General features: G+C 33.2%; 3 protein-coding genes across 3 annotated transcripts in view; all 3 read right to left on the bottom strand.

The window, feature by feature from the left end:
• Nucleotides 1-486: 486 nt before the first annotated feature.
• On the bottom strand, nucleotides 487-16,614 carry LOC115890895. The gene is made up of 4 exons (XM_030911246.1): nucleotides 16,562-16,614; nucleotides 15,975-16,409; nucleotides 12,913-13,453; nucleotides 487-887 (listed from the first exon to the last, which is right to left on the bottom strand). Exons 2-4 carry the CDS (start codon nucleotides 16,390-16,392, stop codon nucleotides 596-598), a joined length of 1,251 nt encoding a protein of 416 aa, XP_030767106.1. The 5' UTR covers nucleotides 16,393-16,409; nucleotides 16,562-16,614; the 3' UTR covers nucleotides 487-595.
• A 12,755-nt stretch (nucleotides 16,615-29,369) lies between these two features.
• On the bottom strand, nucleotides 29,370-34,529 carry LOC115890922. Its single transcript, XM_030911287.1, has 2 exons — nucleotides 30,903-34,529; nucleotides 29,370-30,740 (listed from the first exon to the last, which is right to left on the bottom strand). Exons 1-2 carry the CDS (start codon nucleotides 34,527-34,529, stop codon nucleotides 29,370-29,372), a joined length of 4,998 nt encoding a protein of 1,665 aa, XP_030767147.1.
• Nucleotides 34,530-52,825: 18,296 nt separating this feature from the next.
• The window catches only part of LOC115890940, a 15,206-nt gene continuing 182 nt past the window's right edge, over nucleotides 52,826-67,849 (bottom strand). Inside the window, exons 2-4 of the mRNA XM_030911304.1 lie at nucleotides 61,619-62,053; nucleotides 56,940-57,477; nucleotides 52,826-53,209 (exon numbers count right to left, since the gene is read on the bottom strand). Of these exons, the coding sequence (XP_030767164.1) occupies nucleotides 52,918-53,209; nucleotides 56,940-57,477; nucleotides 61,619-62,036 (1,248 nt within the window). The 5' untranslated portion in view covers nucleotides 62,037-62,053 and the 3' untranslated portion in view covers nucleotides 52,826-52,917. The remainder of the gene's footprint in view (nucleotides 53,210-56,939; nucleotides 57,478-61,618; nucleotides 62,054-67,849) is intronic.

A 67,849-nucleotide genomic window follows, 5' to 3' on the forward strand; every position in this document is an offset into this window, starting at 1 on the left:
AGGATGGTACTGTCCTCTTTTCTCCCACGTCAATAGGTTTCAATAAAAGTCCCCTTTTTTTACACGCCAAACTCAAAATATAAAAAATATTCGTCTATCACCAAAAAGCTGTTAATTTTTTGTTCGTACAGAAAAGAAATATTTGTGGAAGCGATGCATGTTTAGCTTTATTGGTAGCTATGTTTTGAAATAAAAAGTGTTGTAGAAAATCGTTTATTTTATTTTAACAAGTTTTGAGTAAGCAGTATATTTTTGAGTAAGTAAATATTTTCAAGAAAGTAAGGAAGACTTCACCGCGTAATGAAGAATCATTTTTAAGAAAGTAAAAGAATCACCGCATAACGTTGTCCGAGGTTTCAAAAAAAGTTTCGGTAGCGGCGCCGGTGCTTTTTACCCTCTCGTCCTATATTTTCTAATTTGAAAGTTGGCAACCCTATATAACCATTACAGATCCATTAATATAAGTAAAGGAAAACAACACAATAATTATCTATAATTAAGTTTTATATACGCATTTAATTCGATTATAAAATAAAAATAATTTGGAAACATTTTACAGAATTATTATATCACAATATTGTTATATTCTCTTAATTTAAATCCAGTTTCTTTTGCACACCTCTGGTACTATATGAATTAATTTAGCCTTTCGAAATTCGTTCATATTTTCTGTCTTTTTCGATATCATAGCGAAAAAGTCTACATCTTCGACGGCCACATCCACTGAACTATTCTTCTCACCGAATACGATAGTACTAAAGCCTATCGCATGTTTGGTCTCGGACTCCTTTGCAGCTGTTTCTAATTCTTTTAAGTACTGGTCATAGGTAAGCTCTAAGTTCGACTCCAACTGTTTTAACAATTTCGTGAATTCATCGTAATAATATCTGAAATAGAAAATTAAAATGTTAAATATATCTGAGAAAATAATAATATGAATATAATACATAATGAAAATAAACATTTTCCAGGTATTGTATTTCCTATGTCAGTTGGATTGGTTTATTTTTTATCGGCATCGTCTGGACACACAACAGTCCTAAACAAGTCCAAGTGACTTTGGAAGTACTTTTATCCAATCAATTATTTCATTACTGAAAATACAGGGTGCTACAAATTCGAGGTACGAGCATTGGGATCTAGGAAACCGTAATAGATACGAAGATGGTTAAATTGGGGCAGAGTTGCGCCTTGGGATGTTCACCAAGATACCATCAAAAAAGTTTTAAACATTTCAAGGATTGCTTTTTTTGAAAATATATTTTATTTCTTCCTGTCGTTACTTTTTCGAAAATCAAAAAACTAATTGCACATTCTCATATAGCCACTTTATTAGGGCTATCTGAAAGTATTTTTATATTTTCAGATAGCCTCACCCAAGCAACACAGATAGTAGCAGGTACGTTCCTGGGACTACAAAAGCGACCATCAAGTAGACTGCCACTATCGACGGCTACGTTGCCGCCACGTAGCCGCCACGTAACTGTTACTAAAATGGGGAAGAATTTAGGGTAACGGGGTAGTATACCGGGTGGTCCCAGGGACTAACGCTGCCACTATATTTCGTAACTATAAAGTGAAAGGGTAGTAGCGGCCACTATCCTGCTACGTAGCGGACTGGTCGCCCCTACGTAGCCGCCTGGTAACTGCTACTATATAGTAGCAAAACATTCTTCAAGCGACCTCTACTTTTAAAAAACGTTTTGAAATAAAATAATAATATGATATGACAGCCGTGGTGCATGGCCATGTTAAAGTTAAGTTAATAATGGCGTGTTATGTTTATGAGGAAAATGATGGTTTTTAATCGCGTATTTCGGACACTTCCAGGACTAATATAATAACGCACGTCAGTTTACTGACAAATATTACCGAGTTAGATGGAAATATTTTAACGCGCCTTCGAACTGATTCAATTTTGTAGATATTTAAGGACAAAAAATGATATCAAAAATATTAAAAATAATATTTCGTAATGCACGAAAGTGTATTCGAGTTCTAATTGGAAAAATAAATGCTTAAAGCACTATAAAACTTGAGAAAATAAAGAAAAAATTAAAATATATTAACAAATAAATTTAATTAAAAAATGTCTGACAGTAAAAAATGGCTGACGCACACTTCGCTACAATAAAGTTAGGCTCTTCCCTATGAAGTAGCAGGGACTACCCATTTTTTATCATAAAAGATCCGCTACTTCCAGTGATTAAGTTGTTACTACTCAAAAGTTACTTTGTAGTATCGGATACTACTTCGGAACTTTGTTATTCTTAAATGTATTTAAATTTTGTACACTATGGTAACTACTGGAACTAGAAAGTTACTTTGAACACCCAAAAAGTCGGACAATCAGGCATTTTGTGACAATATAGTTCCATATGTTTCTATAAAGTTCCGCCTACCTCTAATCTCAAAACAATTTAAGAACACTAATTTTTTATCTAGGAGCCTTGGAAAAATATATTTGATCTTTTAATGTTTTTCGTGTCTTGTCCTGACTGGTTAAAAGATGCCTAAATTGTATTTTTAATCATATCTCAATTTTTTCAAATGGAACGAGGATGACTTATTAGCATATTTGAAAAAAGGCATTTTTACGAATAATTTGGTACCACACACTTGATATTTCGAGTCAAATTGCCGTTATGAACCGATGTTACAATTTCAAATAAACCATATGAGAAAATGTCGTATTATGATATGTCATTCTATTCAGAGTGTCATTTTCTATTGACATTTTCTATTGACCTTTAAGCAAAAAAAAAAAAAAATATTGAGGGTGCCATTTAAAAATCAAAAGTTGTCTTTTCCGGTGAAACATGAATTGACCAAAAACAATTGAATAAAAAAAAATGATGAATGAGATAATCAAATTTTTTACTTTCACCCTAATCTGATTTACTTTAATTCCAGTCTCCAAAATCTCATTTAATTCTGTTACAAAATCATGTAAAAATTCTTGTAATGGAGGTTTTGACTCGCCACAATTAATAGCTGCCACCATGGGTTGATCGCAAGGATATTCATGCATTTTTAGGAGTATCGGCCAAAATTCTAATGGAGAACTCTTAAATGGAAGCAAGCCGTCAACATTAAAAATTAGAGACACCGATTCTAGGTTGGTCTCTTCGGATAAACGTTCTACTAAAATCTTCCTTATTCCATTGTACCAAAATTCTCCATTTTCCATTGGAACAATGACATAATATCTCAGTGTACTCAATAAAGGCCTGCTGTTTCCTGGCAATGATGTTAAGCCTTTATTTTTTAGTATACCAAGTAAATCTGTTAAAGCAATGTGGCTAATTTGGTGTTTTAATGCCCAATGCCTTAGTTCCTGACCTTTGTTTCTTTCTTCTCTGAGCTCTGTTTTATCTTTAAATTCATCAGTAGTCACCAACTCGACATTTCTAGAAAAATGCAGCTATAAGAACTTTACAAATATATAGAAAATACGACAATTATACATAATAATAATATGTGTATGAATTTTCAAAAATAAATTTAAAATAATTTATTGTCATATCAAGTCCAGTCATACTTCTCTAAATTTAATCCAATAAACCCTTTATCCTGGTGAACTTGTCTAGGAAGTTCCACTAGCAGCGCAGTGAACAAACAATTTTATTGATCTTTATTCTTGTGGTAACGGACAGGATGGGTAAATACGCGATCTGCTACTATAAAGAAATATTTTTTAGTTTCCACAACTTTATAGTAGCAAGACGTCAATAGGAGTATAGTACCCGTTACTTTATAGTAACAAACCATAGTCGCAGCTACTATTTTGGGACCAACAATTAGTACCCAAATGCCTCGTAACTTTGAGACCCAGAATATAGGGTACTGCGACTATTCTGCGACTAAGCATGGGACTATATAGTAACAAGTACTTCATACACCCATTTTAGTAGCACAGGCTGGTAGCCGTTCTGTATTTATTGTCACTATGTAGATTTTGCCACTTAGTGGTAACAATGAAAGGATTTGCGTAGTCCCAGTTACTAGACGCAACAACCCATTTGCTACCTTAATTTTGGGTGTTTAAATTCCAAATGACTAGTAACAGGGTGGTAACAGATACTATCCAAAAATACTCTGCAGTGGTATTACCGGATATAGTGACAAATTAGGTAACAGGGTGCACCCAGGAACTATGTTTTGGTAGCCAGTCTTAAACCGAAGGGATTTGGAACTATCTGTGTTGCTTGGGCAGCTGCTAATTTGTGAGATATAGAGGCCAACTTAATTTTTTATGCATTCGGTAATATAAGAAGAAAGTTCAAGAGCTATAAATAAAATTGAACGAAAATAGTTATTTACAGTACAAGTGTGTTTATGAATATGATTACAACGAGTGTGAACGATTAAAACGACGAGGTCGTAGACCGAGTCGTTCTAATCACACGAGTGTTGTAATCATGTTTAAACGCACGTGTCATGTACAACGTTTTATCTACAACCGAAAAATAAGAAAATGCTGTTTTAATTTTCGTTTATTAGTCGCCTACCTTTAACACCTTTAACTATGACATTTGTCACATTTATGCTGAAAAGTCAGTTTGCCCTGTCAAGTAAACGCGAGCACTTTTTGCCCAGAAAAATCATTTTAAAAATTACGATGAGCGATTCCAAAAGTCTCCCTTCAGATGTAGAACTTGCCGCAGTACGTGCCACGGAATCATTATTGCCGGAAAAGTTAATATATTTAGATGTTCGTAGTTGTTTTGCATTATTATATCAACTAGTTATTTATATTATATTATATATTATAGATTCATAACACCACTAGTTGTGTTATGAATCTCATAACGTAACTGAAATACTAAAAAATAGTGATGTAAAAACGTTATAACTAAACGGTTGTAGATAAATAAATTTGTGCAATAGGGTGGCAACCTTTTCGAACATGTAGAGCATTAGAAACTAGTTTGTAAAAGTTGATTTATGTATAATAACTACGATTAATATTATGCATATTATTAGATCACACAATGAGGTTTCCAATTCACGATAAAAAAGTTAAAAATAATATCTTTAAATTGCTGACCTGGATATTATTTATTTGAATCTTCCAATTGGCTCGATTTTCCTTATTGAATATTAATTCGCACTGATCAATATTGCTCGATAAATATAATCAGATATTTCCAATTCACGATAAAAAAGTTAAAAATAATATCTTTAAATTGCTGACCTGGATATTATTTATTTGAATCTTCCAATTGGCTCGATTTTCCTTATTGAATATTAATTCGCACTGATCAATATTGTTCGATAAATATAATCAGATATTTCCAATTCACGATAAAAAAGTTAAAAATGATATCTTTAAATTGCTGACCTGGATATTATTTATTTGAATCTTCCAATTGGCTCGATTTCCCTTTATGAATAATAATTCGCACTGATCAATATCGTTGCGATAAATATAATCAGATATTTCCAATTCACGATAAAAAAGTTAAAAATAATATCTTTAAATTGCTGACCTGGATATTATTTATTTGAATCTTCCAATTGGCTCGATTTTCCTTATTGAATGTTAATGCGCACTCTCTCTGATCAATATTGTTGCGATAAATATAATCGGACTAAATAATTTAAAAAACCAAAGTCAGATTTGAAATTATTTTAAATAATAATTAAATAGTTTTGTTGTTAAGGTACCGAAAACTAAAAAAAGTAGTGTGGCATATCATTGTACTCAGGAATCCGAGTTCTTTCAAAATCTGAAATAAAAAATGCAGTTCCGTATTTAAAAAAATAAGTTGGCCTCCACAGATTAGCAGCTAATTTGAAAATATAAAATTACTTTCAGATAGCCCTAATAAAGTGGCTATGAGAATGTGCAATTAGTTTTTTGATTTTCTAAAAGCTAACGACAGGAAAAAATGAAATTGATTTTCAAAAAAATCCGGTTTTTCTAAAAAACTCAACAATCCTCAAAATTTTTAAAACTTTTTTGATGGAATCTTGGTGTACATCCCAAAGAGGGTAACTTTGCCCCAATTTAACCATATTCGTATCTATTACGATTACCGAGATACGAATGCTCGTACCTCGAATTTGTAGCACCCTGTATATACAATTCAATCACTTTCATTACTGAAAAATGTTTTTTTGAAAGAAAATCTCATCAAAAACAGAATGTAAAAACATCTCAAGTCTCGCAACACAATTCTTCCGCTATAAAAAGTTCAGTTTATTTTATTTAGTTTGTATTTAAGCACCTATTAAACAATTTTGTTATAAATTGTTAGTATCAATATTGGACATCTTTATCACTGTAATAATTATAATGACTTGCCAATTGCACGGCAATTATAAGAAGAATAATCTACCATTTCGATTACTCAGTAAATCAAAACGTAAAATAAATAGAATTATCCTATGAGAATATCATATTATGAAGCACGTACTAAGTCATTATAATTTATTACAGAAATAAAGATGTCTAATATTCATACTAAAATTTATAAAAAAATGTTTAATAAGTGTTTAAATAGAAATTTAATAAAATAAACTGACTTGGTTTTACATGAGATCTCACAACTTTTTATAGTGCAAGAATTGTGTTGCAAGACTTGGCATGCTTTTACATTCTCTCATTGATTGAAGAAATAAAAAGAATCGCAACCTTATGGGCGATTTCGTGGCACAAAACCTGTCTGAGATGTAGCTGGAGTTACCGTCCGCCTGTCCGAGATTTAGTTTAGCTTTGCTCCGCTGCGCGCTGATAGTCGTTTACAGCGTAGCGGATAAAGAATACTGTACCGTTGTTCTGCTTTCAGTCGACAGAGTGAGTAGTTGGCGGAGAAATTGTTGCCAGAATTACTGATAAATCCGTAGATTTACGGATTTTGGGTACAGTACGTTAATAATACGGATTTTCTATCATTAAACAATTTAATATCTATACTAATATATAAAATCCTTAAGTGACTGACATACTGATTAATCACGATCCTGCTCAAATCACTCAACGTAAGAAGCTCAATTTTGGCATACAGGTTGATTCTAGGATGTAGAGGTTCGATGAGAAGGAATTTTTCGAAATTCCAGTTCCAAGAGGGTGAAACCACCCCTCAAATATTACAATATTTTTTATTTAAAAAACGGTCAAGTTTCGGAAAAAACGCTTAAACACGTATATTTTATTTTGTTTTTTTTACATATTTTAATATTTTTTAAAAATCTATACAGGATGTTTCAAAAAATCTAGTCATTGATTAATCACGATCCTGCTTAAAGCGCTTGACGTAAAAAGCTGATTTTTGGAAAACAGATTCACTTTAGGGTGTAGAGGTTCGATAAGAAAGGATTTTTCGAAACTCGATTTCTAAGGGGGCGAAACTATCCCTCAAATATTAAAATATATTTTTTATTTAAAAACCGGTGAGTTTTTCGGAAAAACTCTTAAACACGTATATTTTATTTTGTTGTTTTACATATTTTAAGATTTTTTATAAATTTATACAGAGTGTTTCATAAAATATGACCATTAAGTAATCACGATTCTGCTTAAACTGCTTGACGTTTAAAGCTGATTTTTGGCAAACGAATTGACTGTGGGTGTAGAGGTTCGATAAGAAGGGGTTTCTCAAATCTCAAATTCCAAGAGGGTGAAAACGCCCCTCAAATATTACAATATCTGTTATTTAAAAAAACGGTTAGTCTTTCGGGAAAACGCTTGGACAAGCATAATTTATTTGTTTTTTTTACATATTTTGAAATTTTTTAATAATCATACAGGGTGTTCCAAAAAGTTGGGTAATTTCTTAACCACGATTCTGCTTAAACTGATTGACGTAAAAAGCTTATTTTTGGCAAACAGATTTTTCGAAAGTCAAATTCCAACGAGATGAAACTACCCCTCAAATATTACCAAGTTATATAATAATATCGCCATATTGTTTTTTCTCATGCTGACATAAATGTGAGAAAATTTTATCCAGTTTGTATGTTAATGGAAATTCTTGCTTTGCTTTATCATCACCATTACAAATGATGAATTCGACGCGAACGAAGTCTCTGGTACACGCTAGGGATATTATAAATGATTGAACAAAGAACGGCGTCAGAGTTGGCATGGAAATGAAGATCGCTGTTATTTCATATGTAAAATATCATAGTAATCGTCATTTCGAAGCCAACGTAACGAGTTTTTTCCGATCATACGATATATTCAGTACCTATAAATGAATTGTATTTTTGTTGTTTATTCTATGTTTAACACGAATACATTTTCAATACATAAACGTGGACTTTTCATCTAAAGATATTTTTGTCAAACGTATAACAGATATTACCCATTGTGGCAACACTGTCGTTTTCAGTTCCACACCGTCTTCGATATTCCTGCGCTGGCCGAATTAGAGAAACTGAGTGTTTTATGCGTTGGCCGCAGAACGATTAGTGGCTCTACCGTACAGCACTTGAGACAACGACTAAAGAAAACAAGGACATGTAACGCCCATGCCCATATACGGGCTGCAGCAGAATTTGTTAGACGCCAATTTTTGGAAGTAACGAATGAGTCATCAGCGGGTCATCATCGACAATTTTAGCGATTTTTAATAGTTTGAGTGTAGTGAATTTTGTATAAACTTTATTATAATGGCGATTAGTTTTTCAGCTTTCAAGTGTAAAAGCCGCAGCGACAAGAAAGAGCCATTCCATTTTTAGCGTTTTTTATTGAATTCGATAGTTATTCTTCTGATATTATATGTACTTGATATGTGCTATACGTCGATACTAGTTTTGTACCTTTTGTTAACATTTTAATACTTTTTTTCTTAATTAATTAGTATGATACCACTGCATACACCATAGGCCTAGTCAAAACATTTATCAAAAATATAAATATCTCTTCAAGCCGCTATGATAAGAAAAATGTGTGCTACAGCACTGTTTCTAAGTCCTTGTGTGTATGCTTTATTCATTGACTTGAGACGTAAGAGGAAATCAAATTAGCCTTGACACGAATTTGCCCATTAGGCTGCGTATCTTCCCAATTCTTTCAATCAACAATTATACCTTAAATTAAAAGCTGTTCAGTCAATATTGGTAGCTAGTAGACAAACTAGTTCCACTGTTACCTGGACTATAGCATTATTCTACTAGCATTATTGAGTATTGCTAATGATGTACAACCTTCAGCAAAAAATACTACGAAAACACAATCACGATCTGTAGGGGAAGATTATGATAAATTTCTTGAACCTACAAATATGAATAGTAAATCAAGCGCAAGCCCAGATACTGCCAAACCGGATATCCGGAAAATTGGCTGAATCCAGTCAGAACCCGATTCCGGTTACATCTTCAGTAAAATAAAAACACTAATTCACCACAATACTCCAAAACGCTTTACTTTTGTAGTGGACGCGCGTTTCTCTAACCATGTTAGCATCATCAGCAGATGATTAAAACTAGACTAATATCTACTAAGAGTAGCGGCAAAACTAAACAAGCGATCCAAAACCAACCGAGCGTAGCAATTCATTACCGAAACTAGAGCAATAGGAACTAGTAGTGGGAAGTATCGAATGAATACTATCGAAACATTCGATAGTTGCAATTCATTCGAATAATTCGATAGTTAGTAAGAAAACATTCGTTGAAAACTATTCGAATAAAAATTATCGAATAGATCCGTCATCTGCCTTGAAATATTGTATTCTAGTAATTCGGCAGCAAAAACCATTCATTTATAAAATTCATTCATTTATGTTTTGTTATGAAATTCATTTATTCGTCAGGATCGATTATAATAAAATATTAACTGAATTTTAGTTGTCGCCCGGCGACGTAGGTTTCTTTCCGAGAAACCCGACAGCGGTCGGTGGCAATGCTATGAAAGAAGCCGGCATCTTTGATTTTTTGCGGAGTCAGATATAGATAAGGACACATTATTTTTTTTATTGAGGTGCTAGTATTTACGCAGAAAATACATTATGAAGGGCGCTGTTGCCATATTTTGGTATTAGTTGATATTAGCAAAGACTATTATTGTTTGGTTTTAGATAGTTAGGGATAGTATTGTACTAATATTCTGCATTTTTTTTTATTAATATTCTGTTGTTACACTGCAATAATACTTGTTATTTTGGATGTAGGTAAATGATTTTTAATGTTTTTAAGCAAAGACTGGTTTAATAAATAATAATAACTGTAATAATTTGTTATACCTATTAACAACAAAATTTAAAATCATTTAATATAAATATTTTTTTTAAATAGTAGCAAAATATAAACAACAAATTAGATGTCAAAATTATTTATATTAGATCCTATTTAAAAATAATATAGTCTCTAAATTTTTTGTGTGTGGCAACGTTGGTTTATTAAATAATAATAATTACAGAACTAATTTGTTATATTAACAACAAATTTTAAAATCATGAAATATAAACATTTATTAATTTTCTAAGCATGCAGTGTAATGGAAGGAAAATATAAATAAAAAATTAGAAATCAAAATTATTTATATTAGGTGCTTTATATTACTATTTAAAAATTATATTTACTTTTACTGGCATTTACTTTAAAAAATAAATGAAATATTTCTTCGCAAAAAACTACATGTAAGAGAATTAGCATAAACAAAATACAAACATCGTTAACTTTTCTTTTTAAATTGGCACGTGTAAAACTTTCATTTTAATTTTCTCACCCCATAGTTTGAGTTCGATATCCATTTACTTAACCACATTACTTAAATATGATTATTAAGTTCAACTAATTCATATTATTAAAACATCTAAAATACAAATATGTATTTTTAAAATTAATTGTAAGTTCATCTCATCTCTCTTAAAAATTGCTACTTCTCAAAATTTCCCATTAAAAATAGACCATATACCATATAAAATTAAATAATTGAAAGATCGGACTACGGAAAACCACACAAATTTTCGGAAAAATTTTGACCACCTGCACATGCACACAATCGTCAATAAATAAAATTAAAAAATAACTACTATTTTAGTATTTTAACTATTTTAATAAACGCAAAAATAGCACAGTATTTATACGGCGAAGTTATAAAAATTTGGAAGAACTAATAATGCACTGACGCATACAAAAATCAAACGAATACTAAATTTAATTTATCAAAAGCATTCGATAGTCGTGGCTCAACCTGTGGCTCAATGATAACCATTTAGTCGCACGGCGAGGTTGTCACATATGCTTTAGTATACAAATGAATGAATGATTTTATTCGAATAAAACCATTCGATAGTTGAAATCATTCATTAACCATTCGATAGTCTAATTCATTCGATAGTTCCCATCGCTAATAGGAACAGAGAACTGTAAGAAATTGGACCATTGTCTCTGTTCATACCATCTTTACATTTATTAACTTTGATGAACTCATATGCATCTAAATCATTAATGCAGTCATCATTTTACCAAAAAAAATTGATATCTATAGATGGTAGATATGGCTAGTTTAAATTTCTTAGTTCATAGATTACTTGGTTTTCCACTTACCAACGAAAGGTATGAAATAGAAAGAGATTAGGAATGTAGCTGAGTGTAATGAATATTCTACTTCATTAGTTGATAGATGTTAAATGTTATTAGAAAATTCAATAAGTTTGCGATTTCTGAAAATTCGACTTTTCAAGTGGCGAAGGATACGTCAAAATACACATAGATCACAATTATCGCATATTTGAATAAAAGTAATTACATGCATTTTTCTGCCTTTCTCTTGTGAACTTTTTTAGGATAATTAGGGTACACTGTCATGGAATTTTTAGTCGGCCGACTATTTAGTTACAAAAGTGAAAACAATGTATTCTTATGGAGCTGATCTGCCCAATATTTGATTGCATTACGTAGCTTGCACCAAACCAAACCAAACTATACGCTAACAGGCAATTTTTAATCGGCCGAATATTTAGTTGCAAATTTGTAACCAATGTATTCTCTTGGAGCCCCGCTCACATGCAATCACATAGTTGGCCGATCGGCTCTAAGTACCTATGTATTGTTTTCACTTTTGCAACTAAATAGTCGACCGACTAAAAATAACAGGTCAGCGCATAGACTTAATGTTTCGAATTTCCCTTCATATCATCCATAACTATTTAAAACCGTAAATCAGGTAATTCAAAGTGTCTTATTTTACAAATTAATATTTTTCTTTAGAAAATAAGCGATAATTGTTTTTGGTAGTTTATTTATCAATAGTGTTTGATAGAGAGTTATCCCGTGTTTTAAAATGAATTTTTAAGAATGTCACTTATAAACTTATGTATAGTGCTAATAATAAATTACAACAATTATTAGGTAATCCGAAAGATAAAATACCTCCACTGGAAAGGTCGAGTATTTATAAAATTTCATGTCAAGATTGTATTCAAAAATAAGTTGGGTAAACTAGAAGATCACTATTAACTAGATTTAGAGAACATATAGCTCATATAAGATATAGTAGAGCGGATAAATCTTTCGTTGCTCAACATATTGTTAATAAAGAACTTTGTATGGATATTAATAATTTAAAATTAATTAAACGAGTATCAAATTACAGGCAATTAGATTCATATGACAGCGTCAAAATTAATAAATGTAAATATGGTATCAATAGAGACAATGTTCCAATTCCTTATAGTTCTCTGATCCTATTGCTCCAGTTTCGGTGATTAAATGTTACGTTCGGTTGGTTTTGACTCGCTTGGCTAGTTTTGCCGCACTCAATTTGAAGATATTAGTTTAATTTTAATTATCGGCTGATGATGCTAACTTGGTTAGCAAAGTGCGCGTCCATTGCAAAAGTAAAGTGTTTTAGTGTATTGTGGTGAATTAGTGTTTTTATTTTACTGTTGTAACACCAAATTAATGTTCCAACCCTCAACTGTAAGACATCTCTAGTACTAAATCAAATAAAATTACCTCAGTAGATCATCAAAGTGCGCCTTGTGAACATCGTTTCTTATGCTGGTTAATAAAAAGAACACTACATCATTGGCGAACGACTGGTACTTACAGCCTTGAAAGTCGACCAGTTTAACCAGCGGTTCCTTGTCTGGTTGCGGCTTAATCATTATATTATTTACCCAGAAATCATTGTGGGACATGGTAGCCCATGGTTCAACACCTGGTCGAAAAGCTGGCGGGCCCATATGTTTGGTCATGTGTGGCTCTAACCTTGGAATAAACGGCGAGCATTCTGGTATTTTTTGAAGAGCGTTAAGCAACGCATGGCCGGGTCCTTTCTGACCTTCTGGTGGGCCATTTTTGTTTTCTCCCCCTGGCGGACCCTTTCCGAAAGGATGAGGATGCGGTGTATTGAGGTATTCCTTAACTACTTTGAATTGTTCCGGGTGTTTGATTCGAAGGGCTATGGGGATGGCGTGGAATAAGGCTAGCTCCTTAAGAATCGCTTTAGATGCGGGGTAATCGAAGCCAATGAAACGATCTTCGTTCTCATATCCTGAAAAATAATATTGTTATGAGTTAAGTTATACCTAAAGAAGCTAAACAAATTAGGCAAAGAAAATAAAGTCCTCCTACTCTGGGTGCTCGCTCACCAAGGGATAAGAGAGAATGAAAAAGTAAACGATCTAGCAAGGAAAGGAGCGAGCACTCCATTAACTGGACCAGAACGGTTCTGCTTTTCAAGCGGAAACCAACTTAAAGCGGAACTCGAGAACCCCTTCCGTAACCTGGAGTGGGAATCCTCCAACGGTCTATGATACTCGAAAAAGTTTTTGAAAACTTACAATCGAGAACAATCTTCGGATTTTCACAGGGTTTCTAACAGGACACTGTCTCCTCAACGAACACCTCGGTAGACTGAAACTGAGAAACAACGGCGAATGCAGATTCTGTGGGGAAAATAGGGAATCACCAGAATACCTTATTACTGAGTGCGCCGAGACGAAAACCGTTCGGTAATAAAGTTTAGTACGGATGATGTTGGAGATGAAGAGCTGGTCTTTGTGGAGCCGTCTCAGATACTGGCTTTTGTCAAAGCCCTGAGACTATATGGTGCGTAATCACTCGTTATAACTCAAGAAAGGGGAGCACACAATAGATCTGTAAGGTCGCGGTGATTAATCCCCCTTCTAAACATTCTACATGTAACCGATCAATTATGAAATTCACTTAGAACAAACCAATTAGGTATACAGGGTAAGTTTCCTACGATATCATACTAATTTAATATTAATCATACAGAAAGTTTGGGGCTTTTTGGTTTTACCTTATTAAGTAATTGTTATCAGGTAGTAATTGTTAATTTTAAAGTTTAATTTGATATAATGTCATTTTAACAGAACGTCAACGGTTTATTGTAGACGTATCTGTTTTAAAAAAGTAAAGTGTTACGAATAGTTGAATTTAAATATTTTAAATAGTTTTTTTCTTTATTCTTTGTATTTTTTTGCTTCCGACGACGGAAAGAGATAAACTTTCCGAAACGTTAAGTATTTTTTTCTTTGTTAGGCAAATTTGTATAACTGTAAACATAACTTCTGACAAGCAGTGTCCGTTTAGGTTTAATGCCCAGAAGTGTTTACAAAAAATAACTATTTTATTTTGTAGATTTTCTTGCAGTGCAGTGTCGAAATACCCATAAGGGATTTTTTTGGAGAGATGAATCCGCCACATAGGTATAGACATTTTTTACATAAATGTATATTTTTAAAACTGAATTACTAGCTATTCTCACAGAACGACCGGTCGACTTAAACTTCTCCCGTACCGCCTCTTCGAGTGCCTCTCTTAATTCATAAGTTCTTTTGTAAAACTTGTTTGATAACCATACCGCACCAAAAAAAAATCTAAAATGGATAGGTGAGGTGATCGAGGAGACTCATACAATTGGTCCACCTCTTCCTATCTCTAAATTTGGAAATTATGATATCAATAATTTTTAACATTTCTTTCATTATGGGGGAGTGTGCCATAATGAAAGTAATGTTGGAACCACTCTATTGATGCACGAGTATCTAAATTTAACTTTTCTAACATGTCTTGAAAACCGTTCTCTAAAAAAGGTAAGTAACGTTCACCGGTCAACGTATCCTCGACAATGTATGGCCAAGAAAAGTTGAATCAAAAATCCTACTAAAAATTCATATTTGCAATTTTTTTGTTTATTTTAATTTACAAAATTTGGACAGTTTCACATTTCTGAGAACAACGATGATTGAACTTGTTTCCATGGCTAACTAAGTGAAATTGTTTAAAAATGATAAGAATTGGCTATATAACTCAATAATTTTTCGAAAAAAAAACATACTTATTATAGCTTATATCGCTGAAAAGCTTAAAAAATGGCGCTTTTTGATGTTATGGCCAACTATGGTTTCCATTTAAAAAAACATATGTTTGTGTCATATGTCAAAAATTAGAGGCTTTAGAAAAAAAACGGAGGACACAATCTCATTAAGGATATGATTAACTTCAACTTTTATTTGAAAACTTTTTGTCTAAAATATTATAAGCTATATAGCTATAGATATATTATAATATTATAATATATAATATTATAATATAAGCCATGAACTTTTTAAAAAATCTGAAAGGCGTAAATTTATGACCCCACAAAACTGCAATTCTTTCACTATTTAACCGACCCTATTATCTCCAGTAGTTTCCGAGATACCCATAGTAAAAAACTCAGCCTGTATATTTTTCGTGCGTTTCTTGCATTGCAAAATATTTTTTTTTATTTCTTTATTTGTTGATATTTTTGGACTTTTTTTTAATTTTCATTTAAAAAAACGCTATATCTTGATAATATGGCACCATAGGTTGTAGACTAAATTTACAAGGAAAGAACTTACGAAATGGGAATATAATCCTATATGATCTAGGGATACAATAGCTCTGTAAGGTGATGGTGATAACCCCCTTCCATACCATTCTACATTGAATAATTGTTACAATAATTGATAACGATTATAAATTTTATTGTCAAGCAAAGCAGTAACTCAAGATATGCTTACCTTCTGGAATTAAGTTTTCAAGTAACAAGACCGATTCCTCATCGGCTTCTGTTTGTGTTGGGTCCAAACTCAATCTGGATCCGTAGTATTTCGGATATAATTGTCTACAATCGACTCCGTATTCGCTTGAGAATTTAGTTAATATAGGCAGAATTTCAACGTAAAATTTAATTTCATTTTTCATCGAGAATTTATGCAATTCGGGCCCCATCGAACTCTTTCCTAATGGTAGGCGCTTGGCTACAGCATTGACTATGTGTCTTTGGCCATTTTTCTCCACTTCGATGTCCACTCGTAGCACCAAGCTCAAGTAGTTCTCACCAGGGGCAGTTAGACGAGTCACTTCGACCTTCTTAATATCTCCATCAAGATGGACTATCTTGTCGATATCTTTTATCGAATAGTCTATATTAGCCATTGTGATATATGGATAATCTAAAAAAACGAAAATATTAAAATTATGAAAATATAACACGGGTAAAGTTACAAACATTTAGAAAATATATCTGGAATTATTTGAATTCAAAAATACTCTAATTGGAAGAGTGTTGAATACTGGCAATTTTTTCAGAAAATATATTTAATACCTGTGTTATTATATTTTAATTTTAAGTTAACGCTCAGCCGAGAAGTATTCTGTAAAGGCCGAAATTAGTGAATTTAGGAATTATCCGGTAAATGACGACACATCCGCACGATTATGTCATTATAGGTGTATTAATGGAATCCCACTGAGGCATGCCGAGAAATACAGATAGTTTGGTATAGTGAGTCATAACTTACATAAGTTAGTCTCTGTTATTACTAAAAAACTCAAAGAACAAACTTAATTTGGTTGGTGATGAGAATAGATTCAATCATGTTTTTGCTGTTGTCGGGTTAGATTAACAAATTGTCAAAATAAGTCTAGGGTGTACCATATCAGAGACCATATTTTTAGAAAATCCACGACAAAGCAAATTTAATAAAAAAAAATAATATACAGGGTGTCCCGTTTAAAAAAAACATAAGTTTAGGTTATACAGGGTCGCTTTTATGTATGGAAACGGTCGATTATTAGGTAAAATATACAAGGTACTGCATAAAGTTAAATATAAAATTATAGGGTTATTAAATGTTTATTGGCGAGTAATAAATTTATGTATACAGGGTCGGTCATAAAGTCGTGGCAGATCAAAGTTTCATTTTTTTAAATAGAACCCCCGATATATTATTGCATATTTCAATTCTTCCTTCCATTCTAAGCAAAAATTGAACATACAATGTACCTCAAACCAACCGTTTCCGAGTTATTGACTTTTCAACATATCACTTCAACAATTTGATTTAATTAATTTTTATATGTTCAGTTTCATTTTAAATTTAAGTATACAGGGTCGGTCATAAAGTTCTGGCACATCGAACTTTTTTTTTAAGTGAAACCCCCTGTATATTATTGCGTATTTCAGTTCTTCCTTCAATTTTAAGCAATAATCGTAATATACAATGTACATTAATTGAAGAATTGAAATGTTAAAGGAAAATTTTGTAATTTCCAGACTTAATATAATCTAATTTTATACATCTATAAATGCTAACTTGAGAACTAATTCTCTCAGTTTCGGCAGAATGGCATCGTTAAATGAAACTGAACATATCAAAATTAATTAAACCAAATTGTTTAAGTGATATGTTCGAAAGTCAATACCTAATTATTATTAGGTATATTATTATACCTCGGAAACGGTTGGTTGAGGTACATTGTGTGTATTTCGATTTTTGCTTAGAATGGAAGGAAGAATTGAAATATGCAGTAATATACAGGGGGTTCTATTTAAAAAAATGAAACTTTTATGTCGGCGAATTTTGCTCTGCGCGTTCGGTTCGTTCTGTTCGTTCGGGCTAAAATGCTCAAGATAGACGCACCTTACAATGTTAAATATAATCTATAGTAAATAAAATTAATTTAAGTATTTTTTTTTGTCGAAATTTAAAAATGTGAACTTATAACTTATAAACATGCAGAATGTGGATAACGCAGGATGTTGTAACATTGCATTCTCTCGAAGCACTATAAACAAATATCCGGAAACTGTGGCACTGAAAAGTTTTTCAATATTTCCCGGAAAATTTCACACCTCTACTTTTCAACCAATAACATGCTTTAATGTTGACTAGTTACCATGGCAACTGAAAAAATTTCCGGAAATTTTTTCGAGGTGCCACGAAACTTTAGTGGAAATTTTTTGACAGTTGAAAAGGTAAACATAAGATCTACAATCATAATGTGAATGAACTACAATGTCTATATATTGAAATATTACCCATTTGAGTTTTAGCATTTGATGTAACTAATTAAAAATATAATAATATTTGTTAATATTATTAACAAATTGGAAATTATTTTAAAATGTCATGTTGGATTAATATTTTTTTTTTCAAATTTAGGTGTGAAATTTTCTTACCGAATACCACGCAAGCTTAAATTATTCCTGGAAATTTTCTTTCGGGCACGAATATTTTAGGAAAATTATGCCTCGTCTTCGACTCGGGATAATTTTCAAAATATTCGTACCCTCAAAAAATTTCCGAAAATAATTTAAGCTCTTGTGATATTATAAGTGAAAATATCAAGAAAAATATAAAATTTTCAACATTTTTTTTCGCAGAAAAACCTCATGGGCGTGTTTCTGGGGACGAACTTTACTACCACTTAAAATACTTGCACTTATTTCTGGGACACCCTGTATAATAAAAATCTTAAATGATGTTAATAGACAAATGTAAACAATTAAATATAATAAACTTACTGAATTTATCCTACGAACATTAACAGATGTGAACAAAATTTAATCTAAATTTTCGTAAATATATAGCCTCTGTCTTATCTAAAACATATTTTCCACTTCTTAACTATCAGTAAAGTTATTGTTTGTAATTTGTAAGGCTGCTATAGTAAAACAATTCAAAAATGGCAATTTGTTAAAATATTTCCCACGAATTACATGTTGATAATAATTTTTTATTGATATAAAATCAGGATAACATTGAAGAATTTCCTTGAGTAAATGTAAAACTGCATATCGTCTAGTTGATTAAACGCGCGTAAGTAGATAACATTATAATAGAAAATAATTATAAATGAATGAGGTTTTTAGTTATTTTTTATACTTTCGGCCGAAAAGATTAATTCACGAGCGCTGAAATCGTGAGTGAATTAATTTCGGGAGACGTAAATGCAATTTATCGTCGTGTATAAAACAATATTTCTTTCCATAGCGGAGTTACGTTTTAAAAAATATTTAGAAATTATTATTTCAGGGAATTTATTACGAGTAGAAAAAATATTGTTGGCGTTGGTTTCTATGTAATTTGACAAATAAATAAAGCTGTCTCTTTAGTTGTCAGTTTTGAGTTAATATTTTTTAATTCTCTTTCGTGTCGATTGCTGATTGAATTGGAGCCAGAAATGGCTCAAAACGAAATGTAATAAAGTTACAAAAACTAATGGCCAGATTCTCGGGTGCCACAGTATGTTTGTACCCAATTTGGTTAAAATTGGTATAGCGGTTTTTGAGTTATCGTGTTACAGACGGACAGACAGACACGATGAAAATATTTTGGTCATTTATGACCCAAGGTCATTTTTAGTGAAATTAAAAACTTTTTTTTGCCGATCTTAATAGCCTACCATACCTGTCGGTATGGTCGGCTAAAAAATAAAAAAGTTATAGGGGTGAGCCACTTTTGAGTCGCACCCAGTATTCAACTTAAAATTCCATACATACGAGGCGTTTCGGAAAAAATAAGAATGATAGGAAAACAATATAACATACGAACGTCGTCAAAACACAAAATACACATAGGTCCATCTTAACCCACACTAAACCAATGAACATTGGACAACAAAAAAAAATATACCAACATACCATGTGAAGGTGATAAATTTTATATTCGTGAAACATCTAGACCCTGAAGAGTCTATTTTGTACGCTGTACTTTCGGTACGCTGTACTTACGCTGTACTTACGCTGTACTTAGGTTTTAAATTTTGAAAATCAAGTGAGGTTAAAATACAATAAAGTAAATTATCAACAGATATTAAGGCTGATGCGACAAACGCCGTATCCAAACTACTTCCATTTAAATCCCGAATAACTTATGAAAAGGAATACCAAATTTTTCAAAAATGGAAGCAATTAAAATTTTTTAATTACTTTTGTGCGAGAAGAAATAAAGTTTTTAACCTCTCCTCGCTGTTAAAGTATAATTTAATCTACCCTCGTGGTTAAAGTACTATGTTATGTATTATTTTTGATAGATATATGGCAATTTTAACAGTTGCTATGGAAAAAAAATATAAATATTATACTATTTCTTATTAAAGATAGATATTGTTACTAATTCTGTCTTCATAATTAAACACTGGATAAACACATACACTAACTTATTTATGAACAAATATTTTAAACTTCTTCAATTTTCTTTTATTTTTCATAATGTTTCATTTTCATAATTATCAGATTGTGACGAATTCATTTATAATGACAGGGTGTTTTTATTTCTTAATATTCACGGAACACACACCATAGAATACTTATCAGCGTACCTGGCAGGTGAGAATTTGGATAAACATTATTGTATATATTACCCTTATTTTAGCAGTCCTAAAAATGTGTCAGATGATAGTTTATATTATAATTATAGGTATACAGGTGCAAATATAGTCTGGCTAATGTGGGACATTGTGGGATTGCCTTGCCAGACTCGTCCAACGCTCGTCAGGTGTGCTAAATTAGGCATGTTCAGTTATACATGTGATTGGTTGTCATCTCTACATAATTTTAATTTACATGATTTATTATAGGAAAAGTATTGGTTTAGGGCAAAACTTGACTGTAGATAAAAACACTTTTCTCGACGCTTTGCGACCCTAGATATCAAAAACTTGGTCCGTCATTAAAAAACTTTATTCGCCAATAACTTTGTAACTGTCTGAGATACGAGAAAGTTGTATGTATTGTCTGTAGGAAATTTAATTTTTCTAACTCTCATATAAAATTAAACAATGAACGATATCAAAATAAGAGCTATATATAATTCTTAGTTAATTTTTTTAAAAATCTTTGGCCGTTATCCGACTTTTGCCAGGCGATGTTTATTGATAAATATCTGTAATATTAAATTTTTATTTTTTTAAGATTCCTTTTAAAGTTGATTAGATATAAACAAGAATATGATCTATATCTAGTATTTTTCGTATTCGCCAGTATTTATTTTGTACTCTTATTCACGGTTGTAACATATAGATAAAAATGATTTCACATAAACATAATATTACACAATATTTCATAATGGTAGATAATCTTTAATGGATAAATACCAATTTCAGGCTTTTAGTAGAGTTTACAGAATAAATACTATGACGGGTGGTGCATCGTCGTTGGAAAGATATTAAATCCTATGCAAATTTTGAACTCTGCAAATATTGGCTCCCCTATACAAGATAGTTTAATAGCCGTAAAAAAACTCATCGGAACTTTATTAGAATAATTTGAACGAGAAAGGGATAGTAATGTTTCCTTTATATCCCTTAAGTGCTGTTACGAAGAGACGGTGAGTTTTGTTGATGGAAATAATAACTGTTTATACAGGGTGTTTCAAAAAACATGTCCCATCTCTCGTGGGGAGATTCCTCACGAAAAAATAAGATTTATTTTTCATATCAACATAGGTCCGATTCTGCTTTGTTTCGTAGCTACAGGGTGTTAAAGACTTAATAATCTTTCGATTTATTATAATTTTCTTCCAAGTACTTTTAGTGATTCGAATGAAATTTTGAGGGTAAAAGTTACTATAAGTGCTACATATTTGAATGCTAAAAAAGTGTCGATAAATTCATCAGGGACGTGCATATGGGTTATCACTGGAATAGTTTTCAAACAGAAAAACATGTGCGCCACTGACTTTTTTTCTTTTAATACTAACAACGATAATACTAACTAACTTTATTAGTAATAAAATTGTGTAGGCCGCTTAATGCCAATTAAAAGTTACCTCTTGATATTTTGCCGAATTCGGCCTCCTTGATGAGACAAACGCAATTTTATTAATCACAATTAATAAAATTTTAATAAAAATTCTATTAATAAATTATATATTTTACCTAATTTATTATTAAATATTATTACTATTTGTTATTATTACTATTAGTCCAGCATACACCAATGTCAAATAAAAAAATAAAAGTATTTAAGATAATTAAAATAAATCTAATTTTAAAAAGCTTTAACATCCTGTAACTTTAAAACTATGCATTTCCATACCCATGTATAAACATAGAAAAAAGTTGCTATAAAGGAACTTTTTTTCATATTTTTTGATGAGGAATCAATGGGTACTTATATTAAACTTTAGCAAGTTAATGATATTAAAATTTTTAAAAGCTTGCTATTAGACTTGGATTAAGGCAAATTAATAAAATTGCATTTATCTCATCAAGGAGGCCGAAATCGAGAAAATATGAAGACACATTTTAATCGGCATTAAACTGCTTACAGTATTTCGATGACAAGAGAAAAAAAGGTCAGTGGCGTACATGCTTTTTTTAGAAAAATATTCCAGTGATAAACCATATGCACGTCCCTGGTTGTAGGTCTGATGATGCTCGTATGAGGGAAACACGTGTAACAATTTAATTTTGTCATATTAAATGTTGAGACCGAGACTTAGAGTCTTATTGCTTTGGCTTTTGTAAAGAAAGAAGAGTATTAGAGAGAATAAAGAAATAACAATAACTATTAACGACAATAAAACGACGTATATTTCGGCCATATTTTTAGAGTACAGTTTTCTACAGCTGATCGTTGAAGGAGGGATCGAAGGCATCGGCCGTAAAAGTTACTTGTGTCCAGGGGCGCATATAAGGGAGGGGTAATGGGGGTAATTACCCCCCCCAGAAAGAAATTAATTTATTTTAATTATTTCTTTAGAAAATCGACAACCATGATGTGACGATTTTTCTGTCGTTACCCAAATAGAATGAAAAAAAAAATCCGTTGCTCAGGGTTAGAGGAAAGCTGGGTTCGTAGGTAAGGCTTCTGACTCACAGTGACTTTCTAATGTTGTTAAAAAATAAAAAAATTATAATATATAGGCTGCAGAGATTTTAATATTGATGTTAAGAATTCAAATAGGTATGATCAAAGACAGTGAAAAGGGCGCCACTTACTTTGTTTATGAGAGTGGTAAAGTAAGAAACCAAAAAGAAAAATACGATATCACAACATAGCTAAAATAAAGTAATCAACAGCATTAAGGGTCTATAATGTTTATCAGGAATAAAAGTCAGAAATAACTATCCTACATTAAACATTTATTGAAAACGAACACAAGTATCATCAATTAGTCACAGTGATGCCAATTTTTAAATAGATTTGAATTTAGTAACTGTATTCTTTGAACTAAGTAAGCTACTTAATAAAAACAGGTGAAATTTATGTATGTCTCAATACGATGATGTTTCGAAACATGTAGTGTACAAAAACCTTTAAAATGAATACGTGTTAATAATTTTCATATAAAATATCATAGCTAAGTATGAGTGTACTGTACGAATCAAATTATAACTTATAACGTTAAATTAAAAATAATTTTGACTACAATATGTGGGATAAATAGTGATAATTTACCAGGTTATTAAATCTGTTGCCTCAAAAATTATAAAATAAAAGCGTACCTTGTGTATCAAACTTAAGACTTATCTGTACATAGTTTCTTATGATGTAAACAGGTAGTTAGGTATTCTCCAGACTAACAGAAGTGGATGCAGATGACTATGGCAGGAGAAGTCTTCGATATCAGCCAAAAGAAACGATTGTAATGTCAGGAACACTGTCTTAAGGTCTGCATAGGTCCATACAAAATAAAAGTGGGTGAAACATACAATAATTACTGCGTTATTACTGCATACCATGTGGTAATTACTGAGTACCATGTGGTAGTTACTGGTCTGAAAATCAGCTTTACATAAATATATTCAAACCATATGCCGATCCAAACCAGTAATTAAATACTCAAATGAACGAACGGAAATAAGGTGATCATTCCAAGAAGAAACCAAACAAATACGATCTATACTCTGGATTGCATACTTTACAAGGTTTTCAAATTCCCAAATCGGATACCCATGCAATGCAAATCGAAAAGTGGATTCAGAGTGCTTTTCACTGGAAAATTTGTCGGACGCCGAAACACGCGTCTTCTCCAAATTCTCAGAAAAAAAGACCTTCTTCTCAGTTTCAGAACCGAAGCCAAAAACTTTTCACCACAGACAAAATGAGAGAGAAAAAAGTGATATCATATGATCGAAATCATTAGAACAGAAAATCGCAATCCACAGCGAAGTGAGATTCGGACAAGTGAAATGCAATTAATGAAGTTGAAGGCATATAGCGAATAGATGGCGCTAATAAACAAGACAAGTGAACTGTAATAAATGAAGTTTGACATCTAGCGAATAGATGCGCTAATAAAAATTAAATATCGAGACAAGTGAGCTGTAACAAATGGAGTTTGGTATCTTTGGCATCTAGCAAATGCCATCTATTTGCCAATACTAAGAAATTTAAATAAAAATAGATTTTTAAATTCAATTTTATTAAAGGAAATAAAAAATGTTACAATGAAACTATGAACCCTTTCCAGACACAAACGGTACATTGTGAGACAGGAAATTGTAGAGAGAAACAAGCTCTATAACATAGGATACAACATTTTAATGAACAGTTTTTTCCATAAAATCAATAAAATGAAAATATACGAAGTAATATATATGTACTGATTTCTTTCGAAAATCGACAACTGTTAACCTATGATTCCTTCCCGGACACAAACGGTACATTTGTGAGACCGGAAATTGTAGAGAGAAACAAGGCTTATAACATAGGATAGAACATTTCAATGAACAGTGCTTTCCATAAAATCAATATAATGAAAAATATATACGAAATAATATACATGTACTGATTTCTTTCGAAAATCGACAACTATGAAACTATGAACCCTTCCCGGACAGAAAAGGTACATTGAGAAACAGGAAATTGTAGACAGAAACAAGGCCTATCACATAGGATACAACATTTTAATGAACAGTGCTTTCCATAAAGTCAATATAATAAAAAATATACGAAATAATATACATGTACTGATTTCTTTCGAAAATCGACAACTATGAAACTATGAACCCTTCCCGGACACAAACGGTACATTGTGAGACAGAAAATTGTAGAGAGAAACAAGCCCTATAATATAAGATACAACATTTTAATGAACAGTGCTTTCCATAAAATCAATAAAATGAAAAATATACGAAGTAATATATATGTACTGATTTCTTTCGAAAATCGATAACTATGAAACTATGATCCCTTCCCGGACACAAACGGTACATTGTGAGACCGGAAATTGTAGAAAGAAACAAGCCCTATACAGGGGCGTATATACGGGAGGGGTAATGGGTGTAATTACTCCTCCCAGAAAGATATTAATTAATAAGATAAAATTTGGTATAAAATAAAATTGTTACAAAAAAGTTAATAATACAAATTAAAACAGAATATCCAAACCAATCCAAGTAGATTTTTTCCACAGTTACAATACCTTCCAGCAAAAATTTAATTCAAATTTAGTACTTTTTTGAATATTCACACTACCCCTCCCAGACTCAATCTCTAGATGCGCCACTGCTTGTGTCTAGCCCCAGCAACTATTAAGCTTGACCAATCACGTTAGAGTTTTTGACAAAAGCGGATGCAGAACAGCTGTGGCGCACTATATAATTTATTACAAACAAATAAAGAAAATCAATGAATATAAAAAAAAACAAATATAAATTAGTAAAAACCAACCAACCCCACCAAATAACCAACTAATCAATGAATTAACACCCTCCAAATAACCACGCTAACCAAAGCTTAATAATTGCCTTGCTGGGGCTAGACGCAAATGTAAAAGTTCTATTGGATGCGGAATTTACGTTGGTAGTTTGATATAAGAGAGGCCAGTATTATCCGTTTAGCACAAGACAGAGAGGAATTCCCGTTGATGCTTGCCAACTTCCCATTGTTAATTTTAAAGTTTAACTTGATATAATGTCATTTTTACAGAATGTTAACGGTTTTTATAGATGTATCTGTTTAAAAAAATCTAAAGTGTTCTCGAATAATTGCATTTAGATATTTTAAATAGGTTTTTCTTTGTTCTTGGATTTTTTTGCTCCGACGACGCTGAGGGGAAGAGATATACTTCCCGAAACGTTCAGCAATTTTCTGTCCGTTTGTCCGGCAAATTTGTTTATCAGTAAACCACTGCTGGCAATTAGTCTCCGTTGGATTAACGCAGCAGTTGTGGCAGCAGTGTTTACAAAAAATAATTATTTTATTTTGTAGATTTTTTTACAGTGGTGAAATACCCAAGGACTTTTTTGGAGAGATGAATCCGCCAGAGGTACACACATTTTTTAGGAAGAATTTGTCATCAAAGATATCCAGATTTAAGGGCATATCAAGTATCCGTATTCGCGAATTTACTAAGTTAAATCATGGTTATATGGTACGGGTTAAGGTTTGATAGTACGGACAATGTGGATTATACAAAAAAAAAACAGAAATGTTAGATGTGATATAAAAGATGAGAATAAGCTGAACGTCTTATTAATATTAAAAGAAAATCCTAATGATTCCGTTCGAGAAATATCGGAAAGTCAGAAGTATTAATAAAACTATAGAAACACAAAAAAATAAATCCTTATCAATTGGAACAACATTAAGATCTACTTATCAATAGAATGAATTTTGCAATGCATATGCTTAATACAGTTCATAGAGATTGGAGAATTTAACTAAATCTTATTTTCTGATAAGGCTACTTTTAAATGTAAAGGATTAGTAAAAAACGTGATATTTATTATGTGACAGAAAGCCAACACTATAGTAGATAGGTATGACCCTTTTAATTATAGAAGTCTACTATACAAAAAGTACAGTCAAATCTTGTCTCATATTTTCCAAAAAATACAATTTTCTTATTAAATATCTATTTTAGGTATAGGAAGTGCTTAATAACAAAGAAAGATTAAACAAAACTCTGTTTAATTATGATACAAAATACACTATTTAAAATAGTGGAGAAAAATACGACATTTAGTTTTGACTCACCCTGTATATATCAAACAAGTTTGCAAATTTTGATAGACTGAATTTTGTGGAAGGCAATATTATACAGGGTGTCCCAGAAATAAGTGCAAGTATTTTAAGGGGTGGTAGATCTCGATAAAGAAACATATTTTCTCTTTATCGTTTTTCAAATAAGTCCAAAATAACGGAGTCATTTTACTTTTTTAAAAATTTTTACAATTTCCAAAAAAAAAAATGATTTTTTGCTAAAATTTTGAGAACCGTTGGATCTTTTCTGGATTTTCTTTCTTGTAAGTTTAATCTAATACCTATGTTGCCATATTATCAAGAAAATATGTTTTTTAACTAAAAACTAACAAAAATTCCAAAAAAAATTTCAAAAAATTTCGAATTTTCAAAAAAAATTTTTCGCGAGAAAAACCTCATAGGCGTTTTTCTGGGGTTGAACTATACGACCAGTTAAAATACTTGCACTTGTTTCTGGGACACCCTGTATAGTACTTTAGAAAGTTTTAGAAATAGTTAAAAGAATTTTAAATTCCTCGAATATAGAATTTTGAGCGGAATTTATATAAGCAGTAAATTTAGTTTAAAAACGGTCTATTTCAAAATGTACAACTCTAAAAATACAAGTTTGAAAATATGTTTGAATCACCCTGTATGTTGAAAAAAATAATTTCAATATGTGTGTTACCATTACATCCACATTACGTAAAAAAATAAATGAAAATCACAAATCAAAAACCTAATATGTATAGAGCTCTTTCGGAAGCCTGGATCACCCTGTAATCCCAAAACGCTGTATTAATCAAAAGTTTGAAATTTTGTAGCAAAATTAAATTAAAAGAAATAACAAAAAAAATTAATTTCAGACATCAAAATTGCAATAAAATTCCAGAATTGCCGGTAATATTAAACATATGAATTTGTGTAATATTGCACCATACAATATATAAAAATATAATGCTGTATGTATTACTTTAGTTATTATGTTATATTTATATATTTATGTGTTATCAAAATAGGTACTTATGTTTATATGTATATAAATACTATCAAATAAATTATTCCTATTTAAATTATTTCTGTAAATTGAGTTGTCATTTATTACACAATGTTAACAATCATCTCATAATATTATGTTTTTGCATTGAAAAAATCAGAAAATCAAACAGGTTTTTAATTAACTTTACACACTTATATAGGCTTTGCTTAAACGAAATTATAAACAAAATACGGCGAACCATTAAGTGATTATCTAAATACATACGTATATCTATTCCGACTGGGAAATGAATGGCGTTTATCTCACTTGAGAATTCTTCGCATTCCTTATCTCATACAATAAGGTTTATTTGATAATATATTAGGTGTTCCACTTCAACTTATAGTAATAATAGAAATAAAAGAATAACTGGGGGGGGGTGCATATAGCTTGTGCTTAATATGCTGGCGGATTTTGGACTGCCTCGTTCATTCGATATACGATACGATGTGAATATTTTATTTTGACGGTGGATCTGAATTTTCTAGCTTAGGTATACCGGGTGTGTCTCAAAAGTTGCTCACTCCTATAACTTTTTTATTTTTTCAGATTAAACAACGAGATTTGGTATATTAGTATATGACATAAATTAGGATTGATTGACGTATTCAGTTTTTTTCGGCCACTTCCTGTTTCACCGGAAATGACTACGACTTTTGATTTTTAAATGGCACCCTCTGTATTTTTTAATTTTACTCGATAGAAAATGATACTCCGAATAGAATGACATATCATACGTCAATTTTTGACATTTTCACTTAAAACAAAATTGTATTTTAAATTTCAATCTAGAATGCCGTGGCTGTGTTCAAAACACTAATTTTTAATCAAGGAGCCTTGGAAAATAGATTTGATCGTCTAATGTGTTTAGTGCCTTGTTCTGGCCGGTTAAAAGATGCCCAAATCGTATTGTTGTAGATTGAACTATTTCTTCGTTGATAGTATTACTCAGAGGTATTACTATTGCAATTAAAAAACTTGTATTAAAACAGCGGACGTATTACTGACTACTTTATTGTTCCGCCATCTTCTTTCATCACTTTTGACAGACGACTCTCAATCTTAAGGTCGTCCCACACGTACAATAACTAAAGGAACTTTACACATAAAAATAGGAAAACAGAAAACAATAAAAACACTGAATGACCACTAAACATGCCCCCGGCCTTGAAAGAGTCAGCTTTCAACCTCAATCGGCAATACACAAAACTTAGCAAAACTCCGTTTCACAGTTCCACTTGATGTCTTGATAGTAGCTACTCGAGCGATGCCGTCTGATCCTGGATGAAGTAAGACGATTCTACCGAGTTTCCATTGAAGTGGATGAGAGTGGTCATCTCTGAGAACAACAAGAGACCCAACTTGAAGTGCTGCTTGCTGAGTTTTCCATTTGGTGCGTAACTGAAGCTCGCTAAGAAACTCACGAGTCCAGCGGGACCAAAAATGTTGTTGGCACTGCTGCATCAGCTGGTATCTTGAAAGGCGTGACGTTGAAATGTCTCTAAGGTCTGGATCGGGAAGTGATGTTGCCGGTTGTCCGATAAGGAAATGAGAAGGGGTTAAAGCGGATAGGTCATTGGGGTCTGAGGACATGGGAGTGATTGGACGAGAGTTTAGGATTGCTTCAACCTCTGCCAATATAGTGCAATACTCTTCAAAAGTAAGTTTTACGCTACCGATTATTCGAGTCAAGTGTCTTTTAGCCGACTTAACACCGGCTTCCCAAATTCCTCCGAAGTGAGGTGAGAATGCGGGTATGAAGTGCCAATTTACGCCAATATTAGATATACTATCTTGTAAAGAATGTTCTTGCGATTTTAAAAATTGAGATAATTCTCGTAACTCTGAATTGGCTCCTACAAAATTTGTTCCGTTGTCGGAATAAACATTACTTGGCTTACCACGGCGTGCTACAAACCTCCGGAAGGCAGCAATGAAGGCATCCTTTGATAAGTCACTCACCAATTCTAAATGAGTGGCCTTGGTCACAAAGCACACAAATAGCGCAATATACGCTTTAGAAACCTTGGCTCCTCTTCCCTTTTTTGAACTCAAATATACTGGACCTGCGTAGTCTATGCCAGTATTATAAAAGGGTGGAGCAGGAGTAACACGCGCTTTTGGAAGATTACCCATGATTGGAGAAGGTTGCAGTGGTTTGCAGCGGTAGCATTTTATGCAGGAATGAACAATTTGTTTAGCCAAATTGCGACCAGCCAGTGGCCAATAACGTTGACGAATTGAATAAAGCAGTTGTTGTTGTCCAGCATGGAATAATCTTAGATGCTCGTGTCTAAAAAGCAATTTTGTAAGATGGTGCTTGGACGAAAGAAGTATTGGATGTTTGACATCAAAACTAAAATTTGATTGACTAAGACGTCCACCAACACGTAAAATACCCTCATCGTCTAGAAAAGGATTTAAAGAAAGAAGCTTAGATTGCCTTGGCAACGCATGACTCCTTTGCAACGTTTGAATTTCTTCTGCAAAATCATCCTTTTGAGATATCGTAATAAGGTATCTAAGAGTATCAGATAAATCCTTTGCCTTGAAAGGTTTAAATTGCTTGTCAGTGGGATTTCGACAATTGTATATGAATCTAAGACAATAAGCGACCACCCGTTGAAGTTTCATTAAGTTTGAAAATTTATTAATATTAATCCAATTTGAAGTTTGAAAAGCTGCGAGAATTATTTTTTGTTTCTTAACTTCTGGGAGTTCTCCTTCAAAAGTAGCTGCAGAATAGGGCCATTGATCTTTAGGTTGGCTAAGCCATTGTGGGCCATTCCACCACATAGTACAATCCAAAAGAGCCCTAGGCAAAATACCTCGGGAAAGAAAGTCTGCAGGATTGTCGGCGGTTCGAACATGATGCCATTGGTTAGGTTGTGTTAACCTTTGTATTTGAGCGACTCTGGTTTGAACAAAAACTTGCAAAGTACTTGGAGAAGTACGAATCCAGGCAAGAGAGACAGTGGAATCGCACCAAAGAAATATATCATCAAAAGTAAAAGTCATTGAATTTTTCACTCGATCAACTAGCTGTGCTAACAAGAGAGCACCGCACAGTTCTAATCTTGGAATTGTTAACGATTTTAGAGGACTAACCCTACTTTTAGCTGTCAAAAGCTTTACCTGAATCTCTCCGCTGGAAGATATACTACGAATGTATAGACATGCGCCATATGCTTGTAAAGAGGCATCGGCAAACCCGTGTAACTCCAACTTAACGATTGACGTATTTGAAACAAATCTGGGTATTTTTAAAATGTTAAGTACTGGTAGTTCTTGCCGTAATTGCCGCCATTGATTGTCTATAGTAGCTGGAAGAGACTCATCCCAGTCAAGCTTTAAGGACCAAAGTGATTGAAGAAGAATTTTTCCTAAAATGATACATGGGCCCAAGAGTCCCAAGGGATCAAAAATCTGAGCTATATCAGACATTATAGTACGCTTGGTAAACTTATTTAAACTGATAAAATCAGCAATAGTGTACATTAGCTGATCGTCTTCATAAGACCAATACAAACCTAGAATCTTGGTTCGTTGATCCTTGCCAATTTTAAGAATAGTAGAAGGATTTTGAATGTGCTGAAGAATTTTGGTACTATTAGTTGCCCATTTTTGAAGTTGAAAACAGCCTGAAGAAAGTATTTTTGAAATTTCGTCACATATTGTTAACGCCTCACTTTCTGAATTGCAACTTATCAACAAATCATCCATATAGAAATTGGATGCCACGAAATGAGATGATTGTGGGAATATTTTGGAATAATCTATGGTCAATTGCTTTAAACATCTTGTAGCTAACCAAGGAGCTGATGCAGTACCGTAAGTTACTGTTTGTAATTCGAAAGTTTTTAATTCCTCTGAAGAATCGAAACGCCATAGAATATTTTGGAGATGTTTTTGTGATCTATGAATCTCTATCTGCCGATACATTTTAACAATATCCGCACAGATGACAATAGGCCCCTGTCGGAATCTTAATAAAATGGAAAAAAGATTATCCTGAATGGTAGGACCAACTAGCTGCAAACTATTAAAAGAAATTCCATTATCAGTTTGTGCCGAGCCATCGAACACAACCCTAAGCTTAGTAGTTTGATTATTTTCGTTAACAACTGCATGATGTGGCAGAAAACCAGAATTAGAATGTTCGTCAATTTTAGATATTTCTCGCATATGACCAAGTTGAATATATTCGTTCATAAATGCTGCATATTCTTCCTTTAACTTTGGTTCACGATTCAATTTCTTCTCCAAAGAATAGAATCTTTTGGTAGCAATTTCACGAGAATCACCTAGAATAATAGGATCGCATTTTAAGGGAATATGAACAATAAATCTACCGTCGTCTTTTCGCTCGGTTGTTTTAGAAAATATGTCCTCGCAAAGCTGTTCATCTGAGGAGAATTTCACATTTGAACCAGGTGGAACAGTTTCTTCGACTTCCCAGAACCTTTTCAATAAAGAATAGATTTCGTCGTTTGAACTTGTACTAAAATTGCACATGGATTGCGCAGCAATAGGATCATTGTATAATTTTCCAGAGACTACCCATCCTAGAACAGTTTTTTGTAACGTAGGTAAATTAGGTCCTAAGCGGAACTGACCAATGCATAATAAATTGTAGAACCATTCAGCACCAATTAGAATATCAATCTTTGAAGAAACCGATAAACCAGGATCAGCTAACCTCAAATTGGAAGGAATATTTAAATTTGAAAGGTCGAATGACTGGAATGGTAAACCTTTATTAATTGTAGGTAGAAGTAAACATGAAATATCAGCTTTGAATGAGTTATGCATGGACACTACAGTAATATTGCATCGCTGTTTGATTTGAAAAGGAGTTTGAACGATACCCGAAACAGAAATACTTACTGGAAATGTCTTTAGACCTAATCTCTTACATGTATCTTCTGTAATAAAATTGGATTGGGACCCAGAATCTAATAAAACTCTGCATGTTTGAAAATATCCCTTTGAATTTTTAATTTGAACTAGTGCTGTAGATAATAGAATATTATCCGAAGCAATGCTTGAAGTTGCAGAAAATGCGTTATTTGATGAAGTTGTTGGACGCTCTGGTCTTGAATTTACTTGAAAGTCGTTATGAAGAATTGTATTATGCTTTTGAGTACATTTTTTGCAATGTCCTGCTAGGCAATTGTTGATCGTATGAAAACCGCGTAAACAATTTAAGCATAATTTTCGATTCTTAAGCTGATTAAGACGATCTTGAGTTGAAAGCTTTAAAAAATCATTGCAATTTTGTATATAATGATTTGAACCCTTGCAAAAAATGCATTCAGTTTTGAACTTTGTTGAAATTTGATATGAATGAGATTGTATCTTGACCTCTTTGGTCATTAAAACTGTTTCTAAGAAATCGGCTCTTGAACGTAAAAAATCTTTGAATGTTTTTAATGTCACCGTATCCGAATTGCCCTGAGTTGTCGCTGCTTTAACTTGCTCCCATGCTCGAAGTGTTGATTTGTCTAACTTATGACTTAATACAAAAACAAGAAGTGTGTCCCAGTGCTCAACCGGTTGATTTAAGTTTTTTAATGAGCACAAATGCTTAGAGAGGCTATCTAACATTTTTCTTAAGTCACTTGCTGACTCTTTAGATAATGTGGGCATTTCGAATATGGCTTTGACATGATTGTTTACCAGAACGCTATTGTTATTATACCTTTGAAGTAAAGAATTCCACGCTATCTGGTAATTGTCAGCCGAAAATTCTATAGAACGAATAACTTGCATGGCACCGCCGTCCAATGCTGCCCTCAGGTAGTGAAATTTTTGAATGTTTGTTATACTTGAATTTTCATTGATAAGTGAATCGAATGTATCTCGAAATTCTAACCAATTATCGTAACAACCTGTAAATTTCGGTAATTTTATTTCTGGTAATTTTACATTGAAATCATTTTTATTATTGTTACTTGAGCCTACATCAAAGTTACTTGAATTACTCGATTCGCTATGAGAATTTGGAATTACCTTGTCAAAGATGCTTAAGAATTCCTTGCACTCAACTAATAAACTAAAATAATTTTTCTCAAAAGTTTCTCTTTCCAACGTTTGTGTATCTAAATCATCTGAACTTATCTCTATCTCTGTTTGAACTATCTCGTATTCTTGTATTAATTTCTCATATTTTTCTAAACGTAACTTTAATTCAGCAATCTTAAACCTTTCACGATCGGTAGGCGAAGTATCTTGAAAGGATTCCTTTAGGGTTTTAAAATATTTTTCAAATAATGTATGTCGTTGTTTGAAAACTCTACGTTTCCCTAAAAGAACCCTTGTCTCCTCGTTTTGCATTTTGATATTAAAACCTATTAATAAGAACTTGGAGCAAACCTATCTTCCCGTTGAAAGAAAAGGATAATAAAGGTAAATAGGAACGGACTCACCGGCAATTTGCGTCGTCGTTTTACCAATCCCGGGCACGGCTCTCAAAACGTATTTTTTTTCTGCTTTCGTCGATGTGTCCTCCCCTTTTCCGATGCAGTTGGACCAGTCCACTCTTCGCACCGCTTTTACTACGCAACTCCCCTATTCTGGATCGTCTTGCGCAAATGGACTCGTCCGGCTTCGACCTTGAACGATAGAAATTGATCGGAAAAGTATGGATTTTCTTTGAATCTTTGAAATAATTGAAGATTTCACCCAGCTATCCGGCTCGAAGGACCAAATATGTTGTAGATTGAACTATTTCTTCGTTGATAGTATTACTCAGAGGTATTACTATTGCAATTAAAAAACTTGTATTAAAACAGCGGACGTATTACTGACTACTTTATTGTTCCGCCATCTTCTTTCATCACTTTTGACAGACGACTCTCAATCTTAAGGTCGTCCCACACGTACAATAACTAAAGGTAACTTTACACATAAAAATAGGAAAACAGAAGACAATAAAAACACTGAATGACCACTAAACACGTATTTTTAATCATATCTCATTTTTTTCAAATGGAACAAGGATGGCTCATTAGCATATTTGGAAAAAGCATTTTTTACGAATAATTTGGTTCCAGACACTTGGTATTTCGAGTCAAATTGTCGTTATGATTCGCATGTTGCAATTTAAAATAAACCATATTCGAAAATGTCAAAAGTTGACATATGATTCGTGATTTTATTCAGAGTGTAATTTTCTATCGAATAAGGTAACAAAATACCGAGTGTTCCATTTAAAAATTAAGTTGTAGTTATTTCCAATGAAACAGGAAGTGACCGAAAACAAGGAAATACGTCAATCATTCCTAATTTATGTCATATACTAACATATACCGAATCTCGATTTTTATAAGAATAGATATAAAAGTTATAAGTGAGACGCACCCTGTATAGGAGGATGTCAAAAAGTTATATAGTGAAGTATATCGTGAAAAATATCGCGTATTTAATATTAATTAGACGAATACACAGTATGATCGAATAAAAACGGTTAGGTTAGGTTAGTCATTTTATATGTAAAATTATATGGGAAATGTCATCGATCGTCATTTCCAAACCAACTGGACGCCGTTTTTTTTCGATCATACAGTAGTATATAACATAATATAAATTAAAAATGTATAATGATCTTTTTTTCAACACGAGGGAAGTTCCTGTTAAGTTTAAACAGCAAAATTAAACAACATAAAATAATAAGGACGTTGGTTATATGGAACATCGCAATAATTATTATTGTTCATAACAAGTTCATACCATTCAAAACCAAGATGAAATAAGTTCATCAATTTTTAAATTCTTATTTTATTTTTTGGCTACAATTATTTTCAGTTGGTGAAAAAACTCCCACGACCGGTTTCTGGACCTACCCTTCATCAGGTGGGCCGTTCAGAGGTTGGTTCTCCAACGAAACAACAAAATAATTTTAACAATTTGAATCGGCGATGTTGAACAGTGTCAGCGCCAAAAGATGGAAAAGAGCATTCTTCGGCCGCTCTAATATATACAAAGGTAAACACAGTTTTCTTGCAGCTTTTAGTATATATTAAATACAAAATTCTTGCCTTGGACTGCTATATTTTTCAATTTTCAAAAATCGAAAAAAGAAAAAATTGTTGTTTGTCGTTAAGGGGGAACCAACTCTAACTCCCACGACCGGTTTCTGGACCTACCGTTCATCAGGTGGGCTGTCCAGAGTGTTCAGTTAATAACTGGTACCTTAAAGATCTATTGTGTGCGTAAAGATCTATTGTGTTACCTCTTTCTTGAGTTATAATTCATCATACAGTCTATAACTTATCATACATGAGGATTTCCCTGTTGGGGAATTGGGGATGGGTATTTCCCATCCTCCTCTGAAAACAGATGTTCTTTCTTAGAGAGTATCCACCTTTCCACGGTTGGGGTTGGGCCCTTCACAGTCTAGAAGCTTGTCTTCGGCTGAGGTACCCGTGAGGTGGAGGCTGGAGGATCTGTCTCCATTTCCTCCACCTATTTAACTTGGTCTCTCCTTAAATCTGATACCGGTGTTGTCCAGAATCTACAATCTACTCTTTCTCTATTTCCACCTTAGATTTTAGGTCAGTTCCTATTGTGGGTACCTGACCATGACCCTCCTCCCTAGAGTTGATGACTCGCCAACTCGATGTCCTTACATTGCAGTTCTGAGCATGTACGGCTCAATGGTGGTGTCTTTTTCCTTGCTCCCCGGTATAAAGACCGCGATAGTCGTCCCTTTTGGGTTATGCGTTATGTAAAATAATTCTTCTGTAAAAATGGTAAAATTATTATAAACAACGATCGATTTTTATTTTTTTGTCTCAATTTTAGTGTACTGGGGTTGTGCAAATGTATATTTCTTATTTTAGTTACATGTTTGAACTAGTGATATAACGAATATCAATTTTTACTCATTCAAATGCAAATGTTTATAGATCATACAAAATAAACTTTTAGTCACGTGATTAAACTTGACCGGCAGAACGTTCCACACTTTTACATATTTTCTTTTAATTAAAATATTTTAGGAAACAAAAATAAATTAATTATAAATATATAAAATTATTTATATCAACAAAACTCACCTCCTTAACAGCACTTAAAGGACATAAAGGGCCATTACTACCGTTTTCCCGTTCAAAATATTCTAATAAGGTTGTGATGAGTTTTTTGCAATGACTATTAAGCTATCTTCTACTCCAAATTGCACTAAAAGTAGTTCTAAAAATAACAATGTTCGACTGTAAGGTCGGCTAGTAAACATTTTTAAGCTTAAAGTATTAACACAATTCATTTACACAAAAAATCTATAAACCAATACAAAACTGAACTGTCAAAACGAATGACAATGTCAGGAAATAAACAGGGTTGTTCACCACATACGACACGGAGTATTGTAGCTAAACGATTAGATTTTTACAAATTTTAAGTTTTGGGTTGGTTGAAGGACTATTAGAGCTACAATTTAAAATTATTTTTACAAGATACAGAGTGTCCCAAATAAGTAAAAAATAGTATAGTTGTATTTTTTTAAATAGAACACCCTGTATATTATTCTATTTTTGGATTCTACGATTGAAATAAAGGTAAATTTGATTAAAGTTTATCACACTTAAACCTTACCGTTTTTGAAATATTATCAATTTTATGAAATTGCAGTAAACATTTTAAGGCTTCATTTCTCCAAGAGTATCAAAGTTTTTAATACTAAATTTTTACTGAAGATTATTTATTGATCAGATATTGTGTTGCTATAATAAATATTTTACTACCTTATACAGAGTGTCCAAAAATTTATATTAAATAATTACTAGCTTTAAACGGCAATAACTTGTCTAATTTAAATGGAACACCCTATATATTTTACGTAAATCAGATGCACAATGTAATTGTCTATGAAATTGTAATATACCATTTTTTACCCATCTCTTCAAGTTTTCGTATAAAATGCATTTTCTTATAATTTAGACTTCATTTATCAGTATATCCATGGAATTGACATTTTAGCTTATTTTTAAAGATGTAACAAATTTTCAAAGGATACAGATACTAATATTGACGCTATAGTTCACTTATTTAATTAAAAAATAAAAAAACTGTTCAAATATTTTTTGTTAAAGAGGACCAATTAATATGATCCCAGTATTCAAACTACATTAATTGACTGTTTACGTTGATTAATGGCAATTTACGTTGATTAAATGCATATTTATTTAGAACAGCTTATTAATTAAAACAATTTAAAAGTATGTAATTAACTAAAATGTTTGGTGTTTTTGGTCAAAAATAATGGTGGGATATTTAATTGGTATACTCTTTTACAAAGATTTAAATAGTTTTTTTTTATATGCCAATGGGTTGCAATATTTACCACCTGTATATTTTGTACATATATGGTGCTATAAAAAAATTTGAAATGTCAATATTCCATAGGTATATTGATAAATGAGGTCTAAATTATAAGGAAACGCATTTTCTACGAAAACTTGAAGGGATGGGTAAAAATGGTATAATACAATTTGATAGACAATTACATTGTGCATCTGATTCACGTAAAATATATAGGGTGTTCCATTTAAATTAAACAAGTTATAGCCGTTTAAAGCTAGTAATTATTTAATATAAATTTTTGGACACTCTGTATAAGGTAGTAAAATGTTTATTATTGCAACACAATATCTGATCAATAAATAATCTTCAGTAAATATTTAGTATTATAAACTTTGACACCCTTGGAGAAATTAAGCCTTAAAATTTTTACTGCAATTTCATAAAATTGAAAATATTTCAGAAACGGTAAGGTTTAAGTGTGATAAACCTTAATCAAATTTACCTTTATTTCAATCGTAGAATCCAAAAATAAAATAATATACAGGGTGTTCCATTTAAAAAAATACAACTATAATATTTTTTACTTATTTGGGACACTCTGTATAATTTTAAATTGTACCTCTAATAGTCCTTCAACGAACCCAAAACTTAAAATTTGTAAAAATCTAATCGTTTAGCTAGAATACACCGTGTCGTATGTGGTGAGCAACCCTGAATAAATAAATGTGGCAACTTGACATTTTTTACAGCTAAGCTACCACCGGAATCCCCAGCGGGAAATTTAAATTCCTGTTAGTCAGCCCGGCGCCGAATATGTCCATGGGTCGCAACAAAAATTTAAAAATCTCGCCCTTGATTACGTAACAGTTTAATTCGTATCGCTTATTACATATTTGTTGTTAAAAAATAATATATGGAAGATTATGGCTGTAATGATTAAAATAAAAAAAAAACTTGTAAACGCTAATTGTGTTCAAAAAAGTTTAAAGGTCTTGTTTGTGTTATTAGAATTTTAAGTTATGAAAGAAGATGAGATTATTTTAAGTTCAAAATAAAATTAGATACATGTAAAGATTGACAAAACTTTAAAAGGAGAATATATAACACATGTATCTATGTCAAGCTAGGGAATGATAATAATCGACGATAATTTTGGCGAGGTCAAGCCCTAGACGTCATTTACTTGTCCCGTGTTCTTTTAAATTTTTTAATTCACTTACTGTCAGTTGGTCTTAAGGTAAATTATTTTTATATTATAATACAATATACAACGAGCCATAAGACTAGACGAATAGGAAAAAACTGACTAAAATATTAAAACTACCTACTAATTTTTAAATTATTACACATAAAATACTAGAAAACAATTCATATGGATAAGCCGTTTATATGATAATATCACTATAGTTACACGAATAATTAGAATACACGCTAAACTAATATCAAAAAACTTCGAAATTGGGAATAACTGGGATTAACCCAATACAGCAAAATAAGATTAACTCTAGAACAGTTTGAACTTATCAGCTGATATTACTTATTGATCTCCCCATATAATGGCCATCTTGGCATTAGAACATTTTTGGATGCGCACTAGTCGAAGCTTGGTCGAAGCTTATTTTCTCTATTATCTCAAGGTTATGAGTTTGACAACAACCGGGACCGGTTTAACTCTCTCATTCGCAGATAAATGTTTATGCCATCGCGTTTCCAACTATAATATAACACCGTGTTTTTTAATTAAATATCTATTTATAGAGTAATAAATTATGATATCCTACATATAATTTGATCTAGAATTCAGGGCTTAAAAGAAGCTATGATTCTATTAAAATATGTAATATGAATAATTTTTTATAATTTAACCTGTAAAAAATTAATTTTAAAAGTTCAAATTATTATACCGGGTGCGTCTCAAAAGTGGCTCACTCGTATAGTCAAGCTTTTTTATTTTTTTCACATCAAAAAACCAGATTTGGTATGTTAGTATATGACATAAATTGTTTTTGATTACTCCCTGTTTCACAAGAAATTACTACAACTTTGGATTTTTAAATGGCACCCTCGGTATTTTTTTACTTTATTCGATAGAAAATGACACTGTGAATAGAGTGACATATCATGTCAACTTTTGATATTCTCACCTGAAAAATACTCGTATTTTAAATTTCAATCTAGAGTGCCATGACTGTGTTAAAAATACTAATTTTTAATCAAGGAGGGTTGGAAAAATAGATTTTTTCGTCTGATGTTTGATCCTAGTATTCGAACTACATTAATTTACTATTTGCGTTGATTAATAATAGCTCTAGCTCCAAATACTAAATAAACTGAATTTTGTATGTGTATTAGACAATTTGGTAAAAAGTAACATCTTCTAAATTTTATGTAATTTTTTGCCGATTGCCTATTAATGACATTTATAACTTATTAATATATTGATTTCTGATTCAAATCCACATTTATTTAGAATAATTTATTAACTAACATAATTAATTAATATTTAGGCAGAAATGATGGTGGTATATTTAATTAATGGGTATACTCATTTACAAAGATTTAAATAGTTTTCTTTTTTTAAACAAATGGGCTTGTAATATTATTTTTACCATCTGTACATTTTGTACATATGTTGCTTTAAAAAATCTAAAAAAATCTACTAAAAAATATTCCATGGGTATATTGATAAATGAGGTCTAAATTATAAGAAAATGCATGTTCTACGAAAACTTGAAGAGATAGGTAAAAAATTGTTAATACAGTTTGACAGACAATTAAATTGTGCATCTGATTCACATAAAATATACGGGGTTTTCAATTAAATTAAACAAGTTATTGCCGTTTAAAGCTAGTAGGTATCTCATATAAATTTATAGAGACTCTGTATTAGGTAGTATTATTTTTAATATTGCAAAACAAAATTTAAAAAATAGAAAAAATTCAGTGCTATATATTTTAAAAACCTAAATACGCATAAACAAAATCAAGCATTAAATTTGTTACTGCATTTTCACAAAGTCGTGAATATTTCAAAAACGGTAAGATTTAGGTGAGATAAACCTTAATCAAATTTATCTTTATTTTAATTGTAGAAACTAAAAATGTAAAAATGAACCCAAACAATTTGTAAAAATGTAATCGTTTGGCTACAATAATCCGTGTCGAATGGCGAATAACCCTGTATATTTGATATTCATTTTTCTCCAAAAAATAATTTTATTATTATTTTTTAAAAAGTTAATTATTAAAAAGTAACTAGTAGTTTAAAAGTACCGTATGATCGAAAAAAAAAATGGCGTCCAGTTGGCTTGGAAATGACGATCGATGACATTTTCAATATAATTTTACATATAAAATGAGAGCGATCTTCATTTCATACCCATCGCTGACGCCGTTTTTATCTATCATACGGTATAAGGGTAACAACATATTAAGTAGTGTGGTGGCATCTTATCTCTCTGAAAGGACAATTTTAATTGAAGACGATACTGCTAAAAGGCAGATTAACGTAACCAGTGGAGTGCCACAGGGGTCAGTACTTGGCCCAACACTATGGAATATCCAGTACAACGACCTACTGGATACGGCAATGCCCGAAGGAGTAACACTAATCGGCTTTGCCGATGACGTAGCGATGGTGGTAACGGCCAAAAACGAAAAGACACTCATGAGTGTTGCTAATGCAGGGCTACAAAGAGTGGCCAACTGGATCGAGCGCAAAGGTTTAAAACTAGCACCGAACAAAACTGAAGCGGTTTTATTAACCACCAAGAGGAAACTCTCTCATATATCATTTGAGCTTCTCGGTACAACAATTTCACCAAAGAATGCAATAAGATATCTTGGAGTTTGGCTTGATTCAAAGCTTACATTCGGCGAGCATATAAATCAAGTTATACGAAAGGCGGAACGAACTTTGACCGCACTGGGTAGGCTGATGCCTAATATAGGAGGGCCACTTGCTTCCAAACGTAGAATCCTAGCCTGTGTAGCACACTCTCAACTGTTATATGCCGCCCCAGTGTGGCACTTAGCAATATCAAAGGGATATATAAGGCAAAAACTTAAAGCTATACACCGTAAACTGAACCTCAAGATCTGCAGTGCATATAGAACCGTCTCCGCTGAAGCATTAAATGTCATATCCGGGATGCCGCCTATTCACCTACTTGTAGAGGAGAGAAGAGAGAGATACAAAGGGACATCAAAACTGGAGGCAAGAAGCATACTGATGATTGAATGGCAAAAGGAGTGGGATCTAGATAGATATGGTAGATGGACACATGATCTCATACCAGACATTAATATCTGGTTAGACAGAAGCTTTGGCGAGACGGACTATTTCCTAACTCAGGCATTGACAGGGCACGGATGCTTTAACAACTATTTGCATAAAAGGGAGAGATCCACCATTTTGCATAAAAGGGAGAAAGTAAAAAATTTGTGTATGTATTGCAAGGAAGTTGACAGTGTCGAACACACACTATTCCTCTGCTATGAATGGAAGCAGTTTAGAGAGTCCTTCCAACGGGACAGTGGTGGACAAGTCTTTAATGCCAAAAATATGATGCAAGGGTTACTAAGTGGTGAAACATCATGGAAAATTACATATAGATGCATTCGAGAAATAATAGAAACCAAAGGAAATAGAATGCGGGGCCTAACCGCATAGACAGCCTTCCTGCTGAAGTAATGCGCAAGCGGTTTCCAGCTGGATAGAGCGATGGAATGCGAGGAGGTTTTTTTTAGTCGGTAGGAATCCGACACTACCCAACGGTGTCTTATGCAAGATTTTTCCCATCCTCCTCCTCAAAAAAAAAACATATTAAGTAATAAAATATTAATATACAGGGTGGCCCATTAGTGCGAGGAAGTTCAATATCATCGTTGTCGAAGATATGAAAAAAAGTTTTATACATATGTTGCATGCTTTATAAAGGGACTTATACTAAAAAAAATTGTATACTGGGTGTGGCAAAAAGAGTTATGATAAGGTTTTAATTTTTTTTAAATTGCAATCCCCATTTTTGTGTACATATTTGGGTACAGCATAAAATTTTGCTATTTTTATGTTCACCACTATGCAGTGTTGCCATTCTATTTTTTATTTACTGAATGTTTCGTTAAAAATACTATATCCGAAAAGTGGTTAAAAAGTAGAGTGAATTTAACTTTATTAAATAATAAATAGCTATATTTTCCTAAACAACAAGGATAACAGAATAAACCCGCGAAGGAAAAAAAAATTACATTGAATTATGCAGGGCTATATATCTATTTTTTAAATGTAACCTCTTTACCTTAACCTTTTTAATGTATTATTTTCGTTTTAGATGTAGAATTAAAAAGTGAATAATTTTTGTATTTCAAGTTTTAACGGTTTCGCAGATATTCGTGTATATTATTACATATGGCTCTTCAAACAGTATTTTTTTATCAAAGCCACCTAATGTGATCTTTGTGTAGTATTTTACCGTTGAAAACCCCATATGTAATATAATAGAGCGAATATCTGCAAAACAGCTAAAAATTTAGGAACACTTTAAATACAGAGAAGATTCATTTTTCAATTCTGCATCTAAACGAATAATAATATACAGGGTGTTGCATTTAAAAAAAATCGAGATATAGCAATTTCAATATTCCGATTTTGGTGACGCCATAAAAAATACCCTGTATAAGATAATGTAAATTTTCTTTAGCGCATTTATTCTGTTATCGTTGATGTTTAGGAAAATATAGCTCAGTATTAATAAAGTAAATATTCACTCCAGTTTTTAACCATTTTTCGGATATAGTGTTTTTAACCAAATTTTTAGTAAATAAGAAAATAAAATGACTATAACTGACCTAACCTAACCTAACACCGCATAGTGCTTCAAATAGAAATAGTGTACTATATGCAGAATGTTATGCTGAATCCAATTATCTACAGAAAAATGGGTGATGCAATTTAAAAAAACTTAAAATTTTATCAATTTTTTTTGTGACTCCCGGTATACAACAAAATATTTTTAGTATATGGCCCTTTATAAACTATGCAACACATCTGTATATATCTTTGACAACATATCATATCTTTGACAACAAAGATGATATAGACTTCCTCGCACTTGTGCCACTCAATATATTGAAAATATAAATATACTTTATAAAACAGAGTGTAACGCAGTGTCTACATTAGAACATGCATACATACTGCCATTACTCGCTGACGAGTATTCGACACGCATCAAAAGATGGTCACGCAAGGCGTTTTCTTTCATGAGCTTTTCTGTGACTGAAAAGCCCGATACGTGATGTTATCTCTCTTCCACACTCCGGACATTCAAAAATCTCATTGCTTTGTTGCCTCTTTACTTTTTGGTTGTCGCTATTAACTGAGTTTACAATTCTTCTCCATTGAGTTCTATTGTGAACTGCTTCATCCCAATGATTCTGTATGTTAATCCCCTTTAAGTTTTCGTGGAAAATGTCCTTGTATCTTTGAGTTGTCCACCCGGCCTCCTCTTACCGTCTACAAGCTCACCGTAAAGCAGAGATTTTGGTATGCGGTTTTCTTGCATTCTGCATACGTGACCAGCCCATCTTAAGCGGGATTTTGTAACCATGACTTCAATACTCTTGCAATTAGCTTTTTTTCAAGGATCGATACGTTTGAGACATGATGGACCACCGGATTCTTAAGAGTTGTCTAATGTGTCTCTGTTGCAACTTGTTTAATGCGTTCATGTGTCGGCGGTACGGCACACAGGTTTCGCTCCCCATATAACATGGTGGGGATTATAATTGCTCGGTACACTGCAAGTTTCGTTTTTGTACTCAAGTCATGATTGTAGAAAACCCTGTCTTTTAATTTCCAGAATGCTCTTGAGGCGCTGCTAATCCTGTGCTGAATTTCAGAGTCGATATTGACCTTTTTCGAAATCAAACTGCCGAGGTAATTAAATTCCGCTACATATTCCAATAGTTCTTCTCCGATTTTTATAGCATTGTTATGATCTTCCGGGGGAGTGCACATGATTTTGGTTTTGTAACGTCAATGTTTACCCAACTAGCATTTATAGTGGCAGATACGTAACTGCTACTATCAAAGCCACTACAATCTCTACAAGTAAAGAGAATGTTGGACAAGAGATCAAGAATATGCGGAATATGCCTGAAATGTGAACACAAACAATGATAATCTTAAATTAGATCAATAATGTCATAACTGTAACGAATAGATTTACGATATATTCCGAGAACTCTAATTTATCCCTCAAAATACCGTATTTATTACGTTATCGTATTTACTTAACGTTACAGGCACGAGAACTTTCTATTTACATTTTTTAATACGGTATCATGAGGTATATGGTCATTGGCACAACAACCAAAGCTGTTATAATTTCGGTCTTTCCTATATTCCGGTTCATCCGGTCTTCCGGTCCAGTCGGTATACCGCACACTGGTTCGCTCTTATAGACGTACGGGGCCAAAACCTGTATATTATTATATCGGGGAAAATTAATGTTAATATTTTTTAGTAAATCTATAAATAATTTAGGCGTTTGGAGTTGCCAAACATATAAAAAAAGTTCTTTATCGTTAGACGTTTTCAATTATACAGGTAAAGTAACGATGGTTCATTAGAATTTAAAAGCGCAATTTATTTACCAATATTAATAAGTATTACTTTATAAAGGTATTTAGCAAAAATTAAAAAACAACAAACAGAATGAACAATGGTTAGAAGATATGCGGTAAATCGTTGATAAGCTAATAAAGATACAGGGTGGCCCATAAGTGTGAGAAAGTTCAATATTGTCGTGCGTAGACGAAAATATGAAAAAAGTATTATATAAATATTTGCATGTTTTATTAAGGTGCATATACTAAAAATATTTTGTTGTATAAAGGGTGTCCCAAAGTAATGATAAAATCCTGGGCTTTTTTAAATCATAACTCCCTTGTTTCTGTACATAATTTGATTCAGCATAAAATTGTGCATATAGGACACTATTTTTATTTGAAAAACTATGCGGTGTTACCATGCTATTTCTTATTTATTAAAATTTTCATTAATAATAGTAGGTATATCCGAAAATTGGTTAAAATCTGAGGTTAATTTATATTTGTTAATATCTAATATCTATGTTAATACCCTGTACTTTACCAATATTTTCTTAACGCCAAAGAAAATAGAATAAATTTGTGAAGAAAAACTCACATTATCTAATACCGGTCTTTTTTATGGCGTTATGGCGTGGCTAACAATGAAATATTTAAAATGCTCTATTTCAATTTTTTAAATGCACATTTATAAACCATGCAACATTTATATAAGACGTTTGTTTACAAGACAATTTATGCTGAATAGCAGATATTAGCAGCTAATTTGATATGGTTCTCAAAAAGACATTATGAAGTTTCATTTAAGTTAAAAACAATCACTTAGTTCAGCTGCGATATCCTTGATTTAGTTATGTATATAAAATATATTTCACAGGTACAATATAATTTTGATATTTTCAAATGGTTAGTACTATTTTTTTTCATTTTATCTGTCAAAAACTGATATTATATGAGGAAAGTATACGTGCAGTATGGTCTAATTATAAAATGCACTATTTAATATTATTTTGAAAACACTAAGTGAGTAATTTAGTCATTGTCGACACAAAAACAGTTATATATGCTTTTTTAGACTATTGCATATAAAATGTTATCACATAAGTGCTCTAAAGTGCATGAATTTCCAAAATATATTTTTATAACAAACCTTTCATGTTTTTAAATATATATTATAAAATATTTGATCATATATGATCAAAATAATTTTTTTCTTCTTTTTTGGATGCAATTTAAAAAAACTTAAAATTTTATCAATTTTTTTTGTGACTCCCGGTATACAACAAAATATTTTTAGTATATGGCCCTTTATAAACTATGCAACACATCTGTATATATCTTTGACAACATATCATATCTTTGACAACAAAGATGATATAGACTTCCTCGCACTTGTGCCACTCAATATATTGAAAATATAAATATACTTTATAAAACAGAGTGTAACGCAGTGTCTACATTAGAACATGCATACATACTGCCATTACTCGCTGACGAGTATTCGACACGCATCAAAAAGATGGTCACGCAAGGCGTTTCTTTCATGAGCTTTTCTGTGACTGAAAAGCCCGATACGTGATGTTATCTCTCTTCCACCGGACATTCAAAAATCTCATTGCTTTGTTGCCTCTTTACTTTTTGGTTGTCGCTATTAACTGAGTTTACAATTCTTCTCCATTGAGTTCTATTGTGAACTGCTTCATCCCAATGATTCTGTATGTTAATCCCCTTTAAGTTTTCGTGGAAAATGTCCTTGTATCTTTGAGTTGTCCACCCGGCCTCCTCTTACCGTCTACAAGCTCACCGTAAAGCAGAGATTTTGGTATGCGGTTTTCTTGCATTCTGCATACGTGACCAGCCCATCTTAAGCGGGATTTTGTAACCATGACTTCAATACTCTTGCAATTAGCTTTTTCAAGGATCGATACGTTTGAGACATGATGGACCACCGGATTCTTAAGAGTTGTCTAATGTGTCTCTGTTGCAACTTGTTTAATGCGTTCATGTGTCGGCGGTACGGCACACAGGTTTCGCTCCCATATAACATGGTGGGGATTATAATTGCTCGGTACACTGCAAGTTTCGTTTTTGTACTCAAGTCATGATTGTAGAAAACCCTGTCTTTTAATTTCCAGAATGCTCTTGAGGCGCTGCTAATCCTGTGCTGAATTTCAGAGTCGATATTGACCTTTTTCGAAATCAAACTGCCGAGGTAATTAAATTCCGCTACATATTCCAATAGTTCTTCTCCGATTTTTATAGCATTGTTATGATCTTCCGGGGGAGTGCACATGATTTTGGTTTTGTAACGTCAATGTTTACCCAACTAGCATTTATAGTGGCAGATACGTAACTGCTACTATCAAAGCCACTACAATCTCTACAAGTAAAGAGAATGTTGGACAAGAGATCAAGAATATGCGGAATATGCCTGAAATGTGAACACAAACAATGATAATCTTAAATTAGATCAATAATGTCATAACTGTAACGAATAGATTTACGATATATTCCGAGAACTCTAATTTATCCCTCAAAATACCGTATTTATTACGTTATCGTATTTACTTAACGTTACAGGCACGAGAACTTTCTATTTACATTTTTTAATACGGTATCATGAGGTATATGGTCATTGGCACAACAACCAAAGCTGTTATAATTTCGGTCTTTCCTATATTCCGGTTCATCCGGTCTTCCGGTCCAGTCGGTATACCGCACACTGGTTCGCTCTTATGGACGTACGTGGCCAAAACCTGTATATTATTATATCGGGGAAAATTAATGTATCAGTTAATATTTTTTGTAAATCTATAAATATTTAGGCGTTTGGAGTTGCCAAACATATAAAAAAAGTTCTTTATCGTTAGACGTTTTCAATTATACAGGTAAAGTAACGATGATTCATTAGAATTTAAAAGCGCAATTTATTTACCAGTATTAATAAGTATTACTTTATAAAGGTATTTAGGAAAAATTAAAAAACAACAAACAGAATGAACAATGGTTAGAAGATATGCGGTAAATCGTTGATAAGCTAATAAAGATACAGGGTGGCCCATAAGTGTGAGAAAGTTCAATATCGTCGTTGCGTAGACGAAAATATGAAAAAAGTATTATATAAATATTTGCATGTTTTATTAAGGTGCATATACTAAAAATATTTTGTTGTATAAAGGGTGTCCCAAAGTAATGATAAAATCCTGGGCTTTTTAAATCATAACTCCCTTTGTTTCTGTACATAATTTGATTCAGCATAAAATTGTGCATATAGGACACTATTTTTATTTGAAAAACTATGCGGTGTTACCATGCTATTTCTTATTTATTAAAATTTTCATTAATAATAGTAGGTATATCCGAAAATTGGTTAAAATCTGAGGTTAATTTATATTTGTTAATATCTAATATCTATGTTAATACCCTGTACTTTTTACCAATATTTTCTTAACGCCAAAGAAAATAGAATAAATTTGTGAAGAAAAACTCACATTATCTAATACCGGTCTTTTTTATGGCGTTATGGCGTGGCTAACAATGAAATATTTAAAATGCTCTATTTCAATTTTTTAAATGCACATTTATAAACCATGCAACATTTATATAAGACGTTTGTTTACAAGACAATTTATGCTGAATAGCAGATATTAGCAGCTAATTTGATATGGTTCTCAAAAAAGACATTATGAAGTTTCATTTAAGTTAAAAACAATCACTTAGTTCAGCTGCGATATCCTTGATTTAGTTATGTATATAAAATATATTTCACAGGTACAATATAATTTTGATATTTTCAAATGGTTAGTACTATTTTTTTTTCATTTTATCTGTCAAAAACTGATATTATATGAGGAAAGTATACGTGCAGTATGGTCTAATTATAAAATGCACTATTTAATATTATTTTGAAAACACTAAGTGAGTAATTTAGTCATTGTCGACACAAAAACAGTTATATATGCTTTTTTAGACTATTGCATATAAAATGTTATCACATAAGTGCTCTAAAGTGCATGAATTTCCAAAATATATTTTTATAACAAACCTTTCATGTTTTTAAATATATATTATAAAATATTTGATCATATATGATCAAAATAATTTTTTTCGATATATTGAGTTTTGGCCAAATTTTTATAAGGGAGGGAACTACTGTGATACCGGTTCAGTATCGGTCCCACCGATCTAATTGTTGGAAAACTGGTTCCAACAATTATATTAGTATACTGATACCGGTTGTAGAACCGGTACCTCGTGGTACCGGATACCGGTACTGAAATCTTAGGACCGAACATCCCTAACCCAGGAGATGCGAGACCTTGCCGTTCGTTGGTGGGGAAGCTCCCAGTAGGGTGCCGGGGGTATCCCTTTTGGCACTTTAGCTGTGTGGGGATCTTGGATTGGTTAATCGGTTGCCCGAATCAGGAGGCGACAACCTCACCAAAAACGTAAAAAACCTACGATGGGCGGTGACCATCGGCGGCTACGTCGGATATTCGTAGCTGATAAGTAACTGCGACCAAAATGGGGAAAGATTTTGAGTAGCTGGGTAGTGTCTTGGGTAGTTTTTGCTACTAAAAGAGTTACTATGATGTGTTACTATAAAGTAGCCTACTGAGTTCGTGGCAGCCAAGTGTTATCCACCGAGATGGGGAACTTTCGTTAAACTGTTGAACTTTATTCGCCGCGACCTCTTCATGCAATTTCATAAAAATAAATGTCATGATGGAAAATAATTATGGATGCCATTATTATTTTTTCGTTTGTATTTGTTATTTACCGTGCAATTTTAACGCCTTTTTTAGGTAAATTCCAGAACGGCAATCAACTTTACTGAATAAAATAGTGGGTTTATATAACAAAATTTTCGAGCGTCACTCAAAATATTTCAAATTATTATATTATTTGCAATAGAAACTCATGTCATGTGTAATTAAAAAATAATAATTTGCTTGAAACCGGGGTCAAACTTTAAAATATTAGGGTGGACGTCAGAAATAACAAAATAACTAAGGAAAAAAGCTTTAATCTAGGTATATTTACCTTAAAAACGCATAATGTTTGAGCCATTTGGCTGTTCGTCTAAAAATTCATGAAAAAAATATGGCCGTTCAATGCGAGAAATACTTTATAGTTCCACATTAACATATTAGGCCAACCCTACCCGTTTGGACCTTTAAAATCTTCGGATTGATAAAGTGACAATTGTAGCTATCCAAAGGCGACTTTATAGAAACAATAACTTTTTGGGAATTACATGGTCAACGATTCTTTGGAACTATTTGGATTTTTTCCAAGAAAGTTCCCTGCGCCACCAAATTGCCACTTAATTGGAGCGTTATGCTACACCGATCGCAGCGGTGGCGACTATACATTCCATTGGTGCCACTATAACGTTTCGCCATGTTTTTTGAAGTTATTTTTTATTTATTGTGCATTTTCTATTATTAGTGTTTCTATATTATTTAGAGCTATATGAGGTATAGAGTATTTTAACGCCCACTCTTTTAGCTCTTGTTTTATATTGTTGTTGGTTCTCAAATTAGTTCTCCTCTGAGATTCAGTTAAAGATGAACTAACACTACACTCATCTACAGAAACAGCTTCAAAAATGTCTCAATCACTACCTGATTTATGATGTTCATCAGTAGGATTATAGAAAGATGTAGTTTTTGTTTCTGATATTGATACATCGGCTCGCAGTGATTCCTTTTGTTTAATTCTTCGGTAGAAAGTACTAGAATATCTAAATTCCTTTTTATTCACATTAGGGATTTTACAAAATTTTAATAAAGCTTAAAAGCAAGTAAAAGAAAACACTAAAACAGAGCAGCACACGATGAAATCTGAGGAAATTACATTTATTAGGGTATAATAAGTTACGGTCACTATAAAGTAGCCGTTTTTGAACCCCGTGACTTTTTAGTGGCAATGAATGAGCGACGGCTATACTTTATAGTAACCTAGGAAGGTAGCAGTAACCATTTTGCTACTTTCAATGCTACTATAAATTTGAAGTAACTAGGTGTCGTGGCCGCGACTACTCCGTAACTCAAATTGTTACTATAAAGTAACAAAAACCTAATGGAGGCATTATGGTAGCACTTGTTAGTAACCCCTACTTTGAAAAGTTACTATAAAGTTTTTGGTCTTTTATGGTGTCATATTCGAAGTCATGTAGGGTATAGCATACCTTCGGGTAGTTCCAGCCACTTCTTTAAATTACATGTTTGCGACTTGCAATCGGGGTGTTTATTTTCCACTTTTCTGGTAGGTAGGCACTAACCGGTCACTCTCGAAATATACTTCAAAGTTACTATTCCTTATAGAGTAACATTTTAAGTGGCAGCGTGGACCTAGGAACTATACTTTAGAGGCAGTGACATTTTAAAAAGGACTAGGAACTATATTTGCTAGTTGGGTAGCTTAAGGCCCTATAAGCCTCGTATGCCCAGGTATATGTGTTCAACATTTCTTGTAATTGTTGTAACGTGTTTGCAAATAGAGCGCAGTCATCATCTACATTAGAACACATTTGCATCCACTGCCTTGGCATTTTTCTTTTGACGATTTCTTTTCCATTGATGATGTCAAGTGACGAAACAAAGAATAGTGATATGCGATAAGCACTATAATAACACACACTATAAGAGAAGAATAACGGCAATATTTATTTATAACTAAGTTTTATTTAAGCATATTATTCTTTAACAATGTTTTTCTTAAAACAATATTATATACAAAAAAAATGAGAAATACTCTATACAATTATAATTATATTACAATATCGTTATATTCCCTGTATTTAAATCCAGTTTCTTTTGCATACCTCTGACAACATAAGAATTATTTTAGCCTTTTGATATTCGTTCATATTTTCTATCTTTGTCTTCATCATAGCCATAAAGTCTACATCTTGGACAGCCACATCCAATGAACTATTCTTTTCGCCGAATACCATATTGGTGAAGCTTAATGAATGTTTGGTTTCGCCGTCCTTTGCTGCTGTTTCCAATTCTTTTAAGTACTCGTCATAAGTCAGCTCTAGGTCCAAATCGAACTGTTTTAATAGTTTTGTAAATTCGTCATAATAAAATCTGAAATAAAAAAAGTAACTGGCGTTAAAATATTTCTGAAAATAAATATGAGTCTGTAACAGTAGGGTGTTCGTTATTTACCAAGTTGATCATTTCTCTCACGACGCCCTCTAAATTTTTAGTGTATTGTCTAAAAAAATAACAGACTATTGTAAACCCTTAATATTCACAATAAACCTTGCCCCCGATTTTATATACTGAAAAAAATATTGTTCATAATATTAATGAACATGGATTATTAACTGTTGTTTCATTGGGACAATGATTGTAAGATTTTAATTAATATAAAGAACGCGTTTATTGTCCCAATGAATGCGTTCTTTATTTTAATGCTGAAACTTTAATGAACACATAATATTCATTATATTAATGTACTAAATCATTGATTAATAATTTGTACATTATGACAATGAACAATGTTATTAATACAAGGAACACACTACATTATATTAATGGACGCGGTTATTATTATCAGGAATAAAATATTAGGACTGAAATGGTGGCCATCTTGATCGGTTACTTTGGCATTTTAATAACACCTGTGTGGTTGTGTTATTCAGTGAGGCTTTAGTTTCATTAGAGTGGTAAGTGTTCTCTTCAATATTTTAAATAAAAGTCTTATCGTATTGTAGTTAATTTGTTGTGTTACCAAATTAAATTCCGCTGTGTGAGATCTCTGGTGCGGGTATTCATTAAAACAGCGGTTTCCAAATATGTTTCAGAAGATAAAAAAAACAAACAGAAGAAAAACATAGTAACAAGTCGAGGCATGAAACTGATTATGGTAAATTCCAATGTTCTTTTAATATTTGGATAATTTTGATATAGGTACGTCGCTTTTAGAACCGGAACAAGATGCTGAGACCTGCCTTCAAGCCCTCAAATTCGACAATTTAACATCGAACCCACTTGATGCGACTTGGAAGGCCTGTTGCAAATTTTTCTAGACGTTATCAAGTCTAACGATACAGCTAATATAATGAAGAAATTAGGGCTCCGAAACCGGTATTGAGAGTAGGTTGATCCGCATTATGACAAACACAGCGTAGAATTAAATTTCTATATTAACAGTTAAGTGGCAAGAATCCTTATATAATTTTATTATATACCTCTACTGCAAGAAATTTGTTTTCTATTAATAATAACATTACTATTCTCTTCGTCGATTCGATTTTTTTAAATTTTTAACTTGTATATGCTATATCAAGTTTGAATAAATTATTATTAGTTTATTGCACTTGTTTTTTATTACCCTAATGGAAAAATTTACTGTGCTCGTAAGTCGGCACTATTGGTAATTTTGTTACCTTTGTAGTTAAGTACTTGTTCAAATGGAAATCTATTTACAGTAGAATTATTTTAGGTAGTTGGCTGGGAAATGACTATCCATGACATTTTTTCATATCAATGACAGCGATCTTCATAATCGATTATACGATATAACAAGAGTTACTAATAGTGTCGACTTTTAAATGTACAACTAAACAAGTTATGAAATTATTTCATTGTATTAATGATACGGTTCATTAATATAAGGATTTAGGTACATTATATTAATGAAGTCTGTTCATTGTACCAATGAAAGTGTTCTTCAAATTAATGAACGCTGTTAATTGATTTAATGAACTTAACGTTCATAGAGTTAATGAATTACTTTTTATTGTGCCAGTGAAATCGTTCATCGGCTCAAAGTTAATGATTTAATTCATTATATTAATGATATTTATGTCGACTTTTGGTTCAGTGTATAGAGATTCAAAATGAATGAAGCTAAAAATTGTTTAGAAGAGCTACTAGTGGAAAAAAAAACTAAAAATTCTCTAAAATAAACATAATATAAACATACACAACGAGCTTTCAAATCACATAGCACATTTCATATACTTAGCCAGCTAAATTGATTTACCATGGGCCATCGGGGGGATATGAACGCAGTATTATTAAATATGAGCATATTCGTGAATTATTTAAAAGTTGAAAAGCAGGATTGGTTTAACTATCTAGAAACGGACGAGAAAACTTACTTAGGACTGTTGAAATTGATTTTTTCGAAAAACTACCACAGTATAATGTCGTCATCCTAGAATGAGGTTGTTCTATATCCACTTTTGGGGTAAAATGAGTTACATACACCATTTTAGTATAGCCAAATTCACAAATAAAGAAAAAAATCTAATATTTTGTACTATATCCATATTAATTTGAAAGTCACTATTTAAGGCTACATCCTACTGTTTGTAATAAAAAAATAGAATTATTGTGTTCTTTATCCTAAGAAGTGGATAAGGAACGAAAATACCAGATCAAAAAATATGTTACTATGTATAAAAATTAGATTGTTCTATATCCATTTATTCTCGATTTCTTTCTCTCTAACATACAATGTATGTATCTGTTTTTATTTAAATTTAAGGCTTTTGTTTTAAGCGGGTGAAATTGCACCACTAAACGTTCGTTTGTCAAATAGGCGGCAAATCGGTTCGTTTGAAATGCACTGATTGCCTGATTTGTTAGCAAATTCAAATGTTTCACACTTTGGAATTTCGTGAAACTAGCTGCTTCAACTCAATTGACTGCTCAATCGTTCTCAATACTAGAGATTTAAAAACGTTTAAATAATCCAATGAAAGTTAAAAATCAGATTTAAAATCTGATTAAGTTATTCTAACACTATTCATACCAAACAAATAGGCGGAAAAAAATGATAGTTTATAATAAACAATGCCATGTCTCTATTTCAGTTATTTTGTGTTGAAATAATATTTTGAAATATAAATAAATCAACTTAAAATGAGTATTATTTTATTCTATATCCCCTTATTTTGTTCTATATCCCTAAAATTGGCTCAATGCACAGCTAATAGACACATTTGTTCTATATCCAAATCTAAAATCACTCATATATTTTAAATAAAGCTTCTAAAAGTAAAATAAATACATATGTTTGATAAGTTTTTATATTACCTTTAGTTTATATGTTTAATAGAACCATTTTGGTATATAGTGTTCACGGATATCCAGTTTAAACTGTGTTTTGTCAGTTTCATCGAAATAGTCTATAGAAAAATCTTATTATAGGGTGACGATGTGTATCATGCAAGTACCAAAGAAATTTATACAGTTTTTAAAAAACGCGACGCGCCTTGCGGTACATGAGATAAATGTCGCTTAAAGTAGCTAAATTGTTTAGTTTTGATGCTTATGCTCTTGGTTGCTCCGCACCCACTATTTTCCTTTGGTAATTGATGGAGCATCCGAGCGCCCATGGGTGCGCCCATCCGAGCGCCCATGGGTGCTCGGATGCTACTAATACTGGTACTGATACTAATACCCCTGGTACACTAAAGGTTGATTCTTACTATACCTTCCGTTTCCACTCCATATCCGTTCAAATTTCATAAAATTCCATATCCGTTAAAAATTTGTATATTTTGAAAAGGTTATAGATTTAATTAAGAGGTGAAAGAATAAGTAAATATCAGCAAAATGTTAACAGAGCTCTAGCACAAATGTAAGAACTTGACAACGCCGTTTCCGGTATGCTTCAGTCGGTCCGCCAAAAAAATGTATGGTAGGAAAGGATATGGAAAGGAAGGAAAACGGAACGGATAGTATGTATTGTTCTATTCATTTACATGATATAATATTTTATGTAAACGGAAGGGAAATGGAAGGGAGCTGATACGGAAGGTATAGTGAGAATCAACCTTAATACATCAAATATAATTACCTGAGTAGGTCATCAAAGTGCTCTTTGTGAACATCGTTTCTTATGCTGGTCAATAAAAGGAACACCACATCCCTGCCGAACGACTGGTACCTACAGCCTTGAAAGTCGACCAGTTTAATGATTGGTTCTTTGCCTGGTTGCGCCTTAATCATTACATTATTTACCCATAAGTCGTTGTGAGAAATCGTAGCCCATGGCTCAACACCTGGTTGAGAACCCCCTGGCCCCCAAGGTTTATTCAAGACAGGCTCTAACCTGGTAATAAAGGGCGAACATTCCGGGATGTTTTGAATAGCTTTGAGCAGAAGTCTGTCGGGCCCTTCGTGACCTTCTGGTGGGCCATTTTTGTTCTCTTCCCCTGGAGGACCTTTGGGTGGATGCGGATGCGGTGTATTAAGGAAATCCTTAACTATTTTGAATTGCTCCGGATCTTTGCTTCGAAGAGCTATAGGGACGGCGTGGAATAAGGCTAGGCTTTTAAGAATAGCTTTTGATGTGACTAGATCGAAGCCAATGAAACGATCTTCGTTCTGATATCCTGGAAAAAAAAACTGTTTTAAAAACAAAGTAATATTGGAAAAACGTAGTTTCATAAAAGCCGTCTAAACGAGATCGCACACTGGAGTTACAGGCAATACGCAATACGCAACTAGAAACTTGCGATATAATCACTTATTGACACCACATTGTCGAAATAAGTTAGTTTATTGAGATTTATTTTTTTAACAATATCACATTCATAGGACATGCGGCATCTTGTTGGTTTGATAACACATATGTCCGTGACTGGTCTGAGAATAGGTTTGTTCTCACAGCTGTAAGAAATATATCTCCAACAGATAATCATGCGCAATAGGGTAAAACGCGTTGGCAGAGAAATTTTTGATTAGTTTCCAACCAACAGTACGCTGTTCACACAGAAAATTCTGATTGTTAGCTGACAATCAGACCTGTTTGCGGATCTTTTGCAAGTAAAGCGTCCGGCGCATGCGTATTGCGACCCGACGTCATTATTTGGTAAATTTAACCTGGAAAACGTGTGTTGTTTTTGTTTAGTTTTTTTTCTTCAAAAAAAATAAAGAATAGAAATGAGTGATTTTGAATCTTCCGAAGAATCTGAGGCTTCCGAATTTTCGGATACAGACACAGACCTAGGAGCTGATGGAGGAACGGGTTAGGCCCAAGAATCAAAATTACAAAACATTAAAACATTAAAAAGAACAAAACCAACAACATTAAAAGATGTCTTTGGTTAATTCCCTGTTCGTTTTCTTCTTTATTCGGTATTACCCTTGTTTGTATTACGTAGGAGTTAAAATTAGTGGTATTAGATCAAAAAAGAAGAGTAGGGGATTCGCTGTACGCACAGACAGTTTGAAATCGATCAGAAACTGCATTATTTGAGACCTGCGCATTAACACCGGTTTGGAAGAAGTTACAAACATGTTGAGAACACGCTGTGAGAACAAACCTAATGAAATCGATCTTTTTAACCGATCGTTAAAAATCTTTATTAAAAAAATGGATAATTATTAATAATAATTAAGGAATAATTTTAAACGATAAATATTAAAAATGATGGTTTTTGTCGCCCGTATATGTCTGTATGGCGTATCAGATAAGTCGAATCATTGTTTTTGATTGTTTTTATTTGATACTTTACAAGTTCTATTTCCGCTATAATAAAACATCATTACATACTAATTTATCATTCATCAAAAATTCTATATAATTAGTAACTAGTAACTAATGTTTATCTAAGAAATCTTTAAGTATTTGTTTTGCAAAATAATTTTAATAAAAATTTTTTTACAGTCAGCAGGTGTGAAAAAGATATATTCCAAGTCATTGAATACTTTTTAATTACCTAAGTAAATTCCTTTGTTCATTTATGAACATTTATTAATAACCTATAGTACCTTAATATTATGCTGTATTATTAATTTAGCACTTCCGGTCTGATAAAAGTGCTTACCACTTTGCTTATATTAATCCGTAATTGGTAGTATTTGCATTTTTTTACTTGGTTGGTTGGTTGAAGTGGCGAGTGTATCTTTATTTCTTCTTCTTCTTAGGCCGCCGTCTCCCTTCGGAGGTTGGCGATCCAACTGGCTATGATGGTGCGTGAAACCACACCTCTGAAAATTTCGATCAATGTTCTTCCGAACCAACCACGCAGATCCTTAAGCCAGGAGTTTTGCCTTCTTCCCACTGATCTCCTGCCCTCAATTTTGCCATCGATGACCAGTCTGAGCACCTCGTATCAATCACACCTCATGATGTGACCGACGTACTCTGTAACTTCCTTTCCTTCACTGTTGCTAGGAGCTCTTTATCTTTGCCCATCCACCTGAGTACCTCTTCATTTGTCACTCTATCCATCCAGGATATCACAGCATACGACGATACAAGTACATCTCAAAAGCGTTAATGCGGTTTTCCAATGTCTGATTGAGTGTCCAACTCTCAGAGCCGTAGAGAAATACCGGAAAGATGTAGCAACGCAGCATACGTATGCGCAGTTCGAGGCTTAGATCTCGGCTGGAGAAGAGGGTTTTCGAGCAAGCAAAAGTACGTCTGACCTGTTCGATTTTCGCTAAAATTTCAGTTTTGGGTTCACAAGCGTCGTTAACTAGGGCTCCTAGATACTTTATGGACGATACTTGTTCTACCACCTTGTTGTTAATTCTGAGGACAGTCTTTCCCGGTGTTTTGGAAAATACAACAAGTTTAGTTTTGTTAATATTGATGTGTAATCCGTACTGCATGCTATGTTCAACGATGCAGTCCATCATGTTCTGAAGGTGTAGAATGTTGCCAGCCAGTACGACCGTATCATCTGCGAAGCGAATATTGTTGATCAGGGTACTATTGATTGTGATACCATCCTCAACGCTCTCTAGTGCCTCACGGAATACCGCCTCGGAGTAGATGTTGAAAAGGAGTGGGGATAATACACACCCCTGCCTGACGCCCTTCCTAATTGATACTTCATCAGATGTTCCGCCATCCGCCCTGATCTCTGCAGTCTGGTTCCAGTATAAGTGGGTGATAATGCGCAGGTCCCCCTCATCCATACCGGTGGTTCTAAGACTCTCGGCAAGTCTTTATCTTTATTTGGCCATTGTTTTTCAGCTTCAATCTACTGAGGTATTCGTTGAGCAGACAGTGTCATATTCGAAACTCCCTGACAATCCGATGATTGCTCGGTCGTAAGTTCTGAAGAACTTTTTTGAGTGTCTTAGACCGTTGGAGAGTTCTCATAATAGGTTACGGAGCCTTACAGGTTCTTGAGTTTCGCTTTGAGCTGGTTTCCGTTTGGAAAGCAAAACGGTTCTGGTTCAGTTATTGGAGTGTTCGTCCTTTTTCTAGCTAGATCGTTTACTTTTTCATTGCCTTTTATGGGCTGGCACCCAGAGTAGGAAGACTTTATTTTTTTGCCTAATTTGTTTAGCTTCTCTACGCATTCTTTGACCAACTTCAAATTGATCGTTACTGAGTTGATCGCTTTTAGTGCTGCTTGACTTATGCATCTATGGATGAGATGGTTATTTCCTGTTTTCGATAGTTCCTACCAAAGGTAAATTGTACGCATCTTTCGATAGCTTAGATTTCTGCCTGGAGGATGCTGAGGTAGGTGCTGCTGAGGAGAATGCTGAGGTGAGGTAGTATTTAGTTTCGGCGCAAATACTCCTATCCCTGTTTTAGTTTTGGGAGCATCAGTATACCCCGTTATTGGATGGTCTTTCACATGCTGAGCAAACGTTTCTCCCTTCCAATCCTTTTTATTACTCAATACTACAATGAGGTGCTTCTCAAAGTTGTAGATTCTTGGTATGTCATCCACTGGGAGTTGGAGAAGTGGAATTTTCTTTTTGAGGGTGTTCCAAGCCCCCGACCTGAAAATTCTTGCAGTACTGCTTTCGTCAATGACCATTCTGATCATTGTCGCATTGGCATATCGACCGACGACAATGTGCAGTGGTGTTAGGTGTAGGATGACCTCTATTGCTGCTGTTGGGCATGTTCTCATGCTCCTGTGATACAGGTGCATGCCAGTCTCTGTACTTTGCACAGGCTTTGCCTTGCTGTACGTTGCCCTAGTTTTGTGTACCAAGCAACTGCTCCATAGATGATCATGGATCTTACTACCATATGCTATCATGATATACATCCAGCTTAATACATTATGTGCCCACCCCCATCTATTTCCCGCTAGTATTCTGCATATCGCGAGAGCCTTTGTGGCTTTGCTGGTAATGTTCTTAATATACCTATTCCAGAGAAGTTTACTAGCTAGGGTTATTCCCAGATATTTGACTTCCTGTGACGGCAGTATTTCCTTTGCATCTAGATGGATTCTTTTCAAGTTTTTCAGACTTCGATTTATGCTGAATGGCACTACCGCGGTTTTGTCTGGGTTGATGCTCAGCCCGACAGTTGAACATAGCTGTATGGCCACCAGCCCCCCCTATTTAACTTATTTAACAGAAATCAATGAAACAAAATACAGAAAAATCTATTAGTACCAGTTAAGGATTAAATAGGACCACCTATAAATGTTACAAGTAAATTATGAGTCTGTTCAGTGAATGTTACCCAAGTTATAGTTAGCGTTTCGCTAACTTGGCTAACGTGTAACTGTTTGCTTGTGTAACAGTTTTGCTAGATATGCTTACCTTGAGGAATTAAGTTTTCAACTAACATTGTCACTTCGTCATCAGCCTCGGTTTTTGTTGGATTCAAGCTCAATCTGAAACCGAGGAATTTTGCGTATAATTGTCTACTGTCGACTCCGTATTCGCTCGAGAATTTAGTTAATATGGGCAGTATTTCTGAGTAAAATTTAATTTCGCTATTCATCGCGAAGTAGCGGAACTCGCCTCCCATCGGATCTTTTCCTAAAGGTAATCGCTTGGCTACGGCATTCACGGTCTTTCTATGGCCATTTTTCTCCACTTCGATGTCGACTCGTAGTACCAAGCTCAAGTAGTTCTCACCAGGTGCAGTTAGACGAGTGACTTCCACGTTTTTAATATCTCCATCAACCTGGACTATTTTGTCTATACCTTTTATTGAATAATCTATAGGAGCCATTGTTATATATGAGTAATCTATAAGAAAAAAGAATATATATAATATATCAAGTCTATTGTGGCGATTGTTCCAGTGTAGTGTTTATATAGGGCAAACATCACAATTATTACTATCCTTAAAATACACATAAAAATTATTCAGCCGTGACTATGAGCGCGGGAGAACTATGCGTTTCCGTGTAAAGTATTTAAATATTTTAAAAATACTTACTGCTTTCGATTTAATATTTTTGCAACCCCACTATAAGATGAGCTGCGATCTTAAGATCCGCGCGCATTGAAGGGGTATCGGCGAGAGCGAGCGGTGCCAGTGGCGCGAGCGGCACGACCGGTCGGAAAGTCGATTGTAGCCGCGCACTGGAGTCGCACGATCGACGGTCGAGAGTACGTCACCAGCATAAATTTGAGCATAGACGAGGAGAAGTTTATTCAAATTTAGTCAAATTCATTCGGCATTTCAAAAAATTATAATGTATTATTACTATTTATATTTTTATGCAACTTTTTATATTTTATGCTTTATGATGGAAATTAATATTATTTAGATCTTAACCAAACACACATTAATATATTTAGATCCTAACAAACCACATAAAATTAGTGAAATAGAGTGGAAGATGGGGATAAAATATACTACATGACTCTTAGCTTGACCGATTTTAACAAATTTGGTATCATTCAAAAGGGTTTAATTTGTTCTTTAAAAACAAAGCTAGATATGAAAAATAGTCCAATAAAACTTCTATTTTTAGTTTTTTAATCTAAATAAGTGTCATTACAAATATTTATATATAGCTTTTATTTTAAGTTTTTAAAATCTTTGTTTTAAGTCAGTAGTAAATAAAACGAAACTTGTGTTTACATTTTGTTTAATGATTGATGTTTCGACCAATTTTAATTCGGTCTTCTACACAAAAATCTATAATATACGTATAAATGATGTTCTACGTTTGTGGTATGAAAAATTATATATTAAACACATTGTTAGTGATAAAATAGAATTATATATTATAGATTCTGAAGAAGACCGAATTAAAATTGGTCGAAACGTTAATCATTAAACAAAATGTAAACAAAAGTTTCGTTTTATTCACTACTGACTTAAAACCAAGATTTTAAAACCTTAAAATATAATAAAGAAGTCAAAGAAAATTAAAAAAAGAAAAAATATATAGTTTTTATTTTATAGTACCGTATGATCGAAAAGAAACGGCATCAGCGATGGCCATGAAATGAAGGTCGGTGTCATATGTAAATTTATATGGGAAATGTCATCAATCGTCATTTCCCATCCAACTGGACGCCGTTTTTTATCATACGGTAGATATATGTACAAATATTTTATTTAAATATAAATATTATTTTCTCTATTCGTACCTTGTACGGAGCGATCAACATAGTAACATTATTTATCAGCTGTTATTACTAACGTCAAAACAAACCAAAAATTAAATAATATGATAAGTTTTTTGACGATATTTAAATTAGATTTCCATAATAATGTGAGATAATCAAAACGAGATGAGAAATAAATGGGTTTAATCGGAAGGTTTTCTAAATCAGTTATTGAATAAGTGTATTAAACAATATGGGTTACGTGCTTGTCAGAATTTTTTTATAAAAAACCGCATATTAAGTATGATATGGTCTCGTACACTTTCGATTAATAATTCATCAGAAATGTTTAATGTAAAACCGCTCCACTAAAAACAGTCGCTCGGCGTAGACTATTCGTCCCCCTTCCATGCATTCTCTGATTTCGTCTGATGGCGCCGATAGCTCGAATGGCGCCGATAGCTCGAATGGCGCCGATAGCTCGAAGCGCACCGATCAAATGCGGTGCGTGGGCTTACATTTATTTCAACGTAAACTGAAAATTACGTGCCGCTCGCTCGCGCCGATACCCATTCAGTGCGCGCCCTCCTTTACTACAAGTTACCCTTAGTAGAATAAAATATTAAAAGTGCTCCTCATCGAAGAATTGGGCAATAATGATGCATTAATGGAAATGCACCGATTAAAATAAAAGTAAAGAGTTGAAAATAAAATTATTATTTGAGAACATATTTTTAAAAACAAGCTTTTATTTAATTGCATAAAAGTATTATATTGTATACCGCACAAGTAACGTTGCATATTGTATACTTCTTTATACACGCCGGTAAATCTCGAAACAAGATTTTATATCATATAAGTTGGGTATTGTAATAAATTGATGATTTAATTTAAAGTTGACTTTCTTCTTTCCCGAGCATTTAAACCAGAGCTAGTACTCCAAAGAAAATAAATGATAATATTAATAAAGAATAGGTTAGGTACTTGAATCCGTTGCCTTATATGGAGGTCTATACAGGGTGAGTCTTAGATATGCGCACATATTTTAGGGGTAGTATATTTCGACCTCAGAAACACGATTATGAGATTTTTTCGCGAAAAAGAATTTTGAAAATTTGGATTTTTTTTTAAATTTTTGGATTTTTTTTAGTTTTTAGTTTTGGATGTCTTAATAGCCTCTGGTGGGACCAAAACTTATCTGCAACGACTAAAAAGAGACTTGGACGAATATTGGTAGAGTTAGTTGTTTGCTTTGGTTCAGAGCTATGGACTCTGAGTGCAGACGTAAAGCGCAAAATCCAAGTTGTTCAAATGGACTACCTTAGGGCTCTAACTCACTGACGACCAGGTCGCAACGACCTGGCCGTCGGCTGGCCGGATGCATTGCGTTTATAGCTGCGGCCAGATGAACAACCAGTTTCAACACAGTTGTCAGATTTATCGATTTTTTACGTTTTATCAATTAGAAAATATTGTTTCAGAAATGTTAAAATATCCGAGTTAACTAAAAAGCGAAGTTGCTATTCATGAGCTTATTAAATGTTCTAATATTAAATAATGCATTTAAAATATTCTTGGATTTTTAGTTAATAAATACTGGAGTACTATGTTTACAATATAAATTCCTCTTTTTTATTGTTACTGAGAATCTACAACAGTAATTACTTCTATTTTTATGAATGTTTAAGTTACTTTTACCCTTAATTTTTTTTAAAAAATAATGTACCTAGTAGAAATATAGTCTAATGAACCCTGTTTGAAAAACGTTAAATTAAGTATAATATTTAAAATACAGTTGTCCTCCTTGTACATGACTACAATACAACTAAAAAAAACTAATTTAATAAAAAAAACAAGTGGTTGTAGAAAAACTTTAAATATTATTTTTTTTTATTTTTTAACATCGAAACTCGAAGGTATAATAACAGGTATCATACCAACCATAAATAGAGTACCTACTCAGCAAAACAATTTTATATGACATACCTTGTCATATAAAAATGTTTTGAATTTTTACTAGAATCGATAAAAATAGGGACTAGATTTAAGTTTCCCTTTGATCCAGTCAGTATACTGTTTCTTCGGATTTTCTGCACGTGTGCAAAAACTACACTAAAACATTATATCTTATAGAAAATAAAATATTGTGCGTTGAATTTGAGGGATTTCATTTGAAAAATTATTAATTTGAAAGAAAACCGGCAACAACCGGCAGAAAATAATAATATTTTAGTGCAGTCTACTGGCCGCAACGACCAACGGACGGCCAGGACGTTAGTGTGCGCGGTATCATTTGATTAAATGGTTTTAGAGGTAGCAGCGGCCTGGCCGGTGCGACCTGGTCGTCAGTGTGTTCGAGCCCTTAGAAGAAGCGCAGGTATATCTAGGATGGAAAAAAAGACAAACATCGAGGTCAGGCATCAGACTGATGCCTGAATGAATGCATCGGAGGAAACAGTACTAGATCGAATCGTAAAATTCAGCTTAAAGTGGTTTGGATATGTTCTGCGTATACCGGAGTACAGGTGACCAAAAAAAAGTTTTTCAGTGGGCTCCTCAAGACAGCAGAAAGAGATCTATATCTGTAGACCTAGAAAATCCTGGAAAGGAACGGTTAAGGAACCAATGGAAGCTCGTAACCTAGAAGCTGATGACGCTCTAAATCGAGACCTGTGGTGTAGGGTAACGGAACGGAAATGCAGCAATAGGCTGTAGTTGGAAATAAGTATTAAATACTAAATACTTAGTACATACTTAGTACATCACAAATATAGATCGCTGCGGAGTTGTGCAACAATTTATTTATTTAGGTGCACTTATATCTAATACCGGCAGTTGCAAAATGGGAATACGCCGCAGAATTTAACTGGGCCGTAACGCTACGACGCAGCTCACGAAACTTTGGTCGAACAGTCACATAACACAATCGACAAAAACCAACCTTGTAAATAGTTTTGTCTTTCCGGTTATGCTTTATGCTTCTGAGACATGGACATTGTTGGCAGTCGACAGACGACGCATTGACGCCTTTGAGATGTGGTGCTGGAGAAGGATGTTCTATACCATAGACAGCACATCGCACCAATGTGTCGGTCCTTAATGCAATCCAATTACCACGAAGACTTTCCAGCACTGTCTATAAACGCATCCTTTCCTTCTTCGGTCACGTCAACAGGAGTGGTCATATGGAGAGATTTGTAGTGCAGGGAAGACCTGTAGGATCTCGTCGCCGAAGAAGATCCCCAACCAGGTGGGTGGACATGGTTGAAAAACTTATAAATACCAATCTGGATCTAGGATGGAAAAAAAGACAAACATCGAGGTCAGGCATCAGACTGATGCCTGAATGAATGCATCGGAGGAAACAGTACTAGATCGAATCGTAAAATTCAGCTTAAAGTGGTTTGGATATGTTCTGCGTATACCGGAGTACAGGTGACCAAAAAAAAGTTTTTCAGTGGGCTCCTCAAGACAGCAGAAAGAGATCTATATCTGTAGACCTAGAAAATCCTGGAAAGGAACGGTTAAGGAACCAATGGAAGCTCGTAACCTAGAAGCTGATGACGCTCTAAATCGAGACCTGTGGTGTAGGGTAACGGAACGGAAATGCAGCAATAGGCTGTAGTTGGAAATAAGTATTAAATACTAAATACTTAGTACATACTTAGTACATCACAAATATAGATCGCTGCGGAGTTGTGCAACAATTTATTTATTTAGGTGCACTTATATCTAATACCGGCAGTTGCAAAATGGGAATACGCCGCAGAATTTAACTGGGCCGTAACGCTACGACGCAGCTCACGAAACTTTGGTCGAACAGTCACATAACACAATCGACAAAAACCAACCTTGTAAATAGTTTTGTCTTTCCGGTTATGCTTTATGCTTCTGAGACATGGACATTGTTGGCAGTCGACAGACGACGCATTGACGCCTTTGAGATGTGGTGCTGGAGAAGGATGTTGCGAATACCATAGACAGCACATCGCACCAATGTGTCGGTCCTTAATGCAATCCAATTACCACGAAGACTTTCCAGCACTGTCTATAAACGCATCCTTTCCTTCTTCGGTCACGTCAACAGGAGTGGTCATATGGAGAGATTTGTAGTGCAGGGAAGACCTGTAGGATCTCGTCGCCGAAGAAGATCCCCAACCAGGTGGGTGGACATGGTTGAAAAACTTATAAATACCAATCTGGAGGGTGCCGTTCGAAGAACAGAAAACAGAGAAAATGCGGAATGGAGACGGGCGGTGCGTGCGGCCGTCAGGTCCTTAGAGCCAGAACCAGAGCCACTACAGGTCGTACGCGACGTACGGACTTAGACGACGGCTTAGTACAAATCCCGTTTATATATACATTATATACATCATTAATTTGTAACTTATACAATACGGAAGTTCATAAAGCGATATTATTATGCCGTTTTAAGATTCACTGTAGAATACAACTTTCAGATTAGTCAAGTTTGGTCTA

Source organism: Sitophilus oryzae, unplaced genomic scaffold (genome assembly GCF_002938485.1).
Source record: "Sitophilus oryzae breed Bouriz unplaced genomic scaffold, Soryzae_2.0 scaffold_937_pilon_pilon, whole genome shotgun sequence".
Lineage (NCBI taxonomy): Eukaryota > Metazoa > Arthropoda > Insecta > Coleoptera > Curculionidae > Sitophilus > Sitophilus oryzae.

Coding starts and splice junctions, on each gene's coding strand:
- LOC115890922 (XM_030911287.1), bottom strand. CDS start 34,529: ATGCAAAACGAGGAGACAAGGGTTCTTTTAGGGAAACGTAGAGTTTTC. Junction 30,741..30,902: donor TTGAAGGAGAACTCCCAGAA/GTTAAGAAACAA, acceptor AAACCTTTCAAG/GCAAAGGATTTATCTGATAC.
- LOC115890895 (XM_030911246.1), bottom strand. CDS start 16,392: ATGGCTAATATAGACTATTCGATAAAAGATATCGACAAGATAGTCCAT. Junction 13,454..15,974: donor TGAAAACTTAATTCCAGAAG/GTAAGCATATCT, acceptor ATTATTTTTCAG/GATATGAGAACGAAGATCGT. Junction 888..12,912: donor CACTTTGATGATCTACTGAG/GTAATTTTATTT, acceptor TTTCTATTTCAG/ATATTATTACGATGAATTCA.